Source organism: Thalia democratica, chromosome 4, assembly GCF_965202585.1.
Source record: "Thalia democratica chromosome 4, ktThaDemo2.hap1.1, whole genome shotgun sequence".
NCBI classification, from domain to species: domain Eukaryota; kingdom Metazoa; phylum Chordata; class Thaliacea; order Salpida; family Salpidae; genus Thalia; species Thalia democratica.
This window is the reverse complement of record NC_139168.1, coordinates 34,373,759-34,440,773: the sequence shown is the minus strand read 5'-3', so window position 1 is coordinate 34,440,773 and position 67,015 is coordinate 34,373,759. Positions and strand designations below refer to the sequence as shown.

General features: G+C 25.6%; 3 protein-coding genes across 5 annotated transcripts; 1 reads left to right on the top strand and 2 right to left on the bottom strand.

The window, feature by feature from the left end:
- Positions 1-2,547: 2,547 nt before the first annotated feature.
- Positions 2,548-5,991, bottom strand: LOC145834262 (uncharacterized). Its single transcript, XM_082941644.1, has 4 exons — positions 5,943-5,991; positions 3,533-3,706; positions 3,272-3,349; positions 2,548-2,670 (listed from the first exon to the last, which is right to left on the bottom strand). The coding sequence occupies exons 2-4, from the start codon at positions 3,702-3,704 to the stop codon at positions 2,594-2,596; spliced, it is 327 nt and encodes a 108-aa protein (XP_082797770.1). The 5' UTR covers positions 3,705-3,706; positions 5,943-5,991; the 3' UTR covers positions 2,548-2,593.
- A 13,367-nt stretch (positions 5,992-19,358) lies between these two features.
- Positions 19,359-34,969, bottom strand: LOC145834550 (uncharacterized). 3 transcript variants are annotated; one of them, XM_082941999.1, is made up of 16 exons: positions 34,838-34,969; positions 32,963-33,160; positions 32,647-32,824; positions 26,686-26,825; positions 26,320-26,417; positions 25,888-26,073; positions 25,610-25,666; positions 25,313-25,403; positions 24,675-24,769; positions 24,016-24,084; positions 23,584-23,882; positions 23,110-23,371; positions 21,043-21,174; positions 20,498-20,665; positions 19,840-19,890; positions 19,359-19,663 (listed from the first exon to the last, which is right to left on the bottom strand). In XM_082941999.1, the coding sequence occupies exons 1-16, from the start codon at positions 34,952-34,954 to the stop codon at positions 19,642-19,644; spliced, it is 2,163 nt and encodes a 720-aa protein (XP_082798125.1). In that variant the 5' UTR covers positions 34,955-34,969; the 3' UTR covers positions 19,359-19,641. The 3 variants fall into 3 exon arrangements, with proteins under 3 accessions (XP_082798125.1, XP_082798127.1, XP_082798126.1); XM_082942001.1 differs by having other exon boundaries at positions 21,043-21,171; XM_082942000.1 differs by having other exon boundaries at positions 25,313-25,400.
- Positions 34,970-54,268: 19,299 nt separating this feature from the next.
- Positions 54,269-61,482, top strand: LOC145834146 (solute carrier family 25 member 44-like). The gene is made up of 7 exons (XM_082941503.1): positions 54,269-54,425; positions 56,662-56,772; positions 56,936-57,016; positions 58,242-58,354; positions 59,120-59,322; positions 59,447-59,553; positions 59,739-61,482. Exons 1-7 carry the CDS (start codon positions 54,288-54,290, stop codon positions 59,943-59,945), a joined length of 960 nt encoding a protein of 319 aa, XP_082797629.1. The 5' UTR covers positions 54,269-54,287; the 3' UTR covers positions 59,946-61,482.
- The last annotated feature ends 5,533 nt before the right edge of the window (positions 61,483-67,015 follow it).

The following is a 67,015-nucleotide window of genomic DNA, read 5'->3' as shown; positions in this document are numbered from 1 at the left end:
CTCCTTTTGAACACCACAAATAAGGGATCAGTCTATGTAACACTGCAGAACTGCATGTGAGTTTTAAGGTTCAAAAATATTTTACTTAAAACAGCAATATTATCCATGTCGGACAAACTTCGGCACAATTTCCTAGTATAATTTCTAGTGCCATTTCTTCTCGTACAAGGATTAGTGTTTAAGTTTTTCAATCTTTTATTTTACGAACGTAGTCACTGTTATACTATTTCTAATGGTGTTCATATAGTATAATACTTTACCTTATAATACAATCATAAAAACATATCAACTGTTTTTAAAATTTAATTGTTTTTTGTATCAAAATTTAACTAATTTAGTATATATTGTACTGATTAGAAAACTACTGTTTTATATATACACACCAAAGACTACTAAGAGATAAAAAAGAAAAATGTATTATATTAAAATAATTTATATAACCTTAGTGTACTAAATTATGGTGTAAATAACTTTTATTAAATTTTTTTTATTAAATTCTAATTATTTGTTTTAAAACAATGCTTTTCTTTTAGTTTACAACGATATTACTAAGTGTCAGCTAGCTTTTTTATAACATACTTAGTTTACTAGAAAACGCCTTTTTAAAAACCCCCTGAGAGTTACCCTAACTTTATACAATTCTACTTAAAATATAATTGTTAAATGCATAACTGTAATATAAATTTTATTAATGAATGAAATAAAAAGCTACACAACCAGGACAAAGTGTATTTAATGGTCACAAAAACTAGTCTGAGGCTTAGGAAAAGTATTTACCTGCTACAGTTTTTCTATAAATTTAACTTGCATAAGTGTATAATAAAAATAAATTGTCTAATGATAGACCAAATATTTCTGATTGGTATTAGTTTGCCGATCTAAAGTTTATGTCAACTTACTTAAAACTTTTCGACATAATATCCAGCATTTCAGGATGAAAATATTTCGTGATCATATATATTTTCCATCTATTTTTATAGGACGTTTTGTAAGATCATATGCTAATATTAGTCTTTCTGTAAAACTTATTATTTTTAAATGAAACTAGCAAGATAAATTAAATTATTGAACGAAAAACACGTATTAGTTGCATTTATTATATAATTGGTTTTTCGACAAACCTTTAACTAGCTGATCACCTGAAACTTAAAAAAATACATAGGTTTAGTTTAATGTTAAGATGGCTACAATATAATTTGATAGTAAAAGAATTTGATGAAAGAATTTATCTTCAAGCAAGATACAGGGGAAAATATTAGTGGTTTCTTTTTTGTTTAGCTTAAGCGCTCTTTGCAAAAATTTCCTGTTAAAACACGCAATTTTCTAAAATTAGTGATTAAAGGAGCATGTTTGAATGCATTTTAGCTTTGTAAAATTTCTACCAGATAAATATGCCACAATGTACCTTGTGGGGTTTTACAACTTTCCACTAATGTCAAAATGGGGAATCTAAAAAGTTTCCCATCACCACTTTTAATTTTCAGACCATTACAATAGCATAAAAAATCAATTGGCAAGCTGAAATTAATGATATTATAATATGAAGAATTACGGGCTGGCCATTGGATTTTGAGAAACTTTTTCCAGGTTTTGTAAGTACACGCATTTGGGTATTTTCTTTAAAACTGTATTTAATAGTGAAACAATTAAAGGATACAATAACGCCATTTTTAATATTAATTTTATATCAAAGTTTTAAAATTAACATATGGGAATTTTTAACAAATTCCAGTGTTCTAATGATTTTTGTTGAAAACTTTTTGTTTTACCTTAATTCCAGATTATAGCCACCCTGTTATTATCATCAGCCCATAATGGTCCCTCTTTGCCCACTTACTATTCTATAACCGCATAGATTAAATTACTTTTACACCCACTATAGAGGCGTTATTTCCTCAAATCAAAAATATTATTAATTGGAAGTTTAGGGTAAGTTAAAAATTTTGCAACTTATTGAGGCAGTTCCAAAAAGTTGGGCTTATATAGAAGAGTAGATATTAAATCTTAGATTTGCTAAATGATCTAATACTATGGGTTGGAGATGTCTTCCTATGTGTATTTAGTTAGTAAGAAACTGTAGAAATTCAAAAATTAATTAGTATAGATGTGATGTTATCATTTGTACAGTATTTTTTAATAATAGGTGGACAGATTATTAATTTAGCTTATACTTACAATTCTTACTGTACCATTTACATAATAAGTTGTGTCCACTTTAAGTACTTAATATCTCATCCTCAACACAGTTATTAAATTCATAATAATTATTAAATCACATTTGTACTATATTTAAAAATCTAGAAGCGAACTAACATGGAATTAAATGTTGTATACTTGAAATATATTGCTTGTATCAACTTCTTATAAGATTATATGGCTACATTTTGAACCTTCAAAACTCAAAGTGATAAAACTCAAAACTATAGTTTTACCGCATATTAAATAGCTTTTTCATTTTCAGATATTCTACGAAAGTTTTATAAACTATACATATAATCGACTACCATATAATCGCGAATTGAGTAGATAGAAAACAAACACATGAAATAATATAAATTGTCTAATTTATTGTATAAGCACGATCTAAAGAAAGTTAACCGAAAAGATCAAATCCCATATCGTCATCAGATTCGGACTCGGATTCTACTTTCTTTTCCTCTTCTTTGGCTTCTGTAAATTTTAAATCAGTTAGAGTAGGCTCACTAAATTATATTAAAAAGCCTTTTTAAGACTATTAAAATGTATCTACATGCCACTGAAGGACAATAGTAGAACTTTGATGTTCCTTCAGGTAAATGCAGCAATAGCCATGTATATGCTATAACTGCGTAAGAATCAAGAAGGGTTTTTTAAACTAATTTTATGTACAACATCATTAATACAATTTTTTTAATGAACTATACAAGGATTTTAGAAATCACGTTCAAAGTATCTAAAACTTTACTTTAACATATATGCAAACATTAAATACTTAAGAATTTAAGGGATATATACAAAAAAAAGTTATTTTACTTTTTTTAGGTCGACTATTACTTATATAAAAAATTCTGTGAGACCTAATAATCTACACATAAAAATGTGATTAAATTCATCAATAGATAAGGCTTTATTTAAATATATTTTGATTTGACAACTTAAAAATTTCAATTTTTTTAATTTGACAAAAAAATTATTCAAACTTGTTTGATCATAATGATTTTTATTGCACAAGTATAATTTGATACTTTGAACGATTTAATTTTTTTTAAGCAAAATATTTAAGTCTGCTAACCTTCAACTGGGGCAGCATCAGCGGAAGCTCCTCCTGCAGCGGCACCACCGGATGGTACACTGGCGAGAAGTTCAGCTCCTGCAATAATTATTAACGTGTTATTCATTATACATTAAATCAGTACAATTGTAAAATCATTAGTAAAATAAATATGCTTCAGGTCAAAGTGAAGTAAAACAACATGGTGATTCAGGTTTGATAATTGTCATCATGAGCATAAATTCTAAACTATTTCATGCAAACTTAATGAAGAACACTCACCACTGGCCATGACTTCATTAACGTCCTTTCCGGCGAGTTGTTGGATGACAACGTTGAGTTGTTCCTCATCAACATCAACGCCAACGGATCCGAGGATCTGCTTGACATCGTCAGCAGAAGGGTTGTCATTGCCTCCCATGGTGGCCAAAAGGTAAGCTGCTATGTAACGCATTTCTGGAAAAAAGTTAACAAATTTAGAACACTGGTTACGGTAAAATTAAGATTTATTAGATAAACGTGAAACAATAGATAAAATCAAACTTAAATACATAAGAAATTATTATTGAGTACAAACTGTGCATTTCAAATAGTAAGAAAGCTAAAAGGTTCAAATTTTAATTTGTTAAATAGTAATCAAATTTGACTCTATTCTCTGGACTACAAGTATGTAATGTCACAAGAAAATTTAAATTAGTGTTGGATCTAGCTCGTGGTAATTTAATGATAAGTCTGAATAATGTAGTTGAAGCTTAAATCTGCAGTTACGATTTGTTAACAACGTATAAGCAGTAGTTATGACTCAACCATTGATTTAGCTCTTTTTTAATGCTTTAAGTCCATTGAATTAGAACAGAAAACTCGTGCAAGAGCAATTTTGAAAAACTGGCCATCTTTACTAAACTTACAGCTCAACACTTGTTTTATAAAACACAAATCTTAACTTTAATAAATTGATCTTTAGTTCAATGGTGTACATTATCTTTTCAATAATAAATAAATACTCATTAATTATACATTTGATTACACTGCATAAACACTTTATGTGCTAATTATTACCTTTTAAACTTGGTACTTATTTAAGACTGAAAAAGATTTATCACTTGGGACCTTAATCCTAGCCAACCTATTAAACAGCATCAAGGGGACCTGAGCATGTTCATTTATAATTTCATCCAAGAAAAAATAAGTATTTAAATGTTTTCAAGGTAGTAAAAGATAACCAAGGTCTAATGATATTATTCAATTTTTGGAAGTTAATTAACATGAATTTCAGATTATTTATTTTTACAGAATTTCTATTTAAACCTGAAAAGATTACTATACAAATTATTAAGGTTAATTGGCAGTATGATATTTTTTAAGTGGCACAAAAGAATTCTCACCAATTTAGTTATGAAGGATGTTAACTTCCTCAAAAATATACAAAAATACACTACTTTTAACTTATTATATTATCATTATTTTGCTTTAACAAATTTATTATAGGAGTATTGAAGCTTGGTAAATATGGTTGTCAACCATAAACTTATTTATATTCAACAAAAATCTTACTGTAACTAAAAAGTGTTAACTACTTGTAAATTATAATAAAAATAAATATGCAAATCTGAGGGCGCTGATATGAGGGCAGAAATTTAACTATATGATAGTTTCAAATAAATTTTGTTCTATACAACTCCCTACCCATCAAGTTGTTAAGCCTGAAACTTTGAAATGTTTTATACAACTAAATAGGAACATTCAAATAAAATAGGAACATTGTCCCATCTTTGATTTTTCTCAAAATTTTGGTAAAATGGCACTTGAAGTTTATATTATATTTATGGATTTAATAGCATATTTTATAAGGTGTAAGAAATGACATTTTTTTTGGTGAATAGTTAATATTATAACATATTTCCACAAATGACACAAATGATCTGTCTTTCAACATGATAATTATATTAAATCTCTAAACCCTTCAGTTATTCAATTATGGTAAATTGAAACTGATCATATTTATTATGATTTTAAGAACTTTAAATGAACTTCTTTCATTGACTATAACATTTAAATTGGTGGCATTTGGACTTTTACTAAAAAAGTCAATTTTACAAAAATTACTGTTTATCAAATACCATCATTACATAATTCTGAATAAACAATTTCTTTATCCCCAACATTTTGTTAAAATATTTAAAACAAACACTCATTATTACTAATTGTTATTTAACTTAATTCAATGACCAAAATAAGGACATGTGTCATTTGAACTTTTTCTTTTAAGCTATGTACAAATATATAATACATTAACTATAGGCTGCAATATTTATGAGATAAAGTTGATTGTCAAAAGTGCAAGACAAAATATTATTTACAACCTTATATATCACTATTTAATGTTGATAAATATATAATTAGTAAAAGCGTGGAAATAATTTATAAATAGGAAAAAAATCTGCATAAATAATAACCTGGCAGCTAAATACTCATTATCCATTCATATAGTTATCATGCTTTTATTATTAAATGGTTAATTTATTTACAGTTTACAAACACTGTCTTTAAGGTGATCATTACAATTAATTTGAGAGCATAACTATAAACACAATAAAAGAATAACGATTTTTTCTACAAAAACAAGATTAAATACTTGACATTTATTTTAAGAATATATAATTTATCAAAAATATATAATAACTTAACTCACTCAGACAAGTCGGTATACAGTCTTTGCAACTTGGTGTCTAAGAAGCTTATACAATGCTTAAGTGAAAACCAAAAAAATGACATAGAAGCATTACAATAGCAAAAAAGTAAATACCAAGGCCTGTTTAAAAATAGAATCAATTTTATTCCAAATAGTTTTTCATGCTATGACTGTTTAGTAGTTTTATTTTAGTACTAAAACGTTTTTAAGCTTTTTCAATACGTTAAATATTGTAAATTTTATTCATAAAAATAGTATCTTTATATATGTGTGGCAATAATTAATAAACTAGCTTTCCTACTTTCACAAACTAACTGCGCTTTTCGCTGCCCTTAAATTTAATTTATTAAGAAAATTACTAAATTTATTTTCATAAAAATTTTTGCCAATTATATTTCTAACAAAGTTTAAAAGAAACAGTTTTTTTTTGTTTAAACATAGGCTTTTTCTCGTAAACTTGTTTTATGATATGATAAAATTTAAATAGAATGTACAGTTGCCATAATTAGTTTATGGCTTAAGTCTAGCAGTTGTGTTTACTTATTTTTTATACTTTGTATAAAAACCTACTTCAGAAGTATTAAACAGCTAGATTTAATGAAACTTATATATTAAGCTTCTGTTTGAAATGAAAAAAATATAAAAAGTGTAGCTCTAAGTTTAACATATGACTTAATAATTAAAACAAGTAAATAAATTTAAAACTTTGTATTGAATTATAAAAACATAATTAATATTTGATTGTATAAAATATTTTTGTGAGTGTTTATTTGTGGTAAACCGTAATGTGAAAAGCAAATAAGTGTAGTTTTATTTAAATAACAACTTACCAATTAAGTTAAAAACTATCCTTGCTTTTTTTTTTTAATGATTGACGCATTATGATTTATGAAGATTTGTTAGTAAATTGTTTAGATATAACACCTGATAATTAATATTTAATTAGTACTATTAGATATCTAAACTCCAATTATTTTTTACTTAAGGTTAATAAATAACATAACTACACAAAAACTGTTTTAATTAGTATTTTCTTAGTCTTTACTAACTTATGATACGACCTTGCACAAGTACATTGTTAATAAAAATACGATGTAAGAACTAGTTGGCTTTTCACTATGCTACTATTGGTCATTTAGTTAATAAGTTATTAAACGATGTGTTTTTACGACCAGATACTTTTAATTTTTTGTTACTATATTCTCCAAATGAGTTTTATTCTTTAAACCTATATTATTATTGAGAAAAAAAAATCATTAGTGACTATAACTTTTATTACTTCAATAACTATGCTAGCTATTTCTTATGAAAATTTCAATCATAGGTTTATCTTAAAGCGTTTTTTCAATGAGAAGTTAAATTTTAAATACGTGCACTGCATAACTTAACGTAAGTTGACTGTTGCTTAAACTTAAAAATTAAAATCGCAACTCTTGATCGTTAACTGTACTATTATCAAAAAATTTTACAAAAAAATCTCTCATAGTTTTGCAAGTTAAAAATAACACTAAGTAAAATAAACCTTCAGAAAAATCCTACAGCATCTTTTCCTTTGTACAAAACTACTTATTTTACAAGATTTTAAAATTATATATTGTAAGGAATTTTAGCCTTAAGAAAAAAGTTATTTGAATATAACAGTTAGTTTTTAAATTATTGCACAAGTACTATAAACTATTTATCTAAATCCATTATTAATATTTTAGTACAGTTTTACAAAGATTAATTAAGTAAAAATTTAAAAAAAAACAATCAAAAGTTTTTGAAAGAATACTAAGTTTTAATAAAACAAATGTTTCTTAAAGTTAAAGGAAATTTATAATTATACAACATTAAAAATAAAAATCATCACTTAAAGTTTAATGAAGTTAGGAATAAATAAAAAGTTTTTTTCTATTTTTCATATACAAAAAATACAATCTAATAATATTTTTAATTTCAAGTTGTCACGAACAACTAATCAAAAACTTTGTTTAAGTCAAGGTAAGTGTTTGGTATAATTTTATTTGATTTTTTTAATTTTAAGTTTTCTTTATCTAGATGGAGTAGTAAGTCTAGAGCCCATTGGACTAAACACTATCTCAAACGTATTTACACAAGTACAACACCTTACTATCCAGTCTGGACGACTGAAATAAATAAGAAGAAAGAGACTACATTTTAAATGCTGTTTTCGCTGCAAAATTTGAAGTACTAAATAGTGTCGACGAACATCTCGTAGGAATATTCAGTGGTTTTGAGGGATAATACTAACGTCAATAGATTTATTTCCTATCACAGCAAGTTATGACAGACTTTTATACGTATTCTAAAACCACCCAAGCTTTTTAAATGTAAAGAGTCATCAACGCACGGTGCCAGTTTTTGAAAGACTTTGAAAATTCAGTCTTCAATCAATATTTTGGCTTTTCAACGTTAAAATGACCTTAAGTTTTGTTAAGTAAAAATTAATCATTTTCAAGAACTGTTAAAAGTTCTTATAGTAAAAGTGTATAAAAAAAGGATTTAATTTTTCAAATTTAAAAGTTACCAAATGAAGTTAGAAACTTAATGTATTTTTATTATAGCATTTGATTACTATGAAAAATTAGTTACAACATTTTAGAATTAAAAAAAAAAAGTTTATTTTGTTTAATAAAAACTTTCTTGGAAGTACATATTCGATTTATTTAACTTTGTTAAATATGTAAATTTCAGATTTTCTGTGTCTTTTAAACCGTTTCAAAAGCTGTAGTGGTATTTTATAATTAAATTAATGCTTTCATATGCATTATAGTTTAATCTATATAAAATTACTTATAATACACGTTTAATGTTAAGTTTTATTTACTTAAAGTTCTAGTACTAGACAACAATTCGATAAAAGAGTTTCTAACTATTTAAATATGTATTAGACTTTTTACAATGAACTATAACTTTAGTTAATTGTATAAAAAGTAGTTTATATAAAGATGTTTAAAAAGTAATTGTTTAAATCTTTATTACACGCCTTAAAATTTTTCTAAATCGTTAACTTATTTAATAAGTAATTGTAAGTGTATGTTATAACATCTGCCAATTGACTTTTAAAAACAAAGTAAATAAATTGCCAATGAATTAATTTTCAGCAGAACTTTATTATGTTTCAACAGGTATCTAACACCTTAAAAGACTTATTTATAAATAAATTTTTAGTACTTTAAATATTTTATCCAGTTAATTACATAATTACAATTGATAAGCAATTACAATTACAAACTATCCTGGACAAGACGTTAAAAGGTATCCGTGGTGTACGACTCGATAACCAAAAGGTTCTTTGTGCATTAGGTCTTAGAATCAAACTTTAGAGCACTTTTTTGACAACAAACTATAATTTTAATTAAAAAGCCTTATAACGCCAAATATTTTTTTTACAAACCGCTTAAAAAACATTCCGTAATAATAAACGTTGTATTTTTTTATAAAATACAATAAAAGTTCTGATTGAACATAATAATGTTTTAAAACCACAGTCAAACCTATTCAATATTTTAAGCAAATGCTAAAGTTTTGTAATTTTTTCTAAGCTCATAAAGTTAGTTAATGTACAAAATAAGTTCAGTTACATAAAAAATATAAAATTTTAATTTATCAAATTTCAAAAATTATTCTAAGTTAAACAAAAACAAAAGTTTCATATAAAGAATGTTATGATGGTCTACATTAAAAGAGATAATTCCTAATCGCTAAAAACAGACTTATTTTAGTTTTATTTTATTTATTAAGGTTTAAGTTTTTTTTGACCATATCTTAAAACATATTACAGACTAAAAAGAAAAATCTATACTAGAAGGTTCAAATTATTAAGATTATAAAGCTTAAAGAAAAATATATGTATAGAATTACTTCGATATTGTTTAGAGTTTTAAATGTCGAAATTTGAATCTTCAGAAATATCATGCACCCGTTAGAATTTAAGTTATAGATATTCTTTAAAAAGATACTTTTGATTTGTTTAGTTAGATTATATTAAAAGTTTTCTATGAAAAATTTTACTTAACTTACAAACGGTTTCTCGTTTTAAAAGTTATAAATAACAAGTAACTTAAATTAAAAAATAATAGAATACAAATTAAGTTTGTTTATAAAATATTACAAATAACTATAAATAATTAGCAAAAAAGGTTATTTTAGAGTATCTATGTAAAGGTGTTAAAATTAAAAAAATTGTTAAAAAAACAGTACAAATTTTGAATTAAACATAAATAACATAGGTTTTAGATAACTTTTTTAAAACTTAAAACTTATTAAAAAAAGTACATTCCAAAAATTACAGTCCAAAATTTAATCAAATGCTAAAAATAATTTCGAAACACTTAGTTTTAATCAAGCTAAGTACTTAATTAGCAGCAAACTTATAACTATTTACATACGTCATTTTTACATACATTAACACTACTTAAAAAATGTTGATAGTACGTCTATTGATATACAAAAGACATCAAACATAAATCAAAGGGCCAGTTATCATTAAATCTTAAACTGCCTATATAAAAAAACTTGTAACCAAAAACTATTGGTTATGTAATAATTTTATAAAGTTAATCAAGTGAGCCTCTATTAATGTATTACTTAAATCGGTGCTTCTGAAATGGGGTTCCGCGAAGCCTTTCGAAATTTAAAGCAGGTGTTCACCTTTCGTAAAGATAAAGGCTCAGATTTAGTGAACATCTTTGAAGATGATGTTTTTTGGCCAGGCTAGCTTATCTCACCGATATTTTTGAAGAACTGAACGCTTTGAACTTCAGCATGCAAGGGAAGAAAAATTCCATTTTTGTCATGACAGACAAGATTGAGGCGTTTAAAAATAGAACTAACTTTTGGAAGAAAAAGGTTAGCAATGGTAATTTTGCGATATTTCACCGGTTTGATGAAGCCCATGAAAAATGCATAGAATTCAACTTCTCTGACGAAATATACAAACACCTTGATCTTTTGTTTATAAAGTTTCAACATTATTTTCCTGAAGATGTTTGCATCGGAAATTTATGGATTTTGAATCCTTTTATGTGTGATAGTGCTTCAGAAGAAGTGAATCTTCCTACAGATACAGAAAACGAATTGCTGCAACTATCTGAAAATAGCAATTTAAAATTGAGTTACAATGGGAAGGAGCTTTTAGATTTTTGGATATGTGCATTTTCAGAGTACCCCGTCTTAGCAAAGCGTGCAGTAAAATTTCTTTTACCATTCACCACCACTTATCTTTGTGAGTCCGGCTTTTCGCATGTAATAAACATTAAAACGAAGCAAAGGAACTGTATGCTGACTCCAACCTTATCTACCTTTCTCCGTCTCAGTCTATCCAAAATCCAGCCGCGCATTGACATGTTTGTTGCTAAGAGACATGTTCAAGTTTCGCACTAAACTTTCTTATTTATTTTTTGTTAGGCATCTTACCCGTTTATTACAGTAAACTGTAAATTCGATTAGGTTCATGATCATTTCGTTATTGTTTTATTATGCAAGGAAAGATTTTTATGACTTTGCGATTAATCATGTTTGTTTTTGTTTATTTATTATAGAATCATAAAATACTTATTGCCTCTGGCGCACTTTCAGTTTGAATCGACTTAATACTATTACGATTGGTGTGATTTCTAACAATGATATAGTTTTGCTTAAAAATTCGTTTTTCACTGAAATTCTTTTGTTTTTTGCAGGAAATATTATATTAAACATTTTATGTAAAATTGAAGTTAGGGGTTCCGCGAAAAAGTTGAACTTTGGAAAAGGGTTCCGCCAGTAGAAAAAGGTTCAGAAGCACTGCCTTAAAGCATATAATCAAAGAATTGACAAAATTAGTCTATATGAAAAAAGTTTATTTAGTTAAATTCTTTAACTTTGTAAATAACAGACATATAAATAAGTTAAAGCCTTAAAGTTACGACAAATCTACATTTTCATTTATTAAATAATAACTATAAAACATTACAGGGGGTTCGACTAGTACAATGTACATTATTATTGTATATTAAACGACAAAAAGCGCTCAAAACAATTAGTTCTAGGACCTGGTGAACGTGAAAACCTTTCGGTTATCGAGTCACACACCAATTGGATACTTTTTAACGTCTTGTACAGTACAGTCGATATTTATAAGTAATCATGCGAGTGATGTTTAAAACATAGAACATGCATGTATGAATAGTTTTAACTATTAATTTTTTTTTTAGCTTATCAGTATCTACTATTAAATCGAATCGTTTAAACCATGTTTTTTAAAGTATCTATACTTTTTAGAACTGCTTATCTAAACAGTGTTATGTTACCTCACGTATTTAAAATTATTAAACCAATTACTTTTAGTACTTTTATTGAAAAAAAATCTACTTTTTAATATAATACTAACTAAAACAACAGTTTTTGTACATAAATACTTATTATTATTTTAGTACTTTTTTTACGCAGAATCAGCATTATATAACTAAGTTTTAGAAGTATGGATAAAAGAAAAAATAACAAATATGAAAACCAACTTTTTGATAACACAATGGGTGGAAAACACGGAGCAGAAATATGTGAACTTATAGCGTTATACGTTCTACTAGGACTAAAAAACATCCTTCGAAACTTAATTATAGGACTAAATAGAGACGACGGACTAATAGCTATTGAAAAGAAAATAAGCAATGTAGAAACAGAAAAAACTAAGAAAAGCATGCATAAATTTACAAAAGTATTGACACAAATTTGATAAAAGAAACATCTTTTTTAAAGATTGACTACCTAGATCTAAATTTTAATCTCATGTATCACACATTCTAGCCATACCGAAAAAACAACTAAAAAATAAGTTAAATAAATTCAAAATCAAACCACCCACCAACCATACTCAAACAAATCCTAAAAATGATAAAGACCAGACTTTCTAAAAATTCAAGTAACAAAAAGCTGTTCAACAGCATAAAAAAGACTACAATGATGCTTTCAACATAAACGGATACAATTATGAAATTAACTACAAAAAAGAATGCAAAAACAAAAAAGAACTAGAAAACGAAAATTATGGTTCAACCCCCATACTGTAAATCTGTAAAAACAAAGTTTGGAAAGCTTTTCTTGAAATAATAAAGAAGCACTTTGAAGAAAATAGTTAGCTAAAAAAATACTTAAGCAAAAACAATAAAAAATTAAATTATAGCTGCATGCCAAAAATCGAAACAGTAATAAAAAACCAAAACGAAAAACTAATAAACTACAATTAAAAAAAACAAAGATGAATCAAGTAACTGCAGAACGAAACAAACAAGCCCACTGAAAGGAGGAGAATGTACAGCAGAAAACGTCATTTACCATGCAGAAACAAAAACCAATAACTTATTTAAAATATACATTTGACTAAGTGCCAACCAGCTAAAAAACGTATACAACACACAATACCATAATTAATAGCAAACCAAACGATAGAAACTACCACCAGTATTAACAAGCCAGTTAACTTTCAAATTTAACACAGAAATTAGAAAATTAAAACTAGAACTACAAATATACTTGAAAAATACTAAAAAGGGGAAAGAAATCCTTAATTTCGATCAGTAACATGCAGGGTGTGCTTAAAAGGAGCTTTACTAATACTCGAATCCGATACAAATTGCATCAACAAAAGAACAGAATTAAAGAACTATGCAGACACAGGAACAAAATTTTAATAATAAACTGGAAAGCAGATAAGCCTTAAATAAGTAAACAATACACTAATACAAAATAGGTTTAGACTTTTTGGTTGACTTTTGTTAATGTTTTGTTGATACTTGACAAAAATTAAATTTTTTGATATTTTTTTAGATTTCTTGATTCTATTTAAATTTGGACTTGTTACATTATTTTAATTCAATATATTTTATACCCAATTATACACTTATAAGTTTGAATTTTCGAATATGCATGATTTCAGTTTTGTTTAGATTTTTATGCATGATAAAAGTATCATGTATACACAACATTGTTAAATGCAGCTATTTATTTTATTATCTTGACAAAGTCACCGAAACCTGGTAGTGAATAAAACATTTTTGTTTGCACTGACCTTATTGTTTATGTACTTTCTTTTACTTCAATTTATACAACACTTTTATGAAAACAGCAAATCGTGTTCTTAGTTGTTTATAGGACATAGGTAATTACTGATACTGACACTTTTAAGTTTTAAATATAAAACATAAGGAAGTTTTGCATTTTGTTTTTATTTTTATATCCACTACAACCCAATTTACTTTACTTTTTTAATTAAACATTACTTATTGTTCTACTTGTTTTAAACGTATATATTTATAAAACTTGACTTTTAGAGACTAAAGTAATAATAAAAAAAATTAATATCATCAGCAAACAGACAACTACTTAATGTTAAGATTTAAATACAAAAACAGACGCAAAAAACAAGAGTTGTGTAAAATTTATCATCCGTTTAAAAGTTAGGCCTTTATAAAAGTTTAACTAATATGTCATCTACCTCTTTTAGAACAGTTTTTTTTAATTATTTCTGATTTAAAAACAGCAATCACAGTAGCAACATGATTGAAGGGATAAATGAAGTAAGCTCATCCACACTTTTTAAATCTGATCTAAACGTTTCTACATCATAAAGTGCACATTTCAAAATTAATTTTGGCTACTAGTAAAAAAACTGTTTTGTTGTATACATTTTAAGTACTCTTTTTTTTTTGTTACACTGGACGTAACTGTTGTAGCTGAGCTGAAGTATTTTTCATATATAAATATAAATGTATTTTTTTTTATTTAAGTTGGTACCTTTTTTATTTTCCTTCTTTACTTAAAGGTAAATATTTTGTCTAATTAAAAAAAGAGAAAATCTTTTTAACCTTATTTTTTTTTTCGCAACTGCGAATAAAAAGACTAGTTAATTGAGATTTCTCAAAGTTCACTTTCGTAAATAGTTAACTAAAAAATTTGGTTTACGATGATCGTAAAAAAATCAAAGATTACTTATAAATTCAGTAGCTTACAATTTTGTTACAAACTTAGTTAACAAGCAAGCGGTAATATATAACCGGCAATAATTAGTTTATCAGATATTAGTTTAACCAAGTTTTTTAGGTTTGACCTTAAAAAAAAAATTTGGCAAATATCTTATTATATTGATAATGTTTTAGAAATTTTATTAAGCAAGGTTTTTAACATCTTTTTTGTTAAGTTTTTGGATACTTTTTATTAGCAAGCTTTTTTTTAAGAATACAGAAACAAAAAAAAAAGTTGAAGATAATATTTACTACAATTTTATAATATGCAGATTTTATGTACTTTTGAAAAATAATAGAAACGGTACAAGCTTTAAACGACAATTAGTAAGACTTTAGTAGGTATGTTTATCTGATTTAAGGTAATGTTATAAGTGTTTCAAACTAAAATATTATAAAAAATAATTTCGTTCAAATAATTTATACAAAAAAAGACAATTTATAGTACAAAATTTTAACTATTGAAATCCTAAATTAAAACTAACTTTAACTCATAAAAATAAGTTTTAGGCATTTTTTAAGGTCAAACAATTTCAGAAACCGTAAAAAAATTATAAAAATTAAACAGAGTTAGTTAATAACTCCCGTAAATAACTTTGAAAATTTCCTAAATTAAATAGAATTGCTGAAGTATGTAAATTACTGTTCTATGAAAAATGATTCTTATTTTTTTTTTGTAAATAATAGTCGTGTCTTCTGTATAATTTTATTTTGTAGCGTGATTATTTAAACATAACATTGTAAACAAAAATTTGTGGTAAAAAAATATGATCTTCTTATTTTATAACTTGACTAAACGTACTTGTATTGTTTATTGAACGATAAAAAAATAGCGCTCAACAAGTTTGGTCTAAGGACCTGGTGTACAAAGGAACCTTTTGGTTATCGAGTCGTACACCACATGCTTATAAAGTTTCTTACGAGCTATTACATATGTTATTAGCTATTTGTCATTTAAATATTTAGTAATAAAACAATCAGTGAAACGACAAGAAAAATGAAAGAAAATAAAACTAAACGAAAATTAACTGAATTTGTGTTTAATAATGTGCTATTTTGTTTAGTAACATAAGAACTAAAAATACATATAACTTGAAATTAACTTTTAAAGATTAAACGAAGAAGATAAACAACACTAACAACAAACGTGTGAATACTTCAATTATAAGTTACAACTCCTTTAAAGAAAGTAAAATGTAATATGCAGAAAAATTTTTACAAATTTTTTTTTTAAGTATTTTGTGCTAAAAAGCTAACTTTTATTTTATTTAAAAATTTAACTTAAACAGTAGAAACAATTCTATATTTGAATAGTGAAAAAAACTACTGAACTTTTTTATAAAAACTTTAAAGAAGTGATTTTTACATTAACTGAACTTAAATAAATAAAAATATGAAGATAAGTACTGTAAAATTTATGCTTTTAATAAGAAAAAAACAATAATAATTTTAACAATAATGATAGTAACAACAACAAACTTCCTTCTATTTTAAAATATATTTTTTTTTTGAATACTTGTCCAAGTCTAAAACTAATAATAGAAAGCAAGCAACATTTTCAAACATAAAAATAAGATTTTTTCTTTGATTTCCTTAAAAAAAAAAATAAAAACAAAAAAAATAATACTAAACTTTTTAACTTAAGTTTACTTGAAACAATTATGTTAGCTTATTATTTAAATACTTTATTTTCTGCTAAAGTAAAGATATGAACAGTTATTTTTTTTGTAAATATTCTGAACTTAATTCAAAATAGTAATCTTAAAGAATAATCTTAAAAAATAACTAGATAGAAAATGCTAAAGCCTTGACTAAACCAATATTACTGTAACCAAACAAATCAACGTTCGAACAAAAAAAAACTAAATAAAAAAAATTAATAAAAATTTGTGTATTAGATGACAAACACTATTAACTCCTTAAATAAAAGTAAATAGACGAGTAGGAATGATCGCTAATGACCTTGAGAGTCACTATTTAAAAGATAACTTTTAAGTTCATCCTGGAACTTTCCAAAATGACCTATATTTTTTAAACATAATGGTAGCTTAGTTCAAAATTTACTACCTTGGAAGGATAGTGATTTATGACCTATTTTGCTATTGAATCTAGGTAGGAAAAAATTTGTTTCTGAAGTTCTGGTATTATAATTAATTTATGGAAATTTTTTACACTTTTATAGTAATTTTTAAAGTTATCTGGTAACAAATTATTGTTAAACTTAAACAGACCTAATTCATATAGAAACAGACTTTCAACATCTAATATTTTTTCTGAGTTTTTGATTCTCTTTCACTATCATCATGTTTCTTATAGTGTATGCATCTAAGTGCTCTTTTTATGAGATTATTGATATCATTTATACATTTTTTATTTGCTCTTCCCCAGCACAACAAGCCATATATAACATTGCTCATAAGTTAAGAATTAAAGATCAAATATAATGCTTGTTCATTTAGGAAGTGTCTAGTTTTATATACCCTAAGTTTTTTGTAATTTGGTTTTTATAGTTTCTATGTGTTCTGACCATTTTAAATTTCTGTCTATAATTATTCTCAATTATTTATAGCTATTTGTTTTAACTGTTTTACCTATCTTTACATTAGGATCTTTATTTTTCCAAAAACTATTTTTTGATTGATATAGAATCATGCTTCTGGTTTTATTAAGATTTAGTTTAAGTTTGTTTCGCCACTTTGACACCATTTTTAGTTCTATGTCAAATTATTAGTTATAACTTGGCTTTTAAAATTTATTATTTTAAGTTAACAACATTATCAGATATTATTAACTAATTGTTTTTTTTCCTTTTATAAAATTATAGTTACTTAAATATTGAAATCTTATAAAAGTAGTTTAGTTCCTTGTTTTTATTTTAAAAGACACATTTTGCAAAATTACTTTTGCAATGTACTTTTTTTGTGTAACAAACTTTATTTTTGATAGCTTAATAGTTTCCTCTTTCACCACGACATATTCCTAAGTAAAAGAAGATTAGAAGTCGAAACTAAGAAAAAGTTTGGTATTTCATTTAAAAAGGTACTAATACAATACAACCATTAAACTTTTAATTTGTGCTAAGCTCGTCCATTTAAATCAAATTTAATTAAAAATACTGTTGAAGTTAACAGAATCTGAAATTATATTTAAGTTAAGCACTTTTTTCTGTAATTAAGTTTTCTTAATATTATAGATTATGTAAAACTGAATGTTAAGAAGTTGTTTAATGTTGAGTATTTAAAAAAATCTTATTTTAATGAACTTAACTACATTTTTTCAGCAATAAATGTAACAAAGTTAAGAATAGTTTTTAGTAGTTATAAATTTTTGTTGACGACAATAAATAGCAAGTATCAACTATTTTTGTATTAATAAACTAACAGTGACTTAAAAAAAAGTTGTTGAAATAGTTTTATGTCTTGGAAAAGTCGTTAAACTGTACTGAAGTGGTGTACAACTCGATAACTGAACTGTTTTATCGTATACCAGGTCCTAGGACCATTGAGCGCTTTTTTGTTGTTCAATAGACAATTCATTAAAAAATAGTTTTAACCGTTTTTTAATTATACTATTTGAATAAAGTATTAAGATTTCTGTTTGCAAAAATAAACTTATTTTTACAAAAAAAAAGCGTATAATAACATTTGATAGACTCATTATTGTGCAGCGTGACTGCGTTTGGGATGACAAAAAAACTCGAAACTTAAAAAACAAAATAGGTGTAGGTTGTGTCACTGAAATCCGACACATAAACAAAAATAACTGTTTGTAGCACAAAAAACATAGAAATCTAAAACAGCTGAGTTTAAAAAACAAATCATAGTAATTGTTAAGCATTAACCAGTATTTACAAGATTAGTACTGCTAGATATAAAACTTTACAAATTGTGGCGGTGAACTAATTTTTTTAGTAATAGAAATTAATTTTTTTTTCCGAATATTAAAAAAGCTTTTAGCTTATGTTGATTTTATTATTTTTCTTCTTAATTTTTAACCTTTTAAATAATTTGTTTACATAATTTATCTGAAATCATATGTAATTTAATTTGTTGGTGGTTAAAAAAATTTAACTTTTCTTAGTCAAGATTTTAGAACAAAAGTAAGTTTAAGTAGATTATCTAAATGATAAAAATGTAACATTTTGTTTTGATTAGTAATCATTTAAGTTAAACTTTCACATCTTTATAAGTTTATTCACTTTACGACAGTTAAAAAATGCAAAAAAAAAAAATTCAAGTTTTAGATTAAACTTTTAGTGCACACAGTACTATTTTTAAAACAATTTAAATTACATAAAAGCATTCTGCTAAATAGTTCTTTGTTTTAAAATTGGTTAATAAAACGAAAATCTTTGATTTAAAAAAACAAATTGCTTTAAAAAATGAATTTTTTAGTAGCTTTTGCTTAAATAGGGTTTACTGTGTTTTACATTATATATAATTAAGTGCTTCAATATTCTTATTGTTTAATGTAAAATTTTTTATATAGAAATATAAACTAACAGAAAGAATATTTTTGATTAAAACTAAACTTAATATAAACTATAACAATTAAAACTAAGGTATTTAAATATTTTCGCAAGATAACAACAAGTTTTAATAAAATTAGTTAATATAAAAAGTCAATTTAATTTCCTAAAAATAGAACAATTAAGAAAACTTATCGAACTAAAACAAAAACTTGTATTCTTGGCAGCTTTATTTATTTCCTTTTTGTTTTCTGCAAAAAAAACACTTATTTATCTAAACATCTAAATTTTGCACACCTTAACACAAAACAGTCATGTACAAAAAACAAAAAGAAAATATTTTACACCTCAAGTGTTTATCTCTTTGTATTGTAGCTATCGTGTTTAAACTTTCTACAGCAAAAAAAAACATGAAAGAAAAACTTACGCCATAGACTCAACATAGTTCTTGTAGGCTGAATCGTCAGGTATTGGCGTTCTGTTTACATATTTCTATATTAGAAACTTTACATCCAATTAAGTGTTTTTACATATACTTAAAACATAATAATAACTATCACAAGGATTCAAAACAAAATATAATGAAGACATAATTTTGCTAAAATGTTAAACTGAAAAATATGTAGTTTGTTTTCAAACATATTGAATGATCACATCTTTAAAAAATTCTAAACACTTAAAAACATCACTCAACCACCAACAAAGCTATTTATAACAATGTAGTATTTAAGTTATAATTTTACTTTAACTAAATCTTTGTTTAAAATACTAAATGGGAATCTACAAAAGCTACAGTGTGCCACTTTTTGAGGAAAAAACCTGCGTCTGCCTGAGTTTATAAAAAAAAAAGAGCAAAAAACAGAAAATAATTACTACAGATAAATTATAAATGCTTAATAGTACGTAAATAATTAAAAAGGACTTAATAAAAAAAAAGTTTAAAGCCATAAAACTAGCCTGAATTTTCCAAAAGAAAAAAACAAAACTGGGCAGGCCTGATTTTTTTTATGAATTTCAAATTAGTCTGAGTCATCCTGAAAAGTTGGTGGCAATCCCAAAACTATATCATGATTACAATTCAATACCCGTCCGAGTCTTCTGATTCGGTGTCGGTATCCGGGTAGCAATCGTCGTCGTTGCTGTTGCAGCAGATGGACTTCAGCAGCATCTCCTCCTTGTCGTGCAGTTGGTTCAAAAGTGACAAGCAGAAATCGGGCAGGGAGCACAACCTGCTGCCCGGCGTCCATTCAGACCTGCGGTTTATTGAGTTTACGTTAGAATACTGCCAACTAGCGGATGATACAGACTATAGGTTTTTGTTGTATTTTCGAAAAACGAAATATACGTAAAAAGTTTGTAGTAGAAATAAAGCAAGAGTTCGCTTTATTCAGAATAACTTGACTAATTTAAATTTGAAACCAAAAAAAAACTTACAAACAATAAAAAATGGGTTAAGTGTTTGAATCAACTTATGGTAATTAAATTTTAAAAACATTATTGACGACAATTATAAAAAAAATTAAAAAATATACCTTTAAACTACTTACACTTTAACGGTCAGAAATTTATTTAAAACTGTGGCTGTAAGTCAAAGCTTAGCACCACAAACTCATACCAGTTTACAACAAACCTGTCACTGGGCAGTTCGATGCCGTCCCCCCTGCTACCGAACATGAGCTGATGCGAGAAGTTGGGTCGGTAGCTCAACTTCTTCCTCTCCAACAAGTCGTGCGGTCTCGCCAACGTCGCCACTTTCTTGCTGCTAATGTTGGATTTGTTGTGTTACTTTAGTTGAGCGTTTCTAACATACAGTACATAAACTGAATTTGATTTTGAATAAACCAAGTAATTTGAAGTTCTTAAAGAATAGTTTGATTCAAAAAGTAGATGGAAATTAAATTTTCAAAACTGTAATGAAAATATTATTTGCAAAATCAACTCCGTAAAAGTTTGATCATCTATCATACTACTAAACAAGTAAAAGTATGCTTTGGTAAAAATAACTTTATAAAAACTGCATTTAATAAAAACCTAATACTTTAGTGGTAATTGCTGCTTGTACGAGATGTAAGTACCATAGTTTTAAGAAACTAACTTACAAAATAAACCATAACACAGAAGATTTTCGTTTATATTTAGTTTAACATACAACTATCAACAGAATCAAATAAGTATGCTTCAAAAGTTATTCTATGTGTACCTTATCAAAAAAATTGGTCATTTCACTTTAAATGGTAATTTCAACATATTGAAATTGTTAAAATGATACTTTTATGTCCATAGAATTAGTAAAAATTACTTGGTTAAAAGTACTTCACTCTGTACATATAATACATTTTATTAAAAACGAAAGCACACAAGAACAGTGTTTTGTGGATATAGACTGGCTTGTAACCATTGAGGTAATAAAAAAGTTTATGATATTATATTTATATTGATTTTCATAGATATAAGACACAAGTGGACAAAATAAACAAAAAATCTTGATAAACAATTAAAAAACATTATCTACTATAACTACTAAGCTATGTAAATTGTTCAGAATAATATAATTAATTTACAGAAAAAAAAAAACGATATAAGTATATGTTTAGACTAATTGGTTTTGTTGTAAGCACTGTTTGGTTTTAAAAATTTACAAAGTTCCCTTTTAACTGTACACAAAACTAAGTTTATTTTTTAAACCTTCTTCAAAAACAAGGTTAATACAATCCTTTTTTGAAAAAAATTCTACTAAAGATCTTTTTAGTTTTTTTAGATAAGAAAATTCTATACCCTTCTAAACTTAACTTAAAGTAACAAACAATAAAAACGACCTGAGTTGTCAGTATTACTTCGCTTAAATTGTTGCAGTCTTGTTTTAATTTTAAGTTTACTTAAAATATTGTCAAAAATTAATATTTTTGTTTATAAGCGAATGCTAAAGCTAGTTTTTAGAAACAAACTGTCTATTTTTGCTGCAGTTACTTACTGCAAAATATTTTTAGTACTTAGAGAAGTGTTTTTAAAATGGATAATCAGAGTAAAAACTGCACTGAAACTTTCAGTTCAAATCTAGAGTCTACGAGCAAACTTAAGCTCATGGTTTTGAATAAATGGTGTTTTCGAAAAAATAGTATACAATTAAGTAAATTTTTAAATACTTTTTTAGCTTTGAAAAATGCCACGTAATGTACTATTTTAAACTTAATATATAAACAAGGTTAAAATAATAATTCTAACATTCTTTGTACTAAGCAAAAAATGCGTTAAATTTTGGTATTAAAACAAAAAACAATTTTTATTTACAAAGAAATCTCATTTATTTTGTAATATTTATGTTTACTATACAAAAGAAGAAAAATGGCCTACTAGCTATGAAAATAATTACCACTATTTGTTACTATAAAAAGAAAAACATTTTTAAATTATTCTAATCGGGTTACTATTTTTCAGATACTACTGATACGCTGTATTATCTGAAATTTATTTTTTGTTGTAACACTGTGTAAATAAATTTTAATTTCATAATACATAATATAGGCCAATCTTTAAAACTTTATTTACGTAAATATTTTCCAATCAATAGTTTAGATACTATACTATATTACAAGCATAAGCTAACTATAAAAAATTGTGAATGTATCACACTTTAAAATACCTAAAAAATTTCAAATCTTATAAAATAATTATCGCGTCAACAAACGCAAGAACTTACCCCTTGTGGTGAAAGTTGATGGAGACGTTGACGATGTTTTCATCGGAACTTTTCCTGCACCCGTCCGCCTGCTTCTTCGCCTTCAGCAGGTCTCCCAGCTTCCCCTTCTTGCCGTTCTCCTTCGCCGCCGGCCCGTCGTACATGGATATGAGGTCGTCCAGCACCCCGTCCTGCTTCTCCTGCGCCATCTTCTTCGCCACTATCTTGTCCGACAGCTTCTTTATCAGCAGCTCCGACTTGGACACGAACCCGTTCTTGTTGTCTGTGCGAAGGGCGCTTTTATAAACACTTGATATTGAAGTCGATGTTAGTAGAGCTCGAAGCAAAAAAAATATATAGTAATAACAAAAGTAATCAACTAACTAAATCTGTAAGTTTAAACAATTAAGTCGTGAATTTGTTGTAAACTTCATTTTCAAATACAGCTTACACTCTAGTTACATTTTTTTATAAAAAAAATAAAAAACAGCTCACAGTTTTTGCTCGCGGAAGAACCGTGCACTTTGCTGCCCGACGAACCGCAAGATTTAACGCCGGCGTTCGACGACCCGTTGCCCGACACGGAGCTTTTTATTTTGTCGGCGATGGCGTGAGTGAGCTTGTCCATGATTATCTGCTGGTGGAAGCTGTCCCCTCCCGAGCCGGCGGAAAACGAGTTTTTGTCCGCCTTCTTGCCACCACCGTTTTGCTTGTGGTCGGTCTTGACCGGTTTCCCGTTTATCTTGGCCTTCAGAACCATGTTTCGTTCGTTCAGGTCCGCCATGGAAAACATTCTAAAAAAAAATCAGTTAAATAAACAATAACGTGAAAAGACCTATTATACAGTCGTTAGTATTTGTTTGTTGGTTATATTTTATATCAAACATACTAAGTGTGCTTTTTGTATACAAAACTACAAATACTAACTTGCAATCCTTTCCGTCTCCAGAACTCACAAACTTACCATCGAAAAACTTTTGCTCAATTAGCTTTTGACTGTTATGGTTTAAAAATAGTTAAACTTTGGCAAGTTGAGTATAGTGACTTCTAAATTTAATTATCTACTAAATTAATCATAAGTCCCGTGACTAATTTTTTGTTAGAAAACTATTAAAAAAAAAGTTTAAAACTATGCTGAAAATATTTAAGGGACCCTTAATACAGGATTGCCACTCGTTTTTTCAAAAGTTTTTCTAGGTTTTCCAAATATCTTCCAGGTTTTTAAAAGTACACATTTTTGGATATGTTTTTAGTTTAAAGTTAAGTTTTAGGTAAGAAACTGTGTTTTATAGTATAAAACATTGAAAAGACACTGTAAAGCTACTTTAAATGTGTTTTTTAATAAAAAATTTTTGATGGTGACAAAAAGTTTTTACCTATATAGTAGATATTTTGTGTCAAATAGAAATTTTACTAATGAACATGTAAAAATTGTTAAAAATTCCAGGTTTTTTTCAAAAATTCTCCAATTCCAGGTATTTTTTACCTAAATTGTCAAATTCCAGGTATTTTCAGGTAAAGTGGCAACCCTGTTAATAGTACATGAATATTAAAAAAATGAAGAAAATATCCTATATTAAACTTACAGATCCGAATTAGAATTCGAATCAAGAGCCATTTTTCCTTCGGATAATTTTATTGTGACATTATCAAATATTCCATCACCCCCGTCCATTACTATCTGTTGTTTATTTTTAACTTTTCAATAAAAAAATATATCATCTACATCTATTAATGGATGCTATGAAAATATTACTTTAGTTTAGCATTTAAATTTATTTAAATAGTTAAAAAATATATTATAATTTAGTATAACTCAATACAGAGAATTATGTCAGTATTTTAGTTGTAATACCCGATGTAAACACTACTTTTCATAGATTTGAAACAAAATGAAAAAAAAAAAACATATAACAAGTTTTTAACTTTTCACTAATCTTTTACAGGTACATTTTATGACAGTGATTGTTTTAAAATATATAACTAGTAGTAATATAGCTTATTGATTTAGAATTAGACCACAATAAAACGTCAAACAAGACTAAATTAAAGCTATTAAAGTGCTAATAGGCTGTTTCTAAAATAAATAAAACAAAATAAAAAACATAAGACTATGTCTAGTTTTTGAAGAGAAATCACAAAAGAAATATAAATTGTAGGAATCGTTAAAATCTTAATTTAAAAAAATTATTAGACCAATTATATTCAAGTGCTTCAAACTAACTTTTTTATCAATTTTAATTTTAGAATTCTTTTTCTTTGAATGCTGGGCGTTGTTATTGTTGGCGTTACTGCTCGAAGAAATTTCATCACTGCTGAAAATAATAAATAATATACTAATAAAAAGTTTCTTAAATCATCAAAGATCTAAAAAGGTTTGTAGGAATAAAATACCAAAAAAATTGTTGTAGATTAAAACTTAAAATTATAATTCAATATAAATTGATAAAATTCACACACCTCTACAGACCTAACCTTTTCAATGACAAAAACTAACTTCAGTTTAAAATAAAAAACTCACTCATCGTCCTTGAGAATATTGAAATACTTGATGAGCTCGTCCGCTATGTCCTTGTTGCTGCAAATTGCACAAAAAGTATTAAAAAAAACTTGTATGAACTATTTCCACAAAATATTTTAAAACACAGTAGTTTTATATGCTAAACATTTTTCAAACCGTCCAAAATTCTTACTAATTTTTTTTTTAAAACACTAGCAGAAAAACCCAAACATAACGACAAGTTTTCATAAAACGGACTAACTCTTTAATGTTTACAAGCACAAAAACAAACTACAAACTTGTCAGCTGCCATCATGTGCGCGAACCCCTTTATGTCGCTGGGCATGTTGTCGCTCATGATGACCTTGTTGAAGAACTGGGACATGCTGGTGGGCACCTTCTCCTGGTTCACCTGCACTTCCACGCTGGAGGCGTGGTACTTGTACTTCTCCATCTTGTGACCGTGCATCGACAGCTTCTTCACGCTTCGAAAATTTTGCTTTTTTAAAGTGACAATTTATCATTACTACTACATTTTTCAAACTTTAATACTGTTAGAAAAGTATCATAACTTTCTTATTACTTTTATTTAATATTTAATTTGGTTATAATTCAAAAAAGTGTTATCGTGCTTATCTAAAAAGCTCTAAATAAATTTCAACGGTGAAAACTGTTTTGCTTTTGACATTTGTGCGAACATTGATAAAACAGTAAATAAAGAAAGCATATACCAGTGATAGAGGTCATCACCATCGGAATTTTCTTTTTTAGACGGTCGCGTGTCAAATGCTTCAGTTTTAACCCAGTCTACTTCTTGGTTTTGATTGTCCTTTTATTTAATACTGTTATTACTTTTAAGGCCTAAAGTAGGATGAAAATCAACTTAAAATTTGTTAAAACTTTAACATTATAGTTAAAAAGATTATTAACATTATTAAGCCATATTTAAAACTGTCTTTTAGAAATGTCCTTCTGATCGTGATCTATTTTTTTTAGATAAATAAAAAGAGAATTAAAAGTTAATTAATAACTTAAAATCACAACGAATATAACATAATGAACACTTAGAGCGCTCTAAAAATTAAAATGAAACATACCTTATAGAAAATTTTTATAGGCCTTCGGAGGTTGTTTTGGTACCCGAACCTAGATATTGCTTGTTTCAAATGAAAGTCTATTAGAGCTATTGGATTAAACGTTTTGTTGATATGATCCATTAGAACTGTTTTAAACTCTCCTGTAATACAGGTATTTTGAACTATAATGTTTCTTTTTATAAAAATAAAGATGTTATGGAACTCATTACCATTATGAAGTTACACTATTTTGTTAAAGTAAAAACTTAATAGAGTGGCTTTTTTAAGCTTGTTCCAGGTTTTCCACAAATTTAAATAAAAATAAAGTACAAGTTTTTGTTCAGTGAAACTTAAACTTAAGAAATAAAATGTACTTTAAAAAAATGAGAATTATTTTAAAGATACCGCAGTATTATTTTACATGTTTATCTCGTTTAAACATGCAAAATTTTTTGCCCAATTTTCTACTACCCTTTTTAATATTTTTTGAAGGTCTTAGCATAGATTTAACATAAATAGTCTTATTACCTAGAAGCTTTTCTTTAACTTATTTAATAAAAGTGACCTCATTAGTATTTCAAAAAAAAAACTACTTTTCTAAAAGTCATTTTGCATCAAATTTCATGCAAAACTATATACTAATAATTATCAATAAATTTCGGGTTTAACAGTACTATATATACAATAAATATATTGGTGGTATTTATTTCAAAAAGTTTAAACTGCATGGAAAAAAATATTTTTTTTTGCACCTAATAAAACCTATGTTTTGAAATCATAATAATAATAAAAAATTATAAATGTAACTGACAAGTTAAAACTTCTGTAAATTCTGTATTATATATGAACATCTATCTAAAAATAAAAATTTATAGAAAAACTTGAAATTATTTTTTTTTGAGTTTATGTTATCTTTAAAATAATCAACTTATTTATTTTTTTTTCTAAAAGCTAAAAATTTAAAATGCAAGAATTTTAGTTATAAAATTTTTAAATATAGCATACTTAAGTACAAAGCAATTTTCTTGGATATATATATGTATGCACAGATTTTACTTAATTTCAAAGGTGACTGCTGAGACAAAGCAAACAACGCATAATTCTAAAAAAATAGTTGAAAAAGCTTACTTATGGTTGCCACAGATCAAGCTGAGAAAAACTTCCTGACCTTTGCTGACTTTTAATTAAAATTTTCCTGACTTTTCTAAATCTAAATTCTTAAGTTAAACTTATTCTAAAATAGATAGTCAAACACTTGAAACTATATAAATCTTCCAATCTTATTTTTATACAGGTTAAAACAACAGTTTTTTGATGAATTCAATCATCTAACTTCCATTACATCATTTGAACCATCTGTGTATGATTGATGTATTTGCAATAAAAAGCTCTATCAGCAAAATACTTGTATTTTCTAACTTGATAAAGTTCTAGTTTGAATGCATACATATAATCTTTAACTCTTATTCTGGATGTAATAGTTTCTCATTTCATACTGTTTTCAAGCAGAGCTTTTTTAATACTTAATCTAGCTCGACCTCAGCCTGGTCATTGTGCAACACAAATAATGGTTGCAAAAACTTTACGAGAGAAGATTTGGCAGGAAATTTTAATGTTTCAAAATAGAACTGATCCAAACAATGTTCCTTTTGCTTGAAGCTCTTGGAAAATTATTGGAAAATTTACCTAAGTTCTAAGTTGTTCAATGCTAGTATCACCTTCAGAGTTGGAGCACATTTTTTACTATGTTAAGGAGTGAACAATGTTGGAAAAACGCTTAACAACAATTGTGACTCCTATTTTTTTCAAGGCTATGCAGATTTAGGCATGACATATTTTTTACAAATGTACTTCCAATACTGTAGCCATTCTGCTCCGGAGATTTTCAGCCGCTTTTGTACCAAATAATCTATATTCTTTGTTGAATTTAAGACCTTTTGTTCCTCAACTAGGTCTTTTTTCCTCAAATTTGCAAGCAAATTGGTTACAGCATAACCAAGATCAAGAGCAGGTTTTAGGGAAGCTTGATCATTTAATTCAACCTTGAATAACTGGTTAAGCTGAGGTTTGTAACTATCACGTCTTTCGTAATGATGCACAGCAATTTGATTACCAATCACGAAATGTTTTCATGCATAAAGGCAACAACAGGCTGGGTACTCTGGTACAATGTCAAAAAAGGCTGCATGAGAAATCACATAATTAAAGAAACGCAAGAAAGTTTTTGTGTATATATCACAGTTTCACTATGGAAGTGTTTTTGCCACAGATAATCAATACTAAAGAGCATAAAAAAACTGCTTGTTCAAGTAGGGTAGTTGTTTAATATTAGAAAAAATTTGCAGTTTTACAAAGGATATTTTATTAATTTATACCAGATAAAGGCATTGGAAATTAAATAATTTTGTAAATTTCTAGGATAATTTTGCGATTTTAGTCTGACTTAAAAGGATTTTTAACTAATTTTTTACTATTTGAAGGCTTTGGAAAATAAGGAATATTGTAAATTAATGTGACATAATCTGACTTTTTTTTATAATTTTGTCAAATTTCCTGAATATTCCTGACTTTTTTTCAAAAACCCCCATTTTTTCCTGACTTTTGTCATTTTTTTAGTTTTTCCTGATTTCCTGACCATGTGGCAACCCTGCTTACTAACATAATTTTGCTCTTTAAAAGTAACATAAAGTAGTAGCTGACATTTAAAAAACAGTAAAAAGACGAAAAGTTTCATTTGAAACTATTAATATTACAGAATACTCTTGATCGAAACAAACAAAAATATAGCAGCTTAGGCTAGGGGTAGGGAGTACAGCACATTTTTTTAGTCATATTATAAAATTCATATGAGGAGATATGATTTGGATGTGTTTTTGCTTCATTAAGAAGAATCTAAAAAACAGCCACTGCCCAAAAAAACTAACTTCAACCCAACAAATCACATGTTTTACAATTTTTCGACTTAAACAGCAATAGAATTACTTATACATGCCCTAGACTTATAATTTATATCCTAAATGAAAGCTTATAGTTATAAGCATAAATTAAAGACATTTCAACTGCTTTTGATGTATTATGACATCATTATTACACAATTATGCAAGTTTTAATTACCGAAGTAAAATCGTACTTTTTTTCTAATATAAAAAGCAAATTCTTCTGCTGTTTTTACTTTTAGTTTTTTTATATTTTGAATGTAAAATGAGTGGAGTCAGCTAGCCAGAAATATGTTACTGATGTAATGTCATTTCAATTGCATGTTGATATAGATGTTAAGTACATTTTAAATCACTTTCCATCGTTAGAAATTATGATTATTAAGAGCACCTGTCTAAGAGTAAAAGATCTAGACCTATATATAGAGAAACTGTATGTAAATTTAATAAATTAGTTTTTTGTTTTTTAAATATAAAGATTTTTTTTAGCTATAAGTTTTAGTATTGTTTTCACATTACTATTAGTTTAAGTTTATTAAGTATTATACATTTTAATTAATTAGAACTTAATTTGTTAGTTTGTTTAAACGTTTTAATTATCTCTAATTTCGAAGCTTTGTATTAAATCCTTTTTAGTTATAAACTCATAGCAGTTTATTATTATTGTGTTTACTTGTATAAATGCTATTTACAAGACTAAGCACTTAGCAAGGTATTAACTTTTATCTATATAGTATACAAAAGTTTATACCTTGCTAAGAGCTATACTATACACATATTAAAATTCCATTTTACTGGGTATTGAGTTGATATTAACTATTATCTAATTTATTATTAATTTATAAAAAAACTTTAACCTAAAGCATATTCATAGTAGAAAAGTATTATAAAAAGTCTGAGTAGATAGTAGATGTGATTTACTCTTTTGTTTTGTTACAATAGTATCATATTTTTTCTTGAGACACCTTTTTTTTTCTCTCGGAATTGCTCCAAATGCACTTTTTAAAAGTAATAAATTACTACTACTTCTAACAAGTTTCGTTTTACTTTGGTTTTTGATATAACATATCCTTCACCAAACGCTTTGGTTTACTTTGCTAATAATATCTTTAGTATTTGTTGTACGCCAAAATCGAAAAAGATGCAAGACTTTGTTTCTGCATATTCAAAAGCCTTCAATTTACATTGGACCCAAGCATTTTGTGAAGGATATGTTATATCAAAAACCAAAGTTAAACAAAACTTGTTAGTAGTAGTAATTAATTACTTTAAAAAAGTGCACTTGGAGCAATTCCGAGAGAAATCAAAGAAAAAAAGGGTGTCCCTAGAAAAAATATGTTACTATTTTAACAAAAGAGTAAACCACATCTTAAATTTAATAGAATTTTACTATGTGTATAATATGGGTATCTGTCAAATTTGCACGAGTGCACAAAGATACTTTTGCAGGAGGGGATAAAATTGCACGAAGATAATTTTGCACAAAGAGTCACTTTTAACGTTAGATTTAGAGGTTAAATTTTTTCTAATTTATTTTTTAATTTATTAAATATTATTAATTTTTTACATTATCACTGTTACCCCTAACCCTTACTAACAGTCGGTAAGTTTTTTTTTTTTTATTTTTACTTGCACGGTTACCCCTAACCCTTATCCTCGGTCGGTAGTTTTTTTTAAATTTAATTAATATTTTTTTTTAATAAGTTTTATTAGTTACTTTTTAATTTCAACTATCATTGTTACCCCTAACCTTACCCTCGGTCAATAACCTTTTTTTATTTTTATTAAATTATCTCTAAGTTTATTTTCTGTTTTATTTTAATTTTTTTCTGTAGTTTTTACTCTTGTTCAAAAATGCAACTCGTGCAAAATTGACCCTTGGTGCAAAATCGTCTTCGTGCAATTTTGTTCTCTTGTGCAATTCAGTGCCCTTGTGCAAATTAGGCTTTGTGCAATTTTGTGCACTTTTGTTCTCGTGCAATTTAGTCCCCTCGTGCAATTAAGACCCGTTCCCGTATAATATAGCTCTTAGCAAGGTATAAACTTTTGTATACTATATAGATAAAAGTTAATACCTTGCTAAGTGCTTAGTCTTGTAAATAGCATTTATACAAGTAAACACAATAATAATAAACTGCTATGAGTTTATAACTAAAAAGGATTTAATACAAAGCTTCGAAATTAGAGATAATTAAAACGTTTAAACAAACTAACAAATTAAGTTCTAATTAATTAAAATGTATAATACTTAATAAACTTAAACTAATAGTAATGTGAAAACAATACTAAAACTTAAAGCTAAAAAAACTTAATACAGATAAACAATTATTATTTAATTAAGCATAAACTCTTTATATTTAAAAAACAAAATTAAAGTAATTTTAGTAAATTTAAATGCAGTTTCTATGATATATAAGTCTAGATCTTTTACTCTAAGACAGGTGCTCCAGGTGCTCTTAATAATCATAATTTCTAACAACGGAAAGTGATTTAAAATGTTCTTTATATCTTTATCAATATGCAATTGAAATGACATTACCTCAGTAACATATTTCTGGCTAGCTGACTCCACTCATTTTACATAAAAAAAAAAAAAAAAAAAAGTAAAAACAGCAGAAGAAATTGCTTTTTATATTAGAAAAAAGTACAATTTTACTTTGGTAAGTAAAACTTGCATAAACTGTGTAATAATGATTTCATAATACATCAAAAGCAGTTGAAATGTCTTTAATTTATGCCTCTAAGTTAAGATATAAATTATAAGTATAGGACATGTATAAGTGCATTTATTACTGTTTAAGTCGAAAAATTGTAAAATATGTGATTTCTGGGGTTGAAATTAGTTTTTTGGGCAGCAATTTTTTTTTAATAGATTTTTCTTAATGAAGCAAAAAAACATCCAAATCATATCTCCTCATGAGTTCAGCAAACATCACCCAAGTACTCCCTACCCCTACTTAGGCAGCATAATTCGAAATAAAAAACATTCTAAATGTTAAAAGTTAAAAACAAAGCTTAATCCACAAAAAACAGACTAGTTACAAACCTTTTGAATTTTTGCTGACAACTACCATTTCAAAATCCAGGTGGACTTGATTTGAGATTTTATCAACTCGGAATTGATCAACGTGCAACAGTTGATGGATTGTACTGATTATTACACTTTTTTCATGATTCCATTCCAGTCCCTTGTTCAATGTGTCCATTAATTTCTTGGCTCCAGGCTGGCAAAACATTTTTTTTGTAACTCTCTACTTGCTACTAGTTTAACTAAAAATCATAAAATACAGTTTCAATTAAATAGTTAACATATCAAAAACTTATCAAAAGTTTCAATTACTTGTTTTTGAAAAACAACTTACAGGTTTTTTAAAGTCTATTTTTTCACTATTTGGATTTGTGTAAAGTCTTCTGTTTCTTACATAACAGAACAATTTATCCTCACTGCACAGATGACATGTAATTTCACTATGAACCATGGTAAAAGAAGGCTCTTTATAGTTTTCCAATTGTTGTGGGTACATGAGTTTTAGTCTGCTCGAGTTTTGGATAAGAAATACCTAAAAAAATAATTTTTTTAGTTATAAGCATAAATTTTATTGTAGTTTTCTTAAAATGAAAATTAATATAACTATCAGATATAAAACTACACCTTTATACTAAACTTACAGATTTTAAAATTTACTTATTTAAATTTTAGATAAAACAAATCAATATTTATATATAAGAACAAAAATATTTTTTTCTTTCACAACTAAAAACTATATTGCTTACATCTAAATAAAAAAAAAACTTAACTTAAATGGAAATAAATTATAATTAAACATTTCTTACATTACCTGTTTCAAATAAATTATTTGGTATTATTGTATTTATACTTATTAAGTAGTAGATTTAGTGAAGAAGATGGGGAATGGTCAAATCAGTTTTTTTAGATAAATTAACATTGTGATTTATAAAGAATGTTTAAAAATATACTTTCTTATTGTAATTTAAAGAAATAATAATGAGATATATTAAGTTTTGTAAAAAGAATTCTACAAAATTACACAACAGCTTTTTTTTTATATTGCTAACAAAAACATTAGATAAAGTTCTGTCCCTTAATTGAAAAACTCTATTAATTTTTTTAAGTAGGTTTGCTTCAGTCTGAAACAAAAAAAAAGTTGATTTTCTTTAGAAAATTATAGGTGATTCACCCTCAGTACTTCTGAAAATTGTTCTACTTAAAAAAAAAGTATTCAATTTTTTTGAGTTTTCAAATAACTAATATATTGTTTGTAATTATTACAAATAACTTAATATAATTGTGTTTCTAATTATCAATGTATAGCTCTTTGTTTATTTTTTAGCCATCGAAAAAGTCAATTATTGCTTGCCAGCCCAGTGTGCATTTGTTACCTCTTTAGAAAAACCTATAGCAGCTTTAATATAAATACCTTGTTTTTATACTATTGATGATTGATGTACAAGGTTGCCAAAAGTTTTTTGATTGTTTTCCAGGTTTTATAAATTTATTCTATGTTTTTAAAAGTAAAAACAAGTTTTTTAGTCTATTTTTAGTAAAATATTAAGTTTAAGGTAAAAAACTGTACTAAATAGTATAAAACTTATTAAAATAAAATTGTAATGCTACATTAAATGTGTTTTACAAAAATAAAATTTCTAAATGATATATATTTTTTGTATTCTTTATATTTTTCAGATCTAATCAATTATCAATTATTTTACATGAAAAAATGTTAAAACTTTTAGTGATTTTTGTTTACAATACAACGTATTTTTACTTTCTCAAATTCAAGGTTTTCAATTTTAAGAAAAAAAAATCTAATTTCTAAACTACAAACTTAAGAGTAAACCATTTTAAAATGCTAACAAAAAAACTTACAGATTGGTTAAAGAAAATAATTACTGTTGAAGATTTTATAATGTTTACAAAATTATATTTCATTTTTATATACAGAATACAGCTAAAATATCTTTAACTAGAATATATTAGTGAGATAGATCTAATAAGTTTCACAAAATCAATACAAAACATACAAAAAAGTGGACTATATAAGAAAATTGTACAGATCTAATTTAGAATAAACAAGACTAAAAAATGATATTAAGAATAAGTAGTTTTACAAACTTAGTTATTGTTTTTACGATAACACTATAATACATTTGTTAGTAAAATGTTTTTTTGTAAAATTCACATAAACTAAAAACATATCCAAACAAATTTAACTAACTTCTAAATTCCATTCTGTAGAATCATGATCACAGGCCCAAACATGAGTAATAAAAGTAAACTCAGTGTTTTTGAATTTTTTTTCAACAGCATCATTATGGTTGCAACAAGTTGCCATTCTAACTTACAGTCTATAAATTATTAAAGTATTAATGAGTATTATAAAAATGTAACATTAGTTAATATCTTTATAAGATACTTTTAACTATATAAATTCAAACATTAAATAGATTTTGCTGCAAGTATGCAGAATATTTACAACAAAATTTTGTATTCCAAAAATTATACAAACTGTATTTTCTACTTAAAAGCAAAGTTTAAAAATAAATTGCTACGAAAAAACAGAACTAAATGGGATGCTTCAAAAAAAGTGAACAACAGGTTATAAAAAAAAAAATCTAATTATTGTTGGTTTTAGATATCTATCTCAAGTAAATAAAACTTCATGATTTTTTTTTTCTTGAAACTCAATTTACACTAAGAAATTACCAATATATTTAAACTTAAGTCTTAAATATATCTTTGAATTTTGAATTTATATGTATTTTTAATACACCTTATAATTTAGATTAGATCTAAGATTTATTAAATTAAAAAATACAACTATATAAAACTTTGTATTTTTAAAAAATGATAAGTATTATACAAATTGAGTGGTACAATCGTTTTTTTATTCTCTTAATTCTTTGCTGATAATCACTGAGTTTAAGTTATGTTCATTTGAAAAAATGAATCAAGTGTTAGTGATTAGTATTGTATATTTTATTAGAAACTTTAAGGTTATAGTTGTTTGTGTTTTATTCTAAAAGAAAAGTTTGATAATTAAAACAGTTTTAACTAAACAATTTTATAAATAAGACACATATAATTTATTATTTTGTCCCGGATAAGATGTTAAACTGTATCTGACTTGTTAACTAAAAGGTTATTTTGTACACCAGGTCCAAGGACCAAATATTGTAAGTTTACTTTTTATCTTCCAAACAACAATAAGAAAAAAAAAGTGATAACTTCTTTTTGAAAACTTATTTTGCCAAAGTTGACTTTAAAAATCATTGTCTATTATTGGAACTATATTATTTCTCATTATAGAATTTGGTTTTTGAAGTTAATTACTTTTTTTTGCCCCTTCTAATATACCAGTTCAAAAAAAATTGAAGGCTTTTAACTATGGTAAAGACCTTATTTTCAATTACATAGACAATGTTTTGAGCAGTTTTATTTTTTTTTAATAAAATCAAGATATACTATTATATCAATCAGATAATAATATTTAATTAATAAAACAGTAATCATTTTTTTTTTAACTTACTACTGCAATGTTGTAGCAACAAGTATAATTTAAAAATTTATCAATTTCTGAAGCAAATTAGTCTACTTTGAAAGATATATTTTTTTTATTAAAACTTTCTTCAAAAACTTTTGTTTTGTAACAGTTATTATTTTCAAAATAGTTTATTTTCATTTTAACCGAAGCTTGACTAAAAAATTCCTCTGTTAACCACCAGCAAAACAGATTTTAAAACTTGTATAAAACAGAATAGTCTAAATATTTTTTGAAAGTTTAAAAAAAAAGTTAACAAATTTATTCTAGAACTGCTTCTTTTAACTTTTTTTTATACTTAAAAAAACATTTTCTAAAATTAGAAACAACTTGTTTCAAAAATATAGGAAATAGTGTGATTTTTATTTATTCACTATTTTAGTTTTCTCCTTCAATAAGAAACTTATTATACTCTCCAAATTTAACCCACTGTATCTCATAAATTAGTTCAAGTATTTAAAAGCTGATTAAAGCAATTTATAGAAAAGTTAAAACTCAACAAATTAAGATTAATCTGTAAAAAAATTATATTTCCCCTATGCTCTTAACTTTATAACAAACTATATCCTAATGTAAAAAGTTATAAAACTTTTTGAGTAAAACAATTTTTCTTAATTTGTAGAAAAATTGCATTTTTATCTTTTTAATTTTAAATTCTTATTTTTAGTTTTTTTAAATATTGTAGGGAAATTATAAAAAATAAGGTCAATTGCCTAGAAAATGTATGAAAAGAGAGATTTTAGTGAATTATCAAAAAAATTAAAAATAAATAAACTGAGGTTTTATTTTTCTATTAAAAACTTTTTACAAAAATACTATATTTCAAAACTTGGTTAAAATTATTGTACTATTAAAAACTGACTTCTAGTTTATACTTATCTTATAAGAGACAATAATAATTTTTAAAAAAATCTCATATCACCATTCATAAAGCCCTTAACTTTTTTTAAAGAAAGAATAAACAATTAGACTAAGTGCTATTAAAAAAAATTCAAAACTGTTACATCTTTAAAACTTTACAATTAATCATAAACAAAAGCTAAAATAGAATCAACAACAAGAATTAAAATTAAAGACTAAAACTTTTAGTATATTTATAATAAATAAAAATAAATTTATCCAAAATAATACTACTATTAAACTAAACTAACAATTTAGTTTTGCTGATATAACTATTAATTAATGACAATTTTAGCAACAGTAATTTAAAAATAATATAAATAAAATTGAAATCTTGATTTATTGGTTATGTTATACCTATGTTATGAATAGGTTATGTTATATATATGTTATGAATATAGTAGAATTTTCGGTTATGATTAACTTTAGGTGGGCACCAATATTGAAGTGTAATTCAATATACAGGAATTTTTCAGCTTTATTTTAAATAATTTTCAGTTATATTTTGAATGTAATTTTAGGTGACTCTTCAACTGTATATAACAGTGTCATTTCAACAATGCGACTTTTAAACTTTTTTATTCTTATAAAATATCTTTAGCTTTCCGATGTTAGTATTATTATAAGGAACAGAAACAATCAATTTATCTATTAATGTATAATACAATTTGAAATGACACTTAGTTGAAATGACACTATTGTTAGAGTTAAATAAGGAACCGACTTAATTTTTATAATTAATTAACAGCGATATGTAACCTACATAAACCATAATACTAAAAGAATAAAAAATAGTTTAAAAGTCGCATTGTTGAAATGACACTGTTATATACAGTTGAAGAGTCACCTAAAATTACATTCAGTAGTATAAGTAGATAAGCAGGGCTTCAAAATAAAACTGAAAATTATTTAAAAAAAACTTAAAAAATTCTGTATATTGAATTACACTTCAATATTGGTGCCCACCTAAAGTTAATCATAACCGAATTTTCAATAGATACACTTGGTCTGCTACATTTACATTAAAAGTATCAAAATTAAATTACAATCAGGTAATGTTTAAAAAGTGACATTACTTTATTTATTCTGATTGGTTTTAACAACTTTTTTTTTTAATTTGTTGAACACTGAGATCTTGCAATTTGACTCAAAGAGTTTTCAAACAGGCTTTAAGACTCTTACCCCATCTAACCAAACTTCAAATGAGATCATTGTAATGTTAGTTAGTTTTTGACCACTTGTAAAATTTTCTCTAACTTAATTATTAATACTTTTCATACAGTTGATGAGGCTTTCTTCATTAATTTTAAGTTTTATCCTTTTTCTTGTAACATACTATGTACCACTTTTAAATTTGTAATTTGTTTTAGTTGATGGTGTGCTTATTGGTGCTAATTTATATTCCCCTAAGTTTTAACTAGTTTTCATTAGTTTCAATTACTCTGAGCAACTTACTGCTTAATAAACATACGTTTTTGTTTTCACCTTGTTATATTCTTGGTTTTTATCAAAAAACTTATAAGAAACAATTATTTTTCAATTTATTAAAATAAAAAACAATTTTTTTATCGAAATTTTAAACAGGAAAATTTTTTTATTATAGAAGCTAAACAAAAATAACTTTATAGAAACAAAGTTAACTTGCTTTTAAATGACTGACCAAATAGTAGTAAAACTAGTTGAATGGTAACTTTAATTTTTTTTTGTTTTGCCAAATAGTTGTTTAACGTCAAAATATTAATTTTTTATATTAAAGAGTACAGGTTAAAATGAAAGAAGTTTAAATATTTAGGTTAAAAAAAGGTGTATTTTAAACTTAAAAGTATCTTTATGAAAAATAAAACACGAAAACTTATTAAGCATTGTATTTTAGTTTGAAAGATTTTGACTAGAAAATTTTGATTAAATAACATAGTCTATGATCTTTTTACTTGTATGAAAACAATTTTCAATTCTCTTAAGTCTTAACACATAAAAAACAGTTAAAAATTTGTCCTAAAACTTGAGGCTTTTTACAGTGACAACTATTTTTATAAGAAAAAAAGTAAAATATACTTCATCGATACATTTAGGTTTAAAAAATTAAAAAGATAAAACAAATAAGGTTCACACAACCACAAAATTTTAATAAAAAAAACTTACTACTTTAAATTGGAGTTAACTACAATTAGAGTTAAGTCAAATTTTAACGCTGTTTTAGGCTAAAAACTTATTAAACATACTAAATGTCAGTAGTGCTCGGTGGTACAGTAGGTTATTTTAAAATAATAAAAAGTAATAGAAAATATTTTAAGACTACTATAAATAAGAAATTTTGAAAATAGCTGTATCTAAGGTTTAAGATAGCATTATACAACATATTTAAAAAAATAATGTAACTTTTTTACTACAAACGTCAAAAGTCTATTCAAAATGTACATTTAATTAGTTTGGTTTAAAAAATACGCATGTTTATTTAAATAAAAAAAGGAAAATTACTTATTAAGGTTTATATTAAATAAAAATTTCTCAATCTACTTTTTATTTGTAAAAACTATATATTTTTCTTTCTTTTTAATAACCTTTTCCAGTCTTATTTTCTCACAAGTATATAATACATCAAACTAATGTAGATTTTTAAACTTCGATCTTGTAATGTAATCAATGCTCATGAAATTAGACTTTAAGTGATTGAATCTTAAGTGTTTGTTTAGTAAAAACTCACAAAATTTCACATAAACAAACATACACATATATAGAGATATACATATTAAAGTTAAAAAACATATCCTGTCTCTTACTTATGGTTTTGATACAAATTTATGGTAGTGATGAATACAACTATCATTACTTATTCAATTAAAATGGAATGAAGGTAGTCTTCCTCTTTTGATTTTAAAGACCAGACATGATTGAATTTTAGATAAACAAAATAAAAATGGTACATTTTAAATTTTTATTTTAGATTGTATAAGACTGACTGATTTTTTTAATGGTTCTTACCATTTTTATTTTGATTACTTATTCGATTGAATACTTCCTGTTTAGATTCTTATTTGTAATTTTATGTACTCTTTACTTTAAACTGTGGGTTCATTATATAAACCTTAAAATACTGAAGATAAAATAAAAATAAAAGAAATTATTAACTACCATAATTTGTCATAGCCAAAAGTGCTTTAAAGAATATGTATCTATAGTTAATAATACTTTATTATTACTAGAAATATTCTAAAATCAAATCTAAAATTAAAAAATCAAACAATTTTTTTTTTGTTAATATATTTTTTTCAACTTACAATAAAATTAAACAAAGTTTAATTTGACAATCTCTATGTTTATTCCTAGTTATCTTAGATTCTTATTTTAATTTGTTAATTAAGGTTGTTATCTCTTAGTAAGTATTTTATGTCTGTGAATTTTATTAAGTTTATATTGATTCAAATCAAAAACTACTTTTTAAAAATATAATATCAGTAAATAACAAATTATAAGTTTTTTTAGTTTTTAATTATTCAGTAATGCAATAGTAGAGTTCAAATATAATGAATACAAACAATGAGAATGATGTAGACAAAGCCTGTAAAATTGTTATTCAATGGGAACAGGTATTTTTAAACACTTTAACTAACAAAAATTGTACAGTTTAAACTTTAATTTGCAAGTTGTTAAATTTTTCTTTTTTTGTACCTAACTTTTAATAATCATTATGGAAGCCTAAAGTAGATACTTAAAGATTAATTTCAAATGTTCTTAATAATTTTAAATAAACTTTAAAACATTTAGTTTAGTATTGTAGAAACTAACTCAATCGTTAGGGTAGCCTTAGCACTTAGGCCATACAAGGTGGTTTTAATAAAAAAGGCTCAGACCAGTATGAACTTTTTTAAATATTTAAAAAATTAAGGTTGACACAATTTTTGTCTTGTTTTAATAAGTTCAAGCATATGCTTACAGCCAGGCTCTTATTGATTTCATATTTTTATAAGTGTGTAGAAGCCTAAGGTTAAATTAAGTTGTGCTGGATGCAAAACTTATAAAAAAATGAACTCTAGCTTGTTTAAGCTAATAATGATAGTTTTTAGTCACTCAAACAAGTTATTTTGTAAGCCTATGTGAGTAGCAATCCTAAGTATTTCAACAGAGTTGATTAAGAAATATATGTATCAAGATAGTACTTAAAAAAAAACAATTTACAAAATCAGTTGAAGTTTTATTATATCATTCTTTAATCTAAGTTATAAAAATCAAAAATTTAAGAGATTTTTAGAAAATTCTTAAATATTGCATCAGTGATTTAAGTTTTTTAATAAAAAAAATCACTTGTTTTTAAACATAGTTGTAAAAACTAAGTATAGTTTTTTTAAAATATGAGTAAAGAGGGGAAGTGTAATTCACTTTTTCACAATTTAGTTTTATTTTATTAAGTTTTAACTAAGCTACAAGTTGCTTTTTACTGGTTTTTAAATCTCAAAATAATTTTTGAGATATAGTTGGTCGAATTTAGAGACTACAGTAGGTTCCTTATGGGAGGCACAAATAAAACAGCAAATAACCAGAAATCACTAAAAGTCGATCTCCTCCTACGTTTTTTGAGATAATTATCACAAACTTTTAGAAAATGTCCCTTGCAATATTTAGAAAATTCTGTTGGAACAAAATTTAAAAAAAATTATGACAAAATATAAAGTTTTTTTAAAATATTTTTCCAACACAATTTTTTTAAATATTACAAAGAACACTTACTGAAATTTTTAGGTAATTTTCTCAAGAAATGTAGGAGAAGATAATTTTTTTCAGCCTTTTTAGTTTGTGCCTCCAATTATGAACATATTGTTGCCTCTGACTTTGACGGGCTATATCTTAAAATTATTTTTGATTTTTTAAAACTTGTAAAAAGCAACTTGTAGCTTAGTTAAAACTCAACAAAATAAGATCAAAATGCAAAAAAAAAGTGATTACCTTCCCCCTTATGCCCTTATCATGCAAATTCTTCTAGTTTTAACACAAGTAGTACAATACTAATAGTAGGAGTGGATAAAATTCTAATTGGCAGACCAAATTTACTAGAAAAAGTTGTTTGTTACACAATAGACCATAGTTGTCAGACAAAAGTTTTGCTGAAACATATAGTTTTGATAAAAATTGATCAAGAGATATTAAAAAAATCTTTAAAAATAATAACTTAATTAAAAAATCTTTTTTTAGGCACTACTGTAAACTATAAATAAAATTTAATGTATCATATGTTGACATCCCCTATTCTAGAATCTTATAAAACATCTTTAGAACTAGCAATTTAGTAACGATTTACTTATTGAACACACAACATTAACAAGTTGTTTTATAACCGTTTGTAATTACAGTACAAAATTTTATTTTATCTAACAATTGTATACTGAACTAAAACTTTTAAACAAAGTTTTATTTTTTAGAAAGTTAGATATTTAAAATTATATAATTTAAATGTTTTAAATAGCTGTTAGTATACTGTTTGTCACCAAGTTCTTAAATTACTTAGTTTTAAATAAATTACATGAGTTGTTCATATTAAGTTTAATTATCTTTTTAGCTTGTTTAAATAACTGATGAATTTAAGTATAATTTAGTCAAATTTTAGTTTTATTAGGAACATTAATTGATTATCCTAAATGTTTTTGAATTAGTATTGTTTAAATGTTGTTTTTGAGCTCTGAAGAACCAGTTAGGTGAACCATTGTCAGCTCAACCACAATTTAGTCAAATAAACTACAATTACTAAAACTGAATGTATTTCATGATAAAGCACTGTACCTTCATGAACTATATTATGTATACTTTTATAAATCTTAGTTTTAAGAGTAGCTTAATAGTTATATATTCTTATGCCAAGGAAGTGAAACTAAAAATTAAGGAAAAGAAATCAATAAACACTGGCTTGTACAATTGAAGGCTAAATTTCACATAAAATTTTCTTTTACAACAATAATTTATCTATACTTTTTTTTTGAACTACATGTGACCTGTAAAAGATATTTTTATGTGTTAAATATATTTTATTTTTATGTACTAAAGTTCCTCAGGACTTGTTAAACCAAAGCAGAGAGTGTGAAACATTAAATCAAGAAATCCAAAGTTTGAAATGGAAGCTTGAGCTGATTGAAACTTCATACTCAGAATGTAGAAATCAACGTGATGAATTATACAAAACAATAGAAAATCTTCAGGGTAGCATTAAAGAGCATCTAAACAAATCTGGTTAGTTTTTGCAGACTATCTTATATTAATATTGAATTTATAGATATTTAATACTATACATATTTTGTTTATAGTATGGATGCTATACACTTAAACCTTTTAGGTTAAATTCAATTTTTTTGAATTTTTCGAAAAGCTTAAGTTGTTTAAAGTTGTTTTATGATAATTTTTATAAATCTCAAGCTAGTTTCATGACTTTGAAAGCTTTTCTTTCATGAATTATGTTTTTTATTTCCAATAATAAATTTTTCTTTTGTTAAATGATATATATAGGCACTAAACCTTGATGAGCAGTATGTTTTTCTGTATTTAAATCTTATTACTTTTTTTTCATAAACTTAGACTAGTTTTCAGTCACTAAGACTGACTTTTTTGCTTTAAGTATTGCCAATCCTGATCATAATTATACATTTGAAAAAGTAAAAACATCCATATCTACAATTGCTGCTCATAATTTTATGTTTTTAATGCAATGTTTGACCTTTCTTGCTAATATAGTGATAACATAATGTTAATTTGAATTTTTAAGTAACTGTAGAAGTAAAAAGTTGCCTTTTATTAACTGCATATGGATACTTATATTATTACAAAAAATACATAGCTATTTAAAAATATGAACATTAATTTTAAAACATTTACCAGTAGGTTAAAATTTACTTTTTGTTTGAATTGCAATTGATAATGCAACAACTAATATTGAATAGTTATTACTTAGTTTATTGTTTAATATTTTGTTAAATTACTTAAGTATAAAAAAATCTCAGATTAAAATAATTCTAAGACTTAAATTTGTTTTATACTGATGAGTTTTCAAAAGATGGTCTGAGAATAAATTCTTCCTCGTTTTTTCTCAACCTTATAAAAGTTTTCAGTTTCATTTGATAGAAGTTGATAGATTATTGTCTGTTTATTAATAATCTAAACATATAAAAAAGTGTATATTGTATTATTGATCTGAAATTACAAAGTTTGAATCTTTAATGATTGCTTGTGAAAACATTTTTGACATGATTTTTTCTACTGAAAATTTTTTCTACTTTGTTGTCAATAATTTTGAAAACCTAAAAAAACATTAAATCATTTAATTTACACAATAGCTTAACAATAAATTTTTAATATAGGTTTACTAAATAATACCTTAGTTTTTTATTTTTTTATTAACCGTAGACAATGAAAAGCATGATTGTTTTAACAAAGATTTGAGTCAACACTATAAAAAAACGTTTTCTCTTTTTCTAACCAAAATGCAAAAAAATATTGTTTCATTAAAAGCCTATCTCCATCTACAATTTTTTGGAAAATGTTTACAAGATTTTCATTCTTATCTTTATATAACAGTAAACAAATAATTTGAAGTTCTCAAACAAGTTTTTTGTAAAAATTTTTCATAAAACTAATTAATTTTTGAAGAAAGTTTTTATATTTCCTTATGATCTATTAATGTTAAAAACTAACATTTCATACTTACATGAAGTACTTATAGTTTTTTTTGTATTTTATGTTTAAAATTCAAATAAAATTTTGCAACAGTAAAACAAAATGTTTGCCAAGTTCAAAAAATAACCAAAAGCTTAAGTTTGTACAGAAGTTAATGTTTTTTAAATTAACACGATATATTGTTTTCTTGTTCTTTGTTTTTAAAATATTTTTTTTAAATTTGATTATCTCTTTGTCAGAGAACCCTGGTTTTCTTCAGAAAAGTAAATGTTTATGAAAAATACTAACAAATAGTTTAAAGTATAACATTTATAAATTTCAAAGATAAAGTTCAAGAACTTATGAAAGAAAACAAAAGTTTAAAAGATCAAGTTAACAATATAAAAACAAAAAATGAATTAGACATAAGCGAAGAGAAGAATAATTGTGAAAATTTAAAGAAACATTATGAAAAAATTTTAGAAGAAATAAAAATTTCCAACTCACAAGAATGTTTGTTTTTGTTTACTCATATTTTTTTTAATATCGATATTTATAAGGAAGACAAAAATTTTATTTGTGGACACTAATAGTTTTGACTTGTATAAAATGGTATTGTTTGTTTTTAATCTTCAAAATTTCAAATCTGTTTTTATATCTTCAATATTTTTAGCTGGTATACTTTTCTATTCTTAACATATAGGGATAACTATCATTTAAAGTAAGGGTTGGCAACCTTTTACAACTGAAGGGCCAGATATACTAAGTATAATGTTTTGATAACCACATTTTTTAGACAAGAAGTTTTTGGGAGCCACTGTATTTTAATAAACTATACAAAAATAAGTATAAAAATTCATTAGACGCAGATCTGTAGTTAAACTACTTTTTACTCACATTATAATTAAGAACACATTTTGAAATGATTACTATAAATATCCTAAATTTACTATTTTTGTCCATGATGTTTTTGAGATAGAAATATTTTAGAGACCGTAGTTTGCAACCCCTGATATAAAGTAACTAATTTCATATATATATGTTATAACATACTTATTGTTTAGTTAAAAGTTACTACTCTAAATTTTAAACTTTATATTTCAGTAGTAAAGGTGAAAGAAGATTTTAGTAACAAAGAAAAAATGTTAAAAAGTACCATAGAAAGTTTTAAAAAGGAACTAAGTGAAAAGACGTTAAATAATGAAAGTGAAATGATAAAAATTCATGTTGAGGTTAGATTTACGCGAAGTAAAAAATTAATTGATTTGTTTTTCAAATATCTTAATAAAAGCTCAAAAGCTATTATTTAAAATATTGATCAAGTTGTTCATATAGAAATTTGATAATATAGGTTAGGGGTTGGAAGCCTTTAAAAAGTCCCGGGCTAAATTTCACTAAAATGTTGCTCGCGGGCCGCAATTATTTAAAAATATATGTTTTAATATCAGTAAAAATTCTATTCTAAACCAAAATTGTGATAAAATAAACAACAGTAGAGCACTATTAATGAATAATTAATAAATTAAGAGCTATTTTTATCTATTTACCGAAAACACTGTTTTTATTACTGTTTTTGAAAAGATATGTATTGAATTTCGGCTTTAAGGGCCGCATTTAGGCCGCTGGCCGCAGTATGCCGACTTCGGTTATAAATATAAATTAATGATTTTGATATGTGTGATCATAAGACTGAAAAATATCCACATTAATCATTTTTTCCTTGAGCATAATAGTTAAGTATAAAGAATTCGAATCTGGAGAGTGAGCTTGATATAAAGTATATTTTGAATATAAAAAGTTAAGAAGATGAAGCTCAATTTAAATAATAGGTGAAGGAATAAATAAATTACCTCAAATATATTTTATATTTAGACTTTCTACTTGTAATGTGTTTAGAGCTCTAGCATGAAATTTTTTTGAAGTTAAGTATCAAATACGGTAACAGTAGAGGTTATTGTTTTTTTTCTTTGCACCTCTTTTTTTCTATTTCAGGCATCACCTCTCAAGTCAACTACTTAATTAAAAAAAAATCTGAAAACTTTAGAGTTTCATGGGTCTTCTACAATAGAAGTGCTTTGCACTAGTAATATTTTATAATTAAATTTTTTGCATAGGGCTTAAAAAGTTTTCTGAGGTTCTTTAATTTTTAAATCTTTAACTACAGTACAATAAAAGTTTATTAATTAAACATACTTTTAAACTCTAGGTTAAAGATAAAGTTTTATTCTCACTAAAAATTTGTATCTAAACAGTATTTGTGTACCGTTTTTATTTATGATTTTTTTGATTAATAAAACAATCAATTTATAAATTTCAGTTTGAAAGAAAAATTTCAATTTTAAACGGACAACTCACTAGTATGAAGGCAATGAAAAGTACAAATGAAGGCAAATCAAAAAACTCTGCAGCCGTTTGTTCATTAGAAAGAGTTAGTAGCATAAAGTTGTCTAATTGATCCTTGTTTTCTAACACTGTGTTGTGCATAATATCAAATATATATTAACATAACATTCTATTATACTTCTATAAATGTTGAAATCATGATTTTTAAACAGAAATTGAAGCATCAAGAGGAAAGGTACACTCAGCAGATTAAGCAGCTTCAGAATGAATTGTCTAGTTTGAAAAACAGCTTTAGACAACAAAAGTCGTTTAAAGACCCTGCCTTTACAAAACCTAGCCCTTCTCCTAGTTTTATAAAGCGAAGAAAATTTTAATTGAAAACTTATTTTAAGTATATTTAAGTTAATATTTTTTTTATTGATGTCAATTTATAAAGTTTATGTAATTTTTGTAACGTTTGATTATTAAGTAAAGAAATATTTGATCTGTGTTAAAAAAATACTATTTGGTATTTTCTGAAAAAGTGTAAATTATTCGAACTTTTTTTTTCATTAGAAACAAAAAAAAAAAATATCAGATTTTAAATATCTAGGTCAGACAGCTGTTGTTTTTTAGAGCAAAATTTTAAATTTCACTTTTTATTTAAGTTTAACTATTTTGGTAGCTGATAAATTTCTTTTAACATTTCATTAAAATTTATATGTTCAATTTTATGCAACTACTTATTCGGTTTTGATTGCTGTTTAGTTTGTTTATCTTTTACTAACCTTTTTTAATTTTTTCCATTGTTTGTAGTTGAATTATAGCATATAGATTAATATTATAGTTAAAATAATGTGTAAAAATAAAACGTTCAAAATCGATTTTAGTATAATGTTGATTTAGTGATTGTTTAGCTTTTATACAGTACATTTTTTATGCTACTCAAGTGTAGTAATTTAGTTTTACGTGAAGTATTGTAAATGATCTAATAAAATTTGTTATGTACTGAGTTTGTAAGCTATGGCATTTAGTAAAAGCTAATTTGTTTTCAAAACTGGTAAAATATTTTTATATCGATATAAATTATGATTTCACGATTGATTACAAATAAAGATAAAAATTAGATAGTTAACTGTATTTTAGAACATTTAAAAAAGTTGAGATTGTGTTCATTTAAAAACTTAAATTAGTAACTTAACTTAATCAAGATTTTGATAGATATTTAGAAAAATATTATTATCTTTAAGTATTTTCACCCATTTTAAACTGGGTATTTTAATGTGAACAAAATAAAAAGGAAATTGTAACTTAATAAGTATATTTAAAAGAAAATTATATTAGTTACACATGAGAACAACATATACTCGTTGTTTTATATTAGATATGTTCATTTAAAGTAATCAGTTTCTCATATTTGTTAGTAATTTTTTTTGTAAAACGTTAGTAATGAAATATTAATGTTTGCAAAATGAAAAAAAAAAAAAGTTTAATAATGACAAGCACTTAATAACAGGACTAATGTAGATTTCTAACAAAATTTATTTGTATCTAAATTTGATATAACCTTGTAAGGAATACTTGTTTATAATAAAATGAAACTCTTAAAAGGGTATTTAAATCTAATGGATGGTATTAGTTTTTTATTAAGTACTTGCGGTGGCTCAAACTGTACGTAGTGTTGTCAAAAACTTATGTGTTTTAGAAATTTTTAACCATTACAGTATAGCTTTCAAGTAAACATCTTTGAACGATAAAATTAATCTCCAACTAAGTAGCAGAAACAGTTGAAATCAGGAAAGAACTTTGTGACAATTTTTTCGAAATAAGTATTTTAAAAGTTACTTTAGTGGAAACTTTATTTATTATAAAACAACTACTGTTATAAAAGTTACTGCTGTAATGAAAGCAACGATATGCTTAAAACTTTTTAATGACAATCTTGACAAAATTTTCATAAGCAAACTAGAGTTTTATGGAACTAAAGTATTAATTAGAAATTTGAAAAGTTTTTAGATAAGTTTATGAAGTTTTAAAATTTTCTATACCAGTAGTTTCTTTATCGCAAAAATTATTCAAACAATTTTTTTTATAATGTTTCACAGTCTTTTCATTTTATAAGTCTACCGGATATTTATATAAATTCAGGTAATTGCTCAGTTCCAACCCGCACACAACGCCCACCCAATCAACTCCAATTCAAATCATTTCGACCTGATCAATTCCTACCCGGGTCAATTCCCACCCGAATTAATTTCCACTCTATCAATTTTGCATGTCACTTTTCCACGGAGAGTTATTTTTGCATAGTGTCAGTTTTGCATAGGTGTCAATTTTCCAGAAGTTATCACTTTTCTATGACCGCACTTTGCACAAAGCGTTCTATTTGCATATAATTTTTTTACTGGTGCCTTATTTTGCGCCAGTCGTCAATTTTGCACGGCTGATTTTTTTCAGAAGTTTGATATAACTAAGTTGACGAAATTTATCTAAATACATTTCTAAAAAAAAATAAACTAAAAGTGTGTTAAATGTGAACTATGCCTGTTTAAACATTAATTACGTGTTTTGCCATTTTATCACCAGCTTCTACCTTCTTATCAATAGAAAACTTTTTCTAAAGTTCGTAAACAATATGCAGGACAATTAAGTCAATCTTTTCAGTGTTTTTGGTGCTAAATTATGCAACTTTTGAAACTCACCAGAATTAAAAAATACAAAACAACAATAAAAATGTAAGACTTATTTTTATTCTTGAAAAAACACCAACCCGATATATCAACCATGACTTTTAATTTTGGTTTTGTACGTTTTTGAAATCGATTTTTTTTTCTAAATTTATTTTTATTGTCCCGGACAAGACGTTAAAAGGTATCAATAATTTTACTGACAAACATTTCGTTTAAATAAACACTTTTAGATTTAAATTTTATTCGAAATTGTTCATTTTTCTTGCAAGAAACTAACTGGTTCGGAATCTTCTTCCACATTTCAACGGAACAGTGAACAAATTATGCCAAACACCATTATTGAAATGGTGTTTTGCCTTCAAATTTTTTGTTTCTACCTATCATTAATTACTTATTTCTGTAAGGTTCAAAAATGGATTGTAAATTAGCTTTAGTTTCACCGTTAACTATATAAAAAAAATTAATTAAGGTTAAACTCTAATCTTTTGTACTCTAACGGTTTAATACTAAGCTTTGTATGATTATCAAAGTAAGACGTATAAGCGGTTAAAAATAGTTTTGGTATATTTTTTGAACAGATTCTATATGTTTAATATACTTTAAAAGTATGGAGACTAGATTGATGTTTTATATTCCAAACTAGGACGAATGTATACGAGATAAAACTTTTTAAGACTTTTTATATCCGTAGACTAAAAACTCTTTAAAACTTCAAAAGATGTAGTTGAGGCAATTCGTTAAAGGTAATTGTTATGGTGGTTTCGTTCTAAATTTTCAGCACTAAAAACTCCAAGATCATTAAACACTATAAGTTAAAGATAAGTTTGTATAAGTTTATATTATTTATTTTGAAGTCAAAAGTATATATCGAAGTATTTTCTTAAATATTTAGAATGTGAAATTTACTTGGGTTTATTTTAATTTTCTTTCCTTTAGCCAATGGTAAATTTTATAAATTTGTAAAGTTGTATAAGAATGGGTAGTAAGTTTTTGTGTCGTCTGCAAAGAAGTTAAATATGTAATTATTAGTTTTTATTGAATGACAAAAATACACTCAAAATATTTGGTCCTAGGACCTGGTGCACAAAGAACCTTTCGGTTATCGAGTCACACACCACGGATACCTTTTAACGTCTTGTCCATTGATGTTGCTGCTAACTTCAACTTCTGAAATTGTATTATATCATCTATATAAACTTTAAAAATAGTGGGCTAATAACTCTTCCTTTAGGAACTCCACTAGAGATAGGTAAGGATTCTGAAAGTGTGTCACCAGTTACTACTTTTGGGTTCTATTGTGTAAAAGTCAGGGTAATTAGAGTCGCAATGGGTTTAATTTTGGGCTCGAATTTAAAAAAGATCTAAATGTAGTATCAAATTTTTCGAATGAGTTCAAGCGGAAAACGTACCTTTTGTACAGGACTAATAGTCTGCATATATCGAAAATTAAAGAAGATAGCGTATTGATGTATTATCTAACAAACGTAATTGTTTACGTAAGTGTTGTCATTATTGGGTAACATACATGTACAAAAAATTAGAAATCTTAACTAATCTAGTAATTTTTAAAATAGCAGCAACAGCTTTTTTCCTGTTTCGATGTGACAGAAGTTAAAATATAAAAAAAAAGAAAAAATATTCGAACAAAGCCAGTTAGGAGGATTGTATTCAATATATATTATATCATGGCATGCGAAACAGTTTTATTAGTTTTTTAAAAATCGCTTTTGTTTATTTTTTGTTAGTTTCATAAATTAGAAAAAAAACTTTTTAATACACAGACTAACTTTCTAAAGAACTGTATAAAAATTTAAGTCGCAAAAAAGTCGTTAAACTAGAAAGTAATAATTTGTTTACTTTATATTATTTATAAAGGACCATTTCATATTCTTTTAAAAAAATTCATAAATGAAAACACAGTATAACTGAATAATGTTTTATAAGTTACAGAGTTTATTTCTTTTTAGATGAAACCCATAAGTCATAGCTCTGATCAAACAAAATCAAATAGTGAATATGTATGCAGTTTGTTTGACTGTTCTGTTGCAAAGAGTTGCATAATGTTGTCAAATAAACCATTATGGTGGTTACCTGCTCTTTTGACATTTTATAGTAACAATTTAAATTTGCTAACTAAATATTTCAAATTTGAAATTTTTCAATGATTTTACAGACTCCAACACTCCTAATGATATTGTATATGTTGTGCATTTCACCATAGACTTATAATTTTAATTAATGTAACATATTGTTTACAATTAAGATCTATAGAAGGAGACAGTGTTGTGCACATGGTATATTATAGTTTCCATGGTCATTATTTATAGTAGTGGTTTTGAAAAGACTACTTACCACTTTTATACAAAAATTTATTATATGCTTACTAAATAAAACAAAACTGATTTGATTGTACTTTTTATCTTTGAGTTTTGTATTTATTTTTTGATTCTATAAAAATTAAAGTAGGTCAAAACAGTGTTTAAACAGCAAATGGTGTGTAGCCTGATAAACAAAGTTAATTATTTTAAGCTAATCCATTGGTCATAGTTGTAATTGTAAGTATTAACAATTTTCTTTCTTTTAGCTGAAATTTTAAAAGAAAAATCTTGACTATGATGAGTTTAAAAGTAAGAAAAATTGTAAGAATTGATTCTCCCTCATCAACAATTAATGTTTTATTAGTCCAGCAAGCAACTATTATTATGTGTAATTTCACCTTTCCCTTTAATTTTAAACATTTAATTTTCCAACAAAAAAAATATTTTGTTTCTTATTAAATGCATTTAAATAAGTATTACATTATCATTTTAGTAAAATTGATAATATTAAAAATATTCCTTTTTTGTATATCTATTGATCACTGGGTTTGAACCTTGAAACATTCAACTCAAAGAGTAGTTATAGTGGCCTTTAGGACCCCTACACCATCAGGTCATTTTAAGGGAATAGGGAAGAAAATTGACATTTTTTACTTAAACATGTATAGTATTGGGTCTTATATGAAAGTTTTAATTAGAGTTGGCTTTTATAGGATATAAAAAGTTGAAATTTGATTAAAAGTCATTAAAAAAAGCTTTCAATGTAAAGTATGAACCACATTTTTTGCATTGTCTATTTTCTCATAAATTAAAAAACTCACTATTTATCTTCTCTTCTATTTTCGTTATAAAAAACTGTCCCCGTTAGATGTCTTAAAAGATTGAAAAATATATTTTTTTAAGCTGTTTAATTGCAACCAATACTTTCAAATATGTTTAAAACTTGAATTCCCATAAAAAAAAGGATTTAAATAATTTTTTTATAATATATTATATTCAAAGTATTACGCAAGGAGTATTCCTAAAGTACAACAGGTCTCAACAAAACTAATTTCGGAGACAAAGTTAATATAAAATTTATTTATTTACACAAAGGCAACGACGTTTCACCCCTAAGGGATCTTCAGGCCTATTTTTTTTTTGAGAGAGAGTATAATTTATTATTGTTTTTTATTGTAATTTTTAATTGACATATTATACACTTGAGTATAACATGTAACTTAAGTTCTGCTTAAAGCTAATTAAAATTTAATGCTATAAAAGGATGTTTAAAAAATAAAATTGTTTTTTAATTTAGTGACTAAACTACCAGTTATCTTTTACCTTTTTAACAACTTTTGAAATATTAGCAATTATAGTTGAAAGTTTCAAAGTTTAGAAAAAACAGTTTTAAATTTTGATTTTTTTTTGCTTTTGTTGGTGTAAAATAAAATAATATTGTAATTTCCTAGAGGATTAACCATAAAAATATATTTTCTGTACATTGTATTGGAAACTTTTTACAATACTTACCCTGTTTACTAGAAAAAAATACTTTTAGTTTGTTTTCAAATTTCATCTAAATCTTTTTTTTGTTATAAATGAATTTTAATAAATGAACTGGTTTAAATTTACTAACCTATGACCTTAATTACTTAACACTTGATAGCTGACATCCTAAGTTTAAGAAACTAGTATTTTTGACATACTCAGTTTCTGGAATTTATGATACTGACAATGTCTTACAAAATACTTGATGTTGATATATTTAAAAAAGTATCAAATATTATAGTATATAGTTTAAGCTCTCAAAGAGTTAGTTTATAAAAAAATCTTGTACCCTGTTATTGCCTTTAGCATCCAGTCTTTATAAATTGTCTTCTAAAAACAAAGGTATCTATATATGATATAACAAGTTTAACAGCAAATTTAAATTTATAAAGTTCTGGAAATTTTCCTCCATCTTCTATGAGTATTTTCTAAGTTTATTGATGACTTCATGTTTGAACATTCTGAATTAATTTGTTCTGTTGTTTTTGTATCTTTTTCTTAATTTAGAACTATTAACAAATTAAAACTAACTTTTGTCTAGTATTTAAAATTATGTTATTGGATAACAATAGTTTAGTTTCTCTATTGTATGCTATAACAAAAGTGTTTTATTATGGGTATAATTTGTAAATCAAAAATATTGTATAAGGTAAATAAAGTTATTTTTTTAATAAACAATATCAATAAAAAGTTTCAAAATCATTGTTTTCAGAATATACTATAGTTTATTTTAAAATGCGAGAAGGAAAAGGAATAAAAATAATAGAATGGGATGACTTGAACAAAAAGAAGTTTTATATGAACAGTTTAGCACTTGCCACTTCAATCAGAACTTGCATTTATCCTCTAAATTTGGTTAAAACAAGACTTCAGGTTTTTGATTTAGCTGCTGAAATTTTGAATTTGTTATTATTAAAACCTATAGGTATAATTCAAAACTGTTTAAAGCATATGTAGTCAGGGCATTTACTACAATATATATAAATAAATTTTTGTTTAGTGTTTATCAATTTAAGGTGTTAGAGTTAAGGGCATAGGGGGGGGGGGGTAAACACCCTTTTTTGGTTTTTGATCTTATTTTATATAGTTTTTACTAAGCTACAAAATGCTTTTTACAGATTAAAAAAATTCAAAACAGTTTTTGAGATATAGCCGGTCAAAGTCTGAGCCAACAATATGGGAGGCGCAAACTAAAACGGCAAAAATAGACTATTTCACTAAAAATATATCTTCTCCTACGTTTTTTGAGATAACTACCTCAAACTTTCAGGAAATGTTCCTTGATATATTTAGAAAATTCTGTCGCAAAGAATTTAAAAAAAATTAAAAAATAAAAATTTTATATAAAAAATAAACAAAAAAACAGTTTTTTTTTTGTTTTTTTGTTATAAAATTTTCGTTTTTTAATTTTTTTAAGTTCTGTTCTGACAGAATTTTCTAAATTTTGCAAGGAACATTTCCTGAAAATTTGAGGTAGTTATCACAAAAAACGTAGGAGAAGATAGATTTTTAGTGATTTCTAGTTATTTGCCGTTTTAGTTTGCGCCTCCCATAAGGAACCTATTGTTGCCTCCGACTTTGACCAGCTATATCTCAAAAAATACTTTGAATTTTTAAAATCTGTAAAAAGCATCTTGTAGCTTAGTAAAAACTATATAAAATAAGATCAAAAACCAAAAAAGGGTGTTTACCCCCCCCCCCCCCCTATGCCCTTAATTACTAATTAATATTAGTAAATAATAACTGATTTATGAATAAGTAATAGTTAATATTAAAATTATGAAGAGTAGTTATAGAATTTTGAAAATCTTCAAAAAGCTTTAAAATTGTTTATAATAAACACTTCTTAATCTTTGTCAAAGTTAAAGGTTAAACGTTTTGTTAAAACAGGTGTAAGATTTAATTAAGTTTATTGTCAGCGGTGAAGCCTGGTAACTGCAAAACTAGCAGTAAATGTTTTTTAGAAGTTAAAGCTTACAATTACTACACAAAAATACATGAATTACTTTTATATATATGACCTCTTTATATATATTGTTATTTAAGTAACTGTAAAATAAGGTTGTTATTTAAATTTAAACACCTTCTACTGAGCCACACTTGAATGGCTTTTAAATAATTTATCAGAAAAATAAGATTTCAAAAATACTGGTACACGTGTTTCATAAGACTAGACGCCTTAATCTTCAGCCAGCTAAATTTAGAGTAAAAAGTTATACAAAAACTTTTGCTTCTATGTTTAGCAAAGTGTTTTTTATTTTAAATTTAGCTGGCTGAAGATTAAGGCGTCTAGTCTTATGAAACACGTGAACCAGTATATTTGAAATCTTATATTTCTAATAAACTATATATATATATATATATATTATGACCGCTTTAATTAAAGCATATTGCTCTTTTTCTGTTTTAAGCATTCTTTAAACAAACTCTAACAACGTTATAGATAATTTTCAATCTTAGAAAGCTTTAAACTTTACAAAAGTAATGTCAAAGACACAAAAACTAAGTATTTAAAAAAATTATTCAGAAGTTAAAAGTCTAATAATAAACAAATAATGATTTATGCATTGATAATTTCTTTCTACTTTTGTAAAAACATGTAAGGTATGATGTGTTTATAAAATTTTCTTTAAAAGGTTATAGTTTTAAATTACTACAAATATGTTGTATTTGTTTAGTTAAATGTAACAACATATTGCTTTTGAATTTGCACTGTTTATAAGTTTAAAATAAAAAGAATCAATTGGTTTTAAATCACCAATTTTTTAGAGTAAAGTTTTTAAAAACTTTATAAAAAGTAAACTTGTAACTTAAGTATCAATTAAAGTTTGCAGGAGTAGTTGCTATTATTATTAAATGAAATGTAAAGGTAACCAATTATATGTAAAAAACATCCCAAATGTTAAAATTTTTAGTAAAAAAAAAAATTTGAACTGTATTATCAATTTCTTTTGAAGTTTTTGTTAACATAAATGTCAGCAACAGATATGTGTACTTGAAAATCTTTAATTTTTTTAATGAAATTGTTTTATAACTTAAATTATACTTTACATACATTTTGTCATCGTTTTTTCTTAAAATAGTTCTTAATTTTTACATGCTGTTTTAGGCGGAGGAAAATGCAAACAAGTATAAAGGAGTAAGAGATGCCTTTAAAAAGATAGTGAGGCAAGAAGGGGTTAGAGGCTTGTACAAAGGGTTTCCCATTAGCCTGTTCCATGTAAGTCTTTTTCTACCTAGATGAATTAAAAATACTTAAGCATAAAATAACAATAAAAAGTTTTCATTTAGATTTAACTTAATAAACTTAATATCAATTAACACTTAAACTGTTCAATTCTTAAAAACAAGTGTTAATTTTATAAGCAAAATTTTAATTACAGGTGGCTGCAGGTCAAGTATACTTAACAACTTATGAACTAAGCAAGCAATTTCTTTACAAAAACCAAACAACATCTATTCAGGTTTGATAAAAAAACTTTTTATTTTATATTAAGCTGCTAATTAAAAGGTTTGTACTTCTTAGCAGTGTTTTCAGTAAGATATTTAGACATTATAAGTAACTTTTGATTGTTTGATGGGGTAGCTGTCAAATTTGCACAAGCGTACAAAGTATTCAAAGATACTTTTACACAAAGACATGTTTGCACAAGGGGATAAAATTGTACAAAAATAAAATGCACAAAGACACTTTTGCACAAGCAGACAATTTTGCACGAAGACATTTTTGCATGGGTAATATTTTTTAATTTTTTAATAATTTTTTTATTGGTTTTAATTTATCTTTTATTTTTACTATCACTGTTACCCCTAACCCTTACCCTTGGTCAGTAGCTTTATTTTATTTTTAGTTTTTTACTATGACTATTACTCCTAACCCTTACCCTCGGTCGGTAGCTTTTTTTTTTTAAATTAATTAATATTTCTTATTCATTTTTATTATTTTTTAAATAATAATATTTGTTAGTTATGTTTTATTTTTACATCACTGTTACTCCTAACCCTTACCCTCGGTCAGTATTTTTTTTCTTTTTTTTTTTTTATTATTATTTAATCCTTTGTTAATTGTTTCGTTTTTTTTAATATATATAATTTTTTTTAAATTGTAAATCGTGCAAAATTGACCCTTAATGCAAATTTGTTTTCGTGCAATTTTATCCCTTTGTGCAATTTTGTCCCCTTGTGCAAATTTGTATTCGTGCATTTTAGCAAGCTGGCACAACTTTGTCTTTGAGCAATTTAGAACCGTTCCCAGTTTGATGATAATAAGGTTAAGTTAATATGTAATTAATAAAAAAAATCAATAATTTTCAAGCTTTTTTATATTTATATTTTGATTTGATTAGTAATTCGAATCTGTTTAAGGTTGAATCTTGATCTAATAAAGATCTAAATCCTAGCTTTGACTAAAAAAAATAATTTATCTTATTTAGAGGGTAGATTTTTAGTAAACTTTTTTTTATTGTTATAATTAATTAAATCTTTTACTTGGAGTTCTTTTAACTCAAAAATTAAATGCAATAATTTTAGCTTTTAATCTACCTACTAGTGTCAACAACTAAAACTCAAAAATTTCGATTAGTTTTGTATTTGTTCCATGCATTCTTAAATTAAAAAAATTAAATTTTTAATATTTATAAAATTTGAAAATGACATTAATCTGTAAATAATTGTCATCTTCACAAACAGCACATGTGCGCTGGTTTCACTGCCTCGTTAGTGTCGCAAACAATAATGGTGCCAGTAGATATTATCTCTCAACATCAACAAATGAGAGGTGAAAGAAATATTGCCAGCAGCAAGTTTGTTAAAGTTTGATATATTTATTTTAGGATCATTTAAAGTAATATTTAAATTTTTTTTTTTAAATATAAGAATTGAAACTAAATAAATTCAGCTTTTTTTGTTTACGTTGTGCTTAATTTAACTTGTGAAAGCAATGGTTTTTTATTAGTTTTAGGAAATCTTAAATATTGACTAACCAGCTCGTTAAGCATTAGTCTAGAAAATTTTTTTAACTTTTAAAGTAATGAGTAATTTTAATATGTCAACAGTTAGTAATACTGTTAATACAAATAAATTAGAAAAATAGTTATTGTAACAGAATTATAACAAAGCTATTATTTTAATTATATATATAACAAGTTAATATGGTTTCATTGTTATTGTTCTCTAATGTTGTAAAACACAGTAAGAATGAAATAATAAATTAAGCGCGTATAATATTTGTAAAGTGCCAACTATTTGGTTTTTAATATTTATGTTCGGCTTACAACATTAGTTTTGTGAGTAACATTTAGGATGGTGTAAAAAAACTATATAAGCTATTTAAGCTATTTTATTCGTACTTTTATTATTTTATAAATGATTAAGTTTTAGTAAATTTTTATTAGATAAAATATTTTATGAAAAAAGTTGAATACTACAATTACAGCTTAAAGGTAAAATACGTATTAATAAGATTGCTGTAAATTGTAGCTGTCCAAACTATATTTAATTGCAAAATTATTAAAATTAAGATCGTTTTTTAAGTTTTTTAAATTACTTACCAAAATTTTATTATACAGAAAACAAAAATCATCGTTCGTTGGTCAATCGATGAGGCTCATGAACAAAATTGTGAAAACTGAAGGGGTCAGGGGGTTATTCAGGGGTTACTTCGTTTCCTTGGTTACGTACGGAAGCAACAGCGGGCTGTACTGGCTTTTCTACTATTGGTACAGCGAGAAGGCTGAGGAGTTGATTCCAAAGTCAGAAAATGTCAAAACCAGTCAGTTTGTTTTGTAAACCAATTATTATTTATAGCGTATTATTATTTAGATTTAATTGTGACACTGTGTTTTATTATTTTAATTTATACACAACATAAAATATTGAACTGTTTGTTACCTCAGGTTACAGAGAAGCAGTGCGGATATCAGTGGCCGGATTGCTTGCCTCGTTAACCGCCTGCGTTTGCACGAATCCCCTTGATGTCGTAAGAACGAGGTTGCAACTACAAGTCAGTCACCTTAAAAATTTTATAAATTTATTATTTGTATCGATTTTGTAATTTGTTAAACTATATAAACCTAAAAATTTAGAAGGTATCAATAGTTATTTAATAAAAAGACGGAAAAAGTTTTTTTATTGTTCATTTAAGGAAAAAACACCAAAACAAAAAAACAAGTATTTATTTACAAACAGTTGAAATCGGAAGGCCAAGGCGAAATCGGAGTCACCAAAGTGGTGAAGAACTTGGTGAAGAACGAGGGATTTTTGAGGGGGTTTTCGCGGGGATTGTACGCTAGGATGCTCCAGAGCAGCTGCACCTCCGTATTCGTCATCCTCGGGTACGAGTACGTGAAAAAACTGAGCCTCAAGGAGGAGAGGAGGCAAAATTTCGAGATGTGATTCGAGAGAGGGGAAGAGGTGCCGGATTTTGTGATTTTTGGAGCATTTTGGCACTGTGTTCGTTTTGGAGGCCGCTGAAAAGTTGAACTCAGGATGTCAGGTTGTAGAACGCGTGAAAGTATAAAGTTTTTTACAAATGAATGGAGTTTATTACTTAAAATAAGTGAGTGTAGAATTACAGTCGAGTGCTTCTAGAAATAATAAACTCCTTTAAAGTTTAGGTGAATATAGTTTCTTATTAGTTTTTCAATTCTTCACATAATTTATTAGTATAATATTGTACCTGCAATCGAAATATTAAAATGTTTACCTGACAATTATTACTAATACTACTCATAAGTATGCTTTAATATAACTTTCAAGTAATTCATTTAGATTTTCATTTCAATAAAAAATTATAGAGATAATTAGTTTTACTAATATGCACTATTATCCATACTAATATGTTTTATTACCCATACTTTAGTGTTTAAATAATTTTAACAAGATCTACTGCAGTTTTATTTTATTTCAACATTTTTTGTAGTAATAATAAATTTTAAAGTACGTATTTGTTATAAAGTTATTTTTTTTGTTATTAAATAAGCTGCATCTAATCAGGGTTGCCACTTTACATGGAAACGTGGAAAAACCTGGAATTTTAACAAATTTTACATGTTCAGTAGTAAAATTACGATTTGACTCAAAAAATCTATCATATAGATAAACATTTTTTGTCATTATCAATTTTTTTTTATTAAAAAACTCGTTTAAAGTAGCTTTACAGTATCTTTTTAAGGTTTTATAACATTTAACACAGTTCCTTACCTTAACTTAACTTTAAACTAAATATATACCCAAAAATGTGTGCTTTCAAAAACCTGGAAGAAATTTAGAAAACCTGAAAATTTTTGAAAAAACGAGTGGCAACCCTGATCTAATCTAGTAAATAAAGCATTAAAATAGCTTTTTAAAAGCACTTAACTGTTTTTAAGTTAAAATACTTATATAAGTATTCTTAATTTAAAAATAAAAACTTTGCAAGTATTTATAAATGTTGAAATTCGTTTGAAAAATGTAAGTTTTTATAATTTCAATGTTGTATTTTTCACCTTGTATTATTTTACATTACTTGCCAACTGTGATTAGCTGAAAGGTTTGTGCTTATAAGTCTTTTTAAAAGATTATTTTGTTTAAATGAAACTTGTATTGTCGTTGTTGTTTTTAGCTTCTATATATTTTTGAAATTTCTTATGATTTACAACAATATAAATTGTACCGTCCTTTTTAAAGTTTATACGGAATTTAAATTAGCTTACCGTTTATACCGGATTGCTTGCTATACCTTAATAAATAAAACAAATAATAGTTACCGTTGATGATCTGTTTTTATTTAAAAAATATTGTTTTACACGGATTTAGTGATTATTAAAAGTTTGTCAATTATTAAATAGAAATGAATTGTACTTGCAATATTCTTGTACTTTTAAGTTATTATATTTACTAAAATTTTAATTGAAATCATAAAATTTTTAAGAATTTATCAATAGTATTTTAAAGCCGACTCTAAATTTTTATATTTTTTTATAATTTTTGTTTTGTTTTTAATTACTTATGAGTTTTATTAAAATAAAAACTAAAATAAATGGTATGCTTGCAATTGGAGTAGAATAACATATTTAGCTTTGCTTTACTAATAATTTTTTTACTAAATTCTTTAGATATAAAACTAAGCTACAGCAAGCAGAATCATAATGTTTTTATTTTTTTTAATTTTTAGGTTTTCATGGGTTGATCAACAGACATCCTTCCATTTTATTATTATTGTAAGAGGGTTGCCAAAAAACCTGGAATCCTGGAAAAAACTCGATTTTGACAGTTTAGGCTAAAAATTCTGGAATTTAAAAAAAATCAGGTATTTAAAACAAAAATTACCAATAATCCTAGAAAACCTGAACATTTTAAGAGTTTTTACATGTATAGTAAATAAATTTCGATTTGACACAAAAAATCTGTCATAGAAATAAAAACAATTTTATATCATCATTTGTTATCTTAAACCAGGGTTTCCCCAATGTAGGCTATATCATCCCTGGGGGCGATTTTAATAAGTCGGGAGGCGATTTTAAAACTTTAGGCAGTCATAAAATATTGAAACTTACACTAGATATTCTTGAGTTGCAGATGAAGAGCGAAAATAAAAAAAGGTCTTAGGTGCTTAATGGTAGTTTTTTGAGTAATTTTGTTGGAGGGGGTAATAGCCTTTTTAATTTTTTTAAAGGGGGCCATTTGAAAAAAGTTTGAGAAACCCTGCCTTAAACCTAATTTTAAACTAAAAAAAACTTAAACTTTCGAAAACCTGGAAGAAATTTTTCAAAAACATTTTGCAACCCTGTCGTAAGTTTATTGTCCTACGATTGACCCAGGCATCGAATACTGGGCTACTAATACTAGAAGACATTTAAGGTAAAGACGAAAAAGTAACATAAAAATAGTATTCATATAGTTTAAAATCAAAAGCGTAATTAAATAAATTAAGATTTATTGATAAACAAAAAAATATTTAACACATAAAAATTATACTAGCATCAAAAATTTAAATGCATTGACTAAGCACAAAATTTAAAACCCAAGCACATTAGCAATAGACGAACTAAAAAAATATTTATCGACCATATTTGAAGAGGACTTATTTTTCATAGAGGAAAGGCGCAGCTAAAAAATTTAATCAATGGTTGAAAAACAAAGCAGTTTACTTATAAATATTACTGACAAATATTTAATTTAAATCAAATATTTTTAATTTCAACCAAAATTGTTCGTTTTTCTTGCAAGAAACTCGTTTGGAAGCTTGTTCCACATTTCCACTGAACGGAAAACAACAAGTTATCCAAAAAATTATTATTGAAATGGTGTCTTGCATGTAAACTTTTTGTTTGTACCTCTCAGTAAATTCTTGTTTTTATCAGATTCAAAAAAAGATTGTAAATTAGTTGTACTTTCACCGTTAACTAGTTTAAAAAAGTGATGAGATCAAGTTCAAAACTTCTGTATTCTTAAGACTTAGTAATAAGTTTTGTTAGTCTATCAGTCGTAAGATGCACAAGAACTATTGCAGCGGTTGAAGATTATTCTGGTATATTTTAATTGAACAGATTATATTGGTTAATATATATATATTTTTTAACTGTAGAAACTAGATTGGTGTGTTGTATTTCAACTTAGGACGAGTGTATACGAGACACCATTTTTCAATGAAATTTATACCTGTAGATTTAAAACTTGAAAAGATATAATTAATGCAATTCAGTGAAAGTAACTAATATCGTGGTTCTATTTTAAATAAAGAAATAAAATGTCCATTATCTGTAAAATAGAATTGTAAACTAATCTAATTAGTTATAGATAAGTTAATAGTGTTCGTTTTAAAGTCCATAAAAAAGATAAAAGTATTTTTTTGAATAATTAGAAAATGAAGTTTACTAGCGTTTAAGTTTAATTTTCTTTTGGCCAATTTGTAATATTATGTAAAGACTTTATAAATTTGTGTTACAACGGCCAAAGTTTTTTGTGTCGTCTGCGAAGAGGTTAATGGTGCTGCTAACATCAACTTCGGAAGCTTATTATTTAGACAAATTATAAATAAGAGTGGGTCAATAACCCCTACTTGAGGCACTCCACTAAAGAGGGGTAAAGTTTTTAAAAATATGTTACCAATTTCTATTTTTTTGATTCTATGATGAAAAAACATTTTGAACCAACTAACTAGACTATTATGAATTTTGTATTTGGATAATGTTTAGCAAACTTATTGCTCAAAAAAGACACCAACCATGAGTGTAAGCAATATAATAATTAAAAACAGGATGTTTGGTTAGGGAGAAAGCCAAATTTTTTAGCTAAAACAAGGTAATTTATTATAAGATGATCAAGTAATAAAAATAAAAATTATTTGTTAAAAGATTCTGTAAAAGCTACTTGTCAAGGAAATTGATCTGTAACTTTAGGGGTTCTGTTTGCTACCCTACTAGAATAAACAGTACGTTTTATAAAATATGAGAGAACTTTTTCTGGGGAACAGCCCAATTCAAACCCGCGATCGTTTCCAACCTGCGCACAACTCAATCAAATCCGAGAATCGCTTACCGACCAAAGTAAGGGTTAGTGGTAACAGTGATAGTAAAAAATTAGAAAAAAAAATATAGGTGGGAGTTGTGCACGGGTGGGATTTGATCAAATAGTAAATGACCGCTGATGGGAATTGTAAGTATAACTTTTCTGGTGTTCTTATTATTAAATTTTTCAAAATAAAACATATTTAGTTGTTTGACCATTACTTATAATTTTTTTTTGCATTTCTAGACAGTTTTTGTTAACAAGTTTAAATTTTTTGTCCTTATCATCTTTATTAAATGCTTTTTGAAATGACTTGTTTGAAAATAGGTTTATCAAATTTTAAATAGTATAAGAAAATAACTATCATCAAGTAATAAAGGAAAAGAAAGGTGCTAAGTTAAGCTTTGATTTTACAAAGCAGTATTTTTTTGGTATTTGTGTTTTAACAAAAACAATATATATGTTCTTTGTAAAACATTTTAACTTTTTTTTGGTACTCATATGATACATATTTGTATTTTTTAATCATCTGCTTACCCAATTTACAATTCGGATATAGAGTTTTAGTTTTTCTCTAACATCTTTTTTACATTAGAAGGATATATTTTTGTTTTTCTGTGTTGTTCAACTATAGGCAAAAATTGCTTAATTGAAAGTTTTTAGTTTATGAACTCATCATAACCCTCCTATAAATTTCTTTAATCGTTTCTTGAATGTTTAAGTAATGTTTGTATAAATATTTTGAAACAAATCTTTTTTACAACTAATTTATTATAATTTCAACGACCAAAATAAACAAATAAAGCACAGTAAGTTTATTTATTCTCGAAAATCAACTGTCCACAAGTATAAAGTCACTAAAAATTCAAAAACCTAATTTATATAAAAATCAAACTTTTTCTTACTATATTTATCTTATTAAGAAAATGTGCAATTTATTTTTTATACTTATTTTGTGTACTAAAAACAAAGTTTAAATAGTTGAACGATGTAAAAAAAAAGATTATCCTATAAGTATTCTAAACTCCCTAAATAACAATAAGTTCTTTTACATAAACAAAGAAAAAAAAGGGATTTCAATATTTTGTCAAGACTGTTTTGTTATTTATACTTTTATTATTACTTGTTTAATATTTGATTGTTAAGTCAACACTATTCACTTTATCAAACAAAAATTTTCAACTAGTTGAATCTGAAAAAAAAATTATTAAAAATAAAGTTACAAAACTGAGTATGTATGCTTTTTACATGCTTCCAAATGAGCTTCTAAAGCACTTAGTTTCGGGAACGGAACAAAAATGCACTAAGTCAAAATTTCACGAAGAGTAAATTTTACACGAAGATACTTTACGAAAACAAATTTGCATGAGGGGACAAAATTGCACAAGGGGACAAAATTTCACGAAGAAAATTTTGCACCAAGGGTCAATTTTGCTTGAGTTAAAATTTTGATGTAGGGTCAATTTTGCACGAGAGTATAAAAAAATAGAAAAAAGAACAGAAAAAAAACTTAAACATATATTAATAAAATAACAAAAAGAAACAAAAAAGTTACCGATTGAGGGTAAGGGTTTGGGGTAACAGTGGTAGTAAAAAAAAATAAATTAATAAAATCTAAAAAAAAAAAAGAAAATTCAACCTGTTAAAAAACGTCTCCCTGCAAAATTGTCTACTTGTGCAAAAGTGTCTTCGTGCAGTTTAGTCCCCTCGTGTAATTTTGTCCCTCCTACAATTTTGTCTGCTCGAGCAAATTTTACACCTACCCCTTAGTTTCATATGTACAATAATTAAGTTTGTAACATACTGGTTAAAAATGATCGAATAAAGGTATTTTTGTATTGTTGAAATATAAAAATTTGTAAATTTATAAATGACTAAAAAGATAAGTAAGCTAGTAAAACCATGAGGATAAAACTTCAGAGTTCGTTGATTCTTTTTATAGTATTAAGAAGTGTTTAGTATTTTGAAGTTTGTCCTGGATAATACGTTGAAAGGTATCCGTGGTGTGCGACTCGATAACCGAAAGGTTTTTTGTGTACCATAGAAGCTTGCGCATAAAAATATATATGAACTCTATGAAGTGTGAAAGTTTAACTTTTTTCACTTTTTTTTCCAAATTCTTTCTTTTACCAAATACTTAAATTTTAATTTTCTTAAAAAAAATTTTAAATATTTTTTTTTAATCTTCTTTTTTATCACATTGCACTTACAAAAAAACAAAAAGAAAAATTAGAAAAAGATTTTCAAATCTATACGTTCTAAAAATGAAAATGAAAATTTGTATAACATTTAAAGCTATAATTTAGTTATCTGAGACACTTTACCAAAACTTAAGATTCAAATAGCTAAAAAGACTTTGGATAAGTTTTATACAAAATATTTAAGTTATAAAACGTAAGTATTTTAAACATCTTATGTTATATGAACAATTAGAACAAACATAAGTAAATCTACTGAGGTCATTAACAAATTCAGTCAAGTTAGTCTGCATCAACTTACATATACAAGGTTCCCATTAAAATTTCAAAAAAAAAAAGTTATAGGAAAATTCACAAAAAAAAACAATGAACTTTACATTTTACAAACATATTTTTAAGGTACATAAAGTAAAATATGTCGTTAACCGTTTATAGGCACAGTCTTAATAGTAAATTTAGGAAAGTTCGAGGGTTTTTGAGCTCTAAATTTAGTTAAATAAACAAACTTTGGATAAAATGTATTTAATATAAAAACCGAAAAATTTCATCCGCCAGGTGGCGCAAATGAGTCACATTTTTGTACTGAGATTTCAAAGTTTTTGATTTCAAAAAAAAGAATTTTCTTGGTATGTTTTTTAACCTTGCAGTGCTGCTGTTTTGGCTTTCAAATTTCAATCACCAAGCAAGAACGTAATTTATAGGGATTTCTAAAGATTCTCACATATTTTTCAATTTTTTCTAAGAATTTATAGGGATTTTCTAGAATGTTGCAAATTT

Bases quoted from the DNA above. Each gene is read 5' to 3' on its own strand.
- LOC145834550 (XM_082941999.1), bottom strand. From the start codon at position 34,954: ATGGCAACTTGTTGCAACCATAATGATGCTGTTGAAAAAAAATTCAAA. The intron at 26,826-32,646 runs GTTTGTAACTAG...CCTGTATTACAG, and splicing joins TGTCAGCAAAAATTCAAAAG to GAGAGTTTAAAACAGTTCTA. The intron at 24,770-25,312 runs GTTAGTTTGAAG...AATAAACAACAG, and splicing joins AAATTAAAATTGATAAAAAA to ATAGTAATGGACGGGGGTGA.
- LOC145834262 (XM_082941644.1), bottom strand. From the start codon at position 3,704: ATGCGTTACATAGCAGCTTACCTTTTGGCCACCATGGGAGGCAATGAC. The intron at 3,350-3,532 runs GTGAGTGTTCTT...TAATTATTGCAG, and splicing joins TAATGAAGTCATGGCCAGTG to GAGCTGAACTTCTCGCCAGT. The intron at 2,671-3,271 runs GTTAGCAGACTT...TAAAATTTACAG, and splicing joins TGATGCTGCCCCAGTTGAAG to AAGCCAAAGAAGAGGAAAAG.
- LOC145834146 (XM_082941503.1), top strand. From the start codon at position 54,288: ATGCGAGAAGGAAAAGGAATAAAAATAATAGAATGGGATGACTTGAAC. The intron at 57,017-58,241 runs GTTTGATAAAAA...CTTCACAAACAG, and splicing joins ACCAAACAACATCTATTCAG to CACATGTGCGCTGGTTTCAC. The intron at 59,323-59,446 runs GTCAGTTTGTTT...TTGTTACCTCAG, and splicing joins GTCAGAAAATGTCAAAACCA to GTTACAGAGAAGCAGTGCGG.